The sequence below is a fragment of the Pinus tabuliformis genome, chromosome 1_2 (genome assembly GCF_031772625.1).
Source record: "Pinus tabuliformis cultivar Carrire ecotype Pingquan chromosome 1_2, CPIR1, whole genome shotgun sequence".
Classification (NCBI taxonomy): Eukaryota; Viridiplantae; Streptophyta; class Pinopsida; order Pinales; family Pinaceae; genus Pinus; species Pinus tabuliformis.
Genome location: NC_142298.1, coordinates 1,121,995,174 through 1,122,067,262, shown reverse-complemented (window position 1 = coordinate 1,122,067,262; position 72,089 = coordinate 1,121,995,174).

Sequence of the window (72,089 nt, the reverse complement as noted above, 5' to 3'; positions counted from 1 at the left end):
GGTATGTACAGCAGGTATAGAATCAGTCTTGGTCTCTTGGGGCTCATCAATTTGAAGATGGTCATCACAAAATTCAGAAAAAGGATCCTGATCAAGCTCAAAGGCATGCAAATCTTTGGTATTCACAATCTTCAAAGGGAAAGAATCAAATGCAGGCCTGGGATCTTTTCTCAAATACAATATACTTTGCAAAGCCTTCTTGACATTCTTGGGAAAAGAGAAGAAATAATTTATGACAAAGAAAAAAATGTCTTGGATGAAATTCCAACTTGAATACTTGATTTTTCCATGTTGTCCTTTCATGTTTTTGCTGGTCGGGATCATCCTCCAGTGGAGTCTTTGGATCTAATCTCGAAACTGATTTAGAGACGCCAGGTGAATGATTTCAGCCTTGCAAGTGTCTGATCATTGTCCACCATCAACAATCAGATATGAACTTGATACATGTACTGGGGTAATTAACAAGTTAGATGTCACGTTTACAAGCTAGACCGAAGATTGACTGAAGCAGTGTTTATCTACTTCTGCTAATGCAAAGCAAAAGCGTTTCGAAGGCTACCTGGCATAACTTCAGGCTCCGTCTGTAGCTCTAAAACAAATTACATCAACAAGCAAACCATTTTTCCCCAGTATGGTCGCCACTATGTTAGCGCTCAAATCTGCCTCAGGCTGAGGAAGGCAAAACTTGACGCCACATCAAACCACGCTCAGCCTCGTAGCTATCCCTACGAGGACTGGAGAGGGCTCTCTCCGGGTCTATCTCGGCAAAAAGTCTTCAAAGGGGCTGAGATGACCTATAGTGAATGCTAATCTTAGGCTAGTAAATAGATATGAATGAGGTTTTTAATAAATGACAGGGTTTTCTGGACTGTATGGGATCAAGAACAGCGTGAGCAGGGAAATTAAATAAAATATGTAGATTATTGCATAAGGCAAGATAGGCAAAAGATTAAACATTCAATTTGACTTTATATGGAATGTGAAGAATGTTTGAGAATGCGGAAAAGGGCATGGATTCATGAATCCTTTTCAGACAGAGGAAAACATAGAACTTAAATACTTTCCCAAGGCAGAGCAACACGTTGAATTCTGCCCTTCACACTTAAAAGTATTCAACAGGAAATGATTATCAATGAAACAATAAACATCACAAGAAACATATGAAAACAGAGAAAAACATAATGCTAAGTTGTTACCACAGGGATCTTATGAAACAGAGCTGCAAACTTTCAATTAAATCTCTGTCAACTGTATAATAAAACTCTGTATTTCTCCTCACACCTCTGCAAGAACTCTCCTCCCTTTTACAAATGATTTTCAATACATTAAATAATCCTGGAAGTGGGATAACAACTCAACCCAAATAAGGAATGATTTAATTATCTTTTAACAAACAAAACTGCAGAGCCAATCATCTGTTCTGAAAACAAAACAACGCTTCCCCTAAACCTGTTGATGACCAACAAAGAAGCACACCTATAGCGTAGATCTCATAACTGAAGACCAACATAGGTAATCGAATACTTGAATGCCACTTTGCACATTCTGGAAATTACAACTGCCCCCAAATTTCTAGAAATGTGTTGGCCATTTTACCGAAATTAGAAAAAGATCTTGATGATATGGATTAAATCCACCACATATATTTTGAAGATAGATCGAATGCCGGAGTATTTGCAATTGACTGCCACATAGGACATTTTCAAGCCTAGCTGGAGGTCAAACGCTTTTTACAGGTTACTTATGCAACGAACTTTTCCGAACAATAATATATGAATATCGTTGCTTGTCAGTTCATTAATAGTTCACATGCCTGCAGATATCTGCAAAATTCGAGCACTCATGTGTCATCAGTTTTTTTGAGAAGAATCTCTGTTTCTTCATCAGGACGGATATTGTATTCTATCATAAGCTCTGATATTTTTGGAGGAACTTTACCAGCGTGGACATAAGTACGAAGCAAACAGTTGTAAATTTCTGTGCCCACAAATTTCAACCCTCTTAAGTGTTTTGAAAAATTCCTTCGCACTTTTAACATCACCTTGCTTCTGCCCATACTTGCGCCAATTAAAGCCATCATCAGAAGGTCTTTCTGCAACAGGATAAACCGGTGGTAAAGATCTCTGATTGGATTCAGTAGATTGTGAAACCATTTCAGGACACCGAGTTGTTTTATTACTTTCTGGTTGTGCTGGCATCTTCTGTTGACGAGAAACTCCATAAGTATTGCCATCAGCTCCTACATTTGGCTGACAATACAGCTCTACTGATTCACGAGTATATGCATGGTTCAATTTATTTTGTGAAACACATGGGAATGGCAACATCACATCGCTCACTCCACGGCTTTACCTCGTCGAAGTACTTTGCTCTCGTATAAGTTTTCAAATACTCCCTTAAGCTTCGTTGTTGAACTTTAATTTCCTTCAAAAGATTTAATTTCACATAATCAAATCCTTCCTCATCGAGAAAGTAACCTCTTGAATCTGATACTGTAACTGGCACGGCTCTGGGTGAATGAGAGAAATTTTTTGGGCTCTGAGACTATGTGCGTAGCATGTTTACCCAACTCGTAGCACACAGCAAGTGCGTAGCGCCCGAGGTTTTTAACACTGGCTGGTGAGGCCAAGTGCGTAGCGCGCACTGTATGGGTAGCGCACACCCTGTATGGGTAGCGCGCACCTCCATACACTGTCCACAGCTATGAAAACACAGCTTCGGCCTTCAAGACTGCAAACACGATTTCTGCCTTGAGATTTTCGAGCAAATGAAATTGTTTGCCTGATTTATATGTGAAGAAAATATCTGATCTAATCAGATTTGATTTAAATTTGTTTGCTAACCCACTTTATAATGTTTCAGCACTTTGACATTTGATCTTTTAATACAATACTGCTCTTTGAATTTCTCTTGCTTTTTTCCGAGTCTTGGACTGATAATGCTTTGTTGACTTTTGCAGGGATAGGAGCTGATGAGTCCTGACAAGGTGACCAAGGCCTGCATTTGACATTTTTCATGAAGGCAGATTTTAAAAATATACTTATTACAAATAACTAATTTGAAAATTTCTTCTCCAAAACAGGGTTTTGGAGAAGAATTATCCTTTTGATCATTGAAACTCCTGAAATAATAACTCACTGAACCTTCCTCTGGCTTGCACATGTTATTGAAATACTTCTGAAGACTAAACCCTGAGCTCAAGAATTAAAATGACTCTTTTCTGGACCACAGTAACATCAGTGACTGCAAATGACAAGAAATGAACTTTGGAGAATTAGATTCTGACAAGGGACTGACAGGACCGAGTTTAACACATTCATTTTTTGTAGTTTATCTTGTGTTTTCTCATTTTGGTTTCACATCATCTTTTCAGTTAGCCTCCTTTCATTTTGTCTTCTAGTTTTCCTTCCTTGTTGTGTGTTGTCTTTTCTTTGTTTTGTAAACACTACATGAAGATGCTTTGTTGGCTCAAAAGGGAATGTGGAAAAATAGCAAAATGATTTGTGACACTACAACATTTGGCTAACTCTCTGTTCTTATTCCTTGTGTTGGTTACATTTTTTGGTCGATGGTGTTCCGATGGAAAATATGATCATTGCATTAAGAAATCCTTGTGTTGAACCATAATCGCCATGTCTATTTTGGAAACCTCATCCCTAAACTCAAGTTTTTATATTTCGATGTTTTTAGGTTGATCCAATCAAGTAGAGAAGGACAAGGGGAAACTTTAAATGAGAAAACCAATATCAGAGATCTTATATATGCTTATCTAAAGGAAAAACCTCTCGTGCTATCAATAAGTTGTGATCCCTCTTCTGCCCATGAAATAAATAAGTTTGAATGCACAATCATATATAAAATAAATAAAAAAATCAAGGCGAAAGAATAGAAAGGCTTCCCGTGGAGAGAGGTGAAGCAAGAAACTCTGCGAGGGTACTATCTAGGTTCACTGGCAACGAGCAATGTTTGTGTTCCTAAAGTGACTCTGCCAGGGTACTATCCAGGCCTACTAGCAATAGAGAAACACTAGATATAAAAAATTATACTCTAAAAATATAAATATCGTGAACTTCATTATCCTATCCCGATTAAAAACATTGTGTGATTGTTGATATCATGTTTGTATTTAACCAAGTAAACGAATGAAGGGGACTATGTGTATGCACAAGGTAAGTGGGGAAGCCATGGTAATCTGAACGTTGAATCAATACTTCCTGAAGAAGTATACCATACAAGAAAGAATTAACCAAGGTAGAGAAGTGCAGGTTCAACCAGTGTGTTGCCAAGTGTTGTCGCTGCGACAAACACCCTCCAAAATTTTTCCTACAGTCGAATTTTGTAGCCTACTGTGGATCTTGTGATCGATTGTTCTATAGTTACTTGATGGTTATTTGATGTTGTTGATCTCCCTTCTTGAATTGGATGTGTCGAGTGTACTTTATCACACATGCTCAGTGTGCAACAAGTTCATGAGCGCATTACTTTATGCAAGCTAGAATAAGCATAACACGGTCCATGAAGAATGTTCATGTGTGGTGTCAATCCATGTAGACAATCAGTGCGCACTGATAGTTTCTCACTTCTAGTTGTGTTTGTACTTCTATTTTTGGGGGTTTTACAAACTTTCTCTTTTGCACATCTTGGTTTTCGTGAGTGTCGCTTTCATATTTTCAGCTATAACGTTTTCTTGCTTTCAATCTAATTAGTGTAATTTTCATGATATCTTCACTCTAGCACTTGTTACTTTCAATGTCATTTTCATATGGCAAGTTTCTTTTGCACTTTAGAAATTGTCATCTTCCATCATGTTAAGTGTCACACAATGTACATAAGCTCGTTTTGGTGGTCTAAGGGTTTATGTTTTGGAAAATGAGTTGACCTTACGATGTTAACACCTTTCACAATCATTCTCTAAGTTTTAAGAATTACTGCACAAAATTCATCACGATCGTCGCAAAGTGTATATTTAGTGTCGCACATATCTTAAAGTTGTTGCAAAGTTGTCGCATTGAGGGAAATATGTTGTTAACGTGTTTTGGATTATCTATTTTTTTATGTCGTCAAGTATTCTAAGTATGTGATTGTAGGTTTTAACCCTGTACAAAAATTACCTGCATACTAATTCTAACAACATAAAATAAAAAATAGTGAGAGCATAACACATAAAACAAATATATACAAAGATCTTCCCCTGGATCCAAAAACCGCGACTACCAGATTGATTTTCCATTATGTTCCCTTCAATGTCACAATACATATATATACATCAATCCATTAACCCTGGATTAGAACATAACCATAGTTCCCTTGACCAGATCTACAAAATACCATGGACCGGAAATCATCACGCCCAAAACCATGTGCGAAAACCATGCACAAAACCATAGGTAGGTTTGCCCACCTAATATAGGGTCCAAAAGAAATTTCCATGGGGTGTTGCCCCGAACCCCATAGAGGGGGGCTACCACCCCCCTCAAACCAGTCATACAGGGGGGATGCGACGCCCCCTCTAACCCCTCTGTTCAACTAAGGGAGCTAGTCATGGAAAGAATATAACACAACCCAACATTCTCCCACTTGTTATTTTCTTTCCACAGGGGGGCCACAAGAGAGCTTAGTCATTGATCTAGCACTGCAATACCCATTGTTTCTCTACACCAAGAGAACTTCTTAGAGCTCACAGATTTTTTCAATGCATTTGCATTATTCTTCAAAGTGTCCACCTTTACCAACAACACCTTTTTGTCTTCTATCATATCCTTCATAAAGTGATACTGAACATCAATGTGCTTTTATTTGAATGATAAGTAAGGTCCTTTGCCAAGAAAATTTCACTTTGGCTATCACAATCAATCCTTATAGCTCCCTCTACTAACTCCATACTTGAACACAATCTTTGCAACCAAACTACTTCCTTGCTTGCATGAGTGGCTGCCATGTATGTTAGAAAATTATAAATTACGGAGGAATGGAACACATAAAATATTGCAGAAATATAAACACAAAAAACACATAAAACAAGAGAGACACAGATATATGTGGTTCACCCAGTTTGGGCTATATCCACGGAGTAACAACCAGTCCTTCCTTTTATATTATCCAGCAAACTGAAGAGATACAACCTACAACAGATCCACTGTAACACCCTCTTCACTCTCAATCTCCTCTCTCTTTCTCACTCAGAATACAGATCTACATAGATGTAATACAATTCCCTCATATATAGTGAGGGGTTGCCTTTTAGGGCAATAAGTGCTAAGGGCACAATACTTGCTAAGGTTTTGCAAATGGGGTAGCAAGCTAAGTGGGCTTGATTGTGGGGAAAAACTCCACGGTTAAGCGCGCTTGAGCCAGAGGAGTTCTGGGATGGGTGACCTCCTGGGAAGTCCTGGTTACCGGGTGCAAGCCCCGGAAGTGATGATTGATGCTATGTGATTCGTTCTCCACATTTCACTAGTTTCAATCCCACTTCTTCACCCCTGTGAGCATCACCCGATGCAATGAGTGCTAAGTGAACTATTCAAAAATCATGAGAAATTAGTCACTTTACGACTACCTCTCATGGAAATGGTCATACTTTGAATGACTTACCTAACGCAGTTGAATCCCAAAAAATGATATCTAATATAATGCACTGCGAAAATCCCCCATACTTAAATTCAAAAAGAGTCAAGGGATCTCTACCTGAATGGTTCATGAGGCACAATACTTGCTAAGGTTTTGCAAATGGGGTAGCAAGCTAAGTGGGCTTGATTGTGGGGAAAAACTCCACGGTTAAGCGCGCTTGAGCCAGAGGAGTTCTGGGATGGGTGACCTCCTGGGAAGTCCTGGTTACCGGGTGCAAGCCCCGGAAGTGATGATTGATGCTATGTGATTCGTTCTCCACATTTCACTAGTTTCAATCCCACTTCTTCACCCCTGTGAGCATCACCCGATGCAATGAGTGCTAAGTGAACTATTCAAAAATCATGAGAAATTAGTCACTTTACGACTACCTCTCATGGAAATGGTCATACTTTGAATGACTTACCTAACGCAGTTGAATCCCAAAAAATGATATCTAATAACTTCTACCGTCAGATCTGCCTAATGAACGGCCCAGATTGACTAGAAATTACCCCTGCTGCAGCAAATATTTTACGGGTGGCGTTGCCGCCCCATTTCGAACTGGGGTCCAATGTGGCGATACCTTTGAATACAAAAGATAATTAGGCTCCACACCCAACAATGTATTCTGCCTTTGGAGTTGATAGTGTCACTACAAGTTGTTTCTTACTCATCCAACTGACTGCACTCCAAATAGGTTAAACACATACCCACTTATAGATCTTCTTTGATCCAGATCTCTAGCCCATTCTACATAAACAAAGCCATGAATATCCAAAACTCTGTCCAATCCTGGTCTTCCTTAGTAACAGAAACCATAATCATTAGTGCCACTTAAATACCTGAAAACCTGCTTCATTGTTGTCCAGTGATCCTTCCCTGGTTTTGACATAAACCTTCTCAATACTCCCATTGCATGTGCAATGTATGGTCTAGTTTATACCACCGCATAAATCAGGCCACTGATTGCACTTGCTTATGGAACATGAGACATGTCCTCTTCCTCTTCTTATGTATTGGGACACTATTCAACAAATAACTTTACACCTACAAGAATAGGAACCTTCACCGGTTTACTATCTTGCATGTTAAACTTCTGTAGTATTGTCTTGACATACTTCTTCTGGTTTAACCAGAGATTCCTCTTTTCTCAATCTCTCTTAATTTCCATGCTTAAAATATAGTTTGCAGCACCAAGATCTTTCATGTCAAATTTGGAGGACAATTGGGTCTTCAAATCTTCAATAATTTCTTTGTCATCTCCAACCAGAAACATATCATCCACATACAAGACCAGATAAATAACACAGTCACCAATTAATTTAAAATACACATAGTGATCTACTTTGTTTTTGGTGAAGCCAAATCCCCGTATAAATGTATCAAATTTCTGATACCACATCCTTGATGACTGTTTTAACCCATACAAAGACTTTTTTAACTTGCATACCAGTTCTTTCTTACCCTTCACCGCAAAGCCTTCAAGTTTCTTCATGTAGATCTCCTCTTCCAGATCCTTGTGAAGAAATGATGTCTTCACATGCATCTGTTCTACCTCAAATCAAAATAAGTAGAAACATATAAAAGTAATCTAATAGAATCTATCTTGGCAACAAGAGAAGAAATATCACCAAAATCAATTCCCGTTAGTTGGGAATAATCTTTTTCTACCAACCAAGCTTTGTATTTCTCCACCTTTCCTTCTGCATTCATCTTCTTCTTAAACACCCATTTTTTGCCAATGGGTTTCCTTCCAGCTAGAAACTCCACTAGATCCAAAGCCTCATTTTTGTGCAAAGATGTCATTTCATCAACCATGGCCTCTTTCTAGAGTTTTCCATCCTCTGAATCTACTGCTTCCTTCATAGTTATGGGATCATCATCAGTAATGGATAAAGAAAAATTTGAATAGATATCAGAGGGACTATACCTTTTTAGTTGCCTTCTTTTCCGAACTGATCTTCTCACAACTGGAGTTTGTGGCTCTTCATCTTTTGATTCCACTTCTGCTATAGATTTTGATTCTTCCTCCTTAAGTTCAAACTCTATCTTCTTAGGTTCCTTTGGTTGGAATTCATGTTTAATAACCTCTTTTACCTCTCTCAACAGCACATCTCGGTTGTACACAACCTTCCTTGTTACAGGGTTCCAAAGCTTATAACCCTTTAAACCATCCTTATAGCCAATAAATATGCACTTTTCAGATTTATTGTCCAACTTTGTTATATTCTCCTTTGGAACATGTACATATGCATCACATCCAAATACCCTCAGATGTGAAAGAGAGGGTTTCTTACTAGTCCATATCTCTTGTGGAGTCTTATCCTCCAATGCCAATGAAGTTGATCCATTGACCAGGTAACATGCAGTCTCCACTATCTCTACCCATAATTCATGTCCTAACCCAACACTACTAAGCATGCTTCTTTCCCTTTCCATCAACGTCTTGTTCATTCTTTCTGCAACTCCGCTTTTCTGAGGTGTGTATGGAGTAGTCTTCTGCCATGCTATACCACACTTCTTACAAACCTCTTCAAATTCATTCTTGCAAAAATCTCCACCGTTATCTATCCTCAACACCTTTATCTTGTTCTCTGTCTAGTTTTCCACCAGAGCTTTAAATTCTTTAAACCTGTCAAAGAGTTCAGATTTCTTCTTGAGGAAATATATCCATGTATCCCTTGAGAAGTCGTATATAAATGATACACAATACACATAATTACCCAGTGATAGAACCTTCACAGGTCCAAACACATCACTATGCACAAGGTCTAATATATGTTTTGCCCTCTTACCACCAGAGGCGAAACTCACCCGATTTTGCTTCCCATATACACAATTTTCACAGAAATCAAAATCCAAAGAGCTATTAGTCATACCTTCTACCATACCTTTACCATGAAGTATTCGAAGGTCCTTCTCTCCAATATGTCCAATACTTTGATGACATAGCATGGTCTTTCTCCAGAGACCACTAGATTTTCTGCTACTCCACTTTTAGGAACCACAGAACTGTTGCACCCATCAATAACAGTGCTACCTTACAGCTTGTATAGAGTTCCAATCCGAACTCCCCGCATCAATACCAGTGCTCCTCGAACCATCTTGCAAGTATCTTTATCGAACACTATTTTTACACCTGCATCATCCAGCTTGCTTACATAAATTAGATTTCTACCTAATGCAGGAATATGCAGAACACCTAGAAGTGTTCTAATCCTTCCAACTTGCAACTTCAACTTGACTTTTCTGCAACCAATGATTCTAGCCTTCCTATCATCCCCAAGAAGACATCACCACCATCATATTTCTCATACTCATAGAACCACTCTCTATGGGGAGTGAAGTGAAAGGATGCACTTGACTCAATCAACCATGCCTCATGATCTACATGTGTACTTGAATAAGAAGCCAAATACACATCCCCACCTTCATCTGAGGTGGTTTTCACCTTTGTAGAAGGAGCATCATCAAATCCCTTTCCTTTATCGGGAGCTTTAAATTTACAATCCCTTTTGTATTTCCCTTCCTTTCCACATTTCTAGCATAGCTTTAGAGGTTTTCCTGGAGATTTAGATCTCCCACTCGATGACTTATTTTTCTTTATGTTCTGGGACCATCCTCATATAGACAAGGAATCACCATTCTGGCTCTCCATATTTTTCTGTCTCATCTCCTCCGTCAACAAGGATGATATTATTTCATCAAGCTGCAAGGCAGTTGCATTGCTACCTATTGCAATAACCAGACTATCCCACAAATCTCGTAGAGAACACGGCAAATTAATGCACTTATATTCATATGAAATTTTAATATCAAAAGACAATAACTGGCTTACCACAGTATTAAATGCATTCATATGCTCTGTCACAAGTCTCCATCTTTCATCCTCAGGTTATACATCTTTTTCCGTAGGAACAATTTATTCACAAGAGACTTAGATTGGTACAAAGTCCATAACTTGTCCCACAAAGCCTTCGTTGTAACTTCCCCTGATACATTCAACAATACTGAATATGAGACACACAATTGTGTTGTGATCTTTGCCTTCCGATCCAAATTGTTCCATTCTTCATCGGACACTCTCGTTGCTTTAGTACCTAGATCTACCATGATCCACTGATCTTTATCCACCAACAGATCCACCATCTTGTGTTTCTACAACTCAAAACTATGACCATTAAATTTCTCGATCTCTGTCTTTCCACTTCTCGCCATCTTCTTTCACCACTAAAATTGATCCCACAAATCTCCCACTGAACAAGGTCTACCACATGCCTGAGCGAAACCCCTCAACAATAAAGGCATCCCCTTGAAGCCAAAACAAATTTGATCCCAAACGTGGGTTTTAACCCCGTACAGAAATTACCTACATACGAATTCTAACAACATAAAATAAACAATAGAGAGAGCATAACACATAAAATAAATACACACATATATTTTTCATTATGTTCCTTTCAATGTTACAATACATATATATACATGTCGAAGCATCCATAAACCCCAATCCATTAACCTTAGATTCGAACATAATCATAGTCCCCTTGACCGGATCTACAAAATACTATGGAATGAAAACCATCGCACCCAAAACCATGTTCGAAAACCATGCATAAAACCATAGGTATGTCCGCCCATCTAATATAGGGTCCAATTTTTTTTTCTAGAAAGAATATAACACAACCAAACAATGATCATAGTGTTCACATCAGTCTCATTGATCCCACACTTAGCTATTTTTCATAAACTCCCCTGCAACCTAGCCTCATCCGACCTCTCCCTTAACCTACCACTTGGTTCCACCTCAGTCATTGGATCATCATGCAACATCATAGATAAGGGTTTATTCGATTGATGTCATCTTTTCATGAGTGGATTGCAGATGAAAAAACTCTACCATTCTATGGAAAGATGATGAAGAATGAGTACATGATAGAAGACACATATGGATCTAAAAATATAAGATGGTCATTGGACAAGACGACAAAGGAACACTCGATTACAATAGAAGACCAAAGATCAAGACTTCATGAAGTCTCCATCTGATTCACAACCCTTTGGAGGGTAGATATTAGGAACAAATCATATCTCTTATAAAGATGAAACATTAGATACATCTGTTATTGAAGAAGAAATAAAAGAAGTAGCAAAAAGGATATCTTGGCACTTCCACATCATCATGCAGTCCATGTCATCAGTTTCATGTCATCTCTAGTCATGAGTCATCATATTCCACATCATTATTGTGGTTTGTGTAGTTATCTATTCAAGATGTATTGTAAAGTGGAAGTCTAAAGGACACATTCAGAATATGAAGAGTCAAGTAAAAGTTGAAAAGTCATAGGAAGTCAAAGAGTCACAATGAAAGTGAATCATCACCTCATTACTTATATATACACCCTCATTGTATGAGAAAATGGCTTTTCACTTTGTTTCCTCCTGCAAGGCATTAGAGAGACCAACTAGTTCTTTTGAGGAGTGAGTGGCTCCAATACTCCACTATTTGAGCTAGTGGCGTTCATTGTATACATGTGTCTTGGAGTTTTTACTTAATATCAGAAGCCTTATGGCCAACATATTCTTTATGCATGGATTATGAATATTTGTAAGATTGTTATGTGAATGTTTGTAATTCATGTTTTGGGTCATCTGTGCTAAAGTAGTTGAACTATTTTGGTTATTTTGGTACTTATAATATTGAGAATGTCATGTAATGGTTATTATCGTTGTCACATCCTCATGGACTATTATGCTTGATATTAGATAGATATTCTTGTTGTATTGGTCTCAATTACTGTTACAACTTTGTGGACTATTCCGCTAGATGTTGAACAAATTCTTCTTGGTTATGTGTATCTCTACTAGGATGGTTCTATTACCTCCCTCTTATAGGATCACTTATCTTTCCCCTCAGTAGTCAAATAGTTTTGAAACACATACGAATGAAAACTCACTAGGAACACCCCCTAGCTTTTTGAGGACACATTTGTGCTCCTCTCTCTTGCTGATAGTTAGAGCCAAAGAAAATTTTTAATAATACATGGCAACTAGGCCAATACTCCAATGAGGCATCTATTCCAAATGGTGTGAGGTCTAATTTGTATTTCACCTAGGGGAGACCCCTTGGTTGAAGAATTTCCAACACCATCACTAATGGCGCTAGAAGGAGGGCCAGATGACAAGTTGTGTTTATTGAGTCTATTTTGAACCTCTTATCTAAAAGGGCTCATCCTCAAATCTTACTCCTATGGTGTTTCTCCAAATTATCCATTTGTAAACTTTTAATCCCCAATGAACCTCTCTATCACTTGTCCCAGTTAAAGTTTGATGGTGAGGATGGAACATCCATAACGAAGAACATTTATGATTTTCCTAAATTTTGTGAATCTTATGAAATCGATGATGAAGAGTTTTCTTGTGTTCTTTTATTCCTCACCCTTCAAGGTTGTGTTAATCCGTGGTGCCATACCTTAGCACCTACTTCTATCCATTATTTCATCATTTTTTAGGGAGCTTCATCAAGAATTTGATAGGTATGATTACCGACATGTTTGTAAAAGAATCAATCACTTAAGAATGAAGACTAACGAATCAGTTGAGGTTTTTTCTAATTGATTTGTTCTCCTTTGTTATGAATTTCCTGAAGAAGATATGGATCAAGATTTTTTGAAACAACAATTTGAGTGCTTGGTTCTTATCACTTTGCACGATGAATCTAGACCACTTGATGTTTCTCCATCCCCAAATCTTGAAAACCAAGAAACATCCCTAATTTTAGAGGAGGAACCTACTATTCATTTAGTTCCTTGTCCTCCTCCTTTTTCATTTATAATGTGGGTGCCTCCTTGCAATGATCGTAAATTTGGGGCACATCAAATCCCTGATCCATCTTCTCATCATCATTCTGCTTTTCATGAATCAAATCTAGTAGAGGAAATCATAGAATGGCTCATGAAGCTTGATGAGTCCCATTAATAGGTATATTTTGAGGTTCGTTAGGCTATCCTCCAGTCCTTAGAATTGTCCTTTTCTCACATTAATTCCAATTTTTAGTCATAATATGCATGCAAGAAGAGTAAAAGGTGTTTCTCATAGTATGTGGCCTAATGTGATTAAATTGAAGGAAAAATAATCATTTTTTATGCTTTTACTATTCAACAGCTTGATGGAGACAACAAGGAGAGAATATAGGGAGAATTGTCTGCCTCCTTTACTCTCTAACTAAGATTGACATCACCAATTCCTCACTAACAAGCTCAAATTCACTCAGAGCCGAGTAATTCTATGTGCAAGTGAAGCTAAAGAAGGACCAAATCCATAATTTTCAAGCTATTGGAAGGAACCACTCCTATTTTCAAGGGAGATACCATTGGATACACTTTTTTTATAAATAAACTACCTGGAAGGATCATTAGGATTCAAATTTTTTATTCATCTAGGAGTAACTTTTCAGCCCAAGGCTTGACCTTATTATTGTTAACTTTCATGGGATGTATGAGATTACTATTTTTTGTTAATGAGAATTTTGTTATTGAGATCCATCTGAGCTATCCTAGAGGGATGAAACCCTGGGTTTTGGGTCCATGCCAGAGGATTTAATCCCTATTTTGTGTTTATATATTTTTCTTGTTTCCAAGCATTTCATGTCTTTCTTTTGTTGCAGTAGATGTTAAGCTACAAAAACTTGTGATTGTTGGCTTCCCTATCACCTCTCTTGTGTGACAAGTGATAGGAAGGATTTACAATATCAATCCAAAAACATTTTTTTATGAGTCATTTGAAAATGATAGATGTTAGTTATCATTTTTCATGATTACTTTCCGCAACCTAGGATTTATTTTAGTGATCAGAGTAGTGTTGTGAAATAGAATAGATGTTAATCAAATTCAACTCATATTTTCCATGACAGTTTATCTCACTATTTTATTGATATTTTGTTGCATGAATTTGGAGAGGTGCAGGGTTGTGATTGAGATTGATGGGTCGTCACATATTTTAATTTCAACTTGGACTTCTCCGTCTCCTCCCTTTACCCTTCAAGTTGCTCTCAAACTCTATTTCCATAGTAATTTTATTTAGGGAATTAAGGACACGGTGGGCATCCACCTTGGTGTAATACAGACCTTCGATAGGTCCTGGTGTTGACTAGGAGGCTTACCTAACCTTCATCCACTCCCTCATACCTTCATCCATCTTCTCCTGCCCTTAAAACACCATCTCCACCATCAAAAGGCTCTCGAAACCCCTCTTGTAGCAATACAAGGTCTCCTATAGAAATACAAGACCTCTGGTAGTAGCACTTGTAGCAAGCATTCAACACCATTTTACTCCACCTGTTTTGATCCCCACTTCAAGCTTATCTTGGTTAAGATGAATAATGACCCCCAATTTGTGCTTTTATGCTTAAGAGAAGTTGTTAGACCACTCCAACCTCCTCTTTTCTTCACTAAAAAGAAGAGTAGAATTAGTGTTTTTAATTCCTAAGCATATTACAAGTTAGATTTGTGATTTTCAAGAAAATCTAAACTAGATAAATGATACATGCAAGTAGGTTATTGATTTGATGAATTGTGAAAAATAGAGTAGCTTCACTTATGTAAGTAAACTAACCATTTTTCTCTCATTTAATGTTAATTAGCATATACATGTTGAAAGCATGGAATTTTCACTTTCATAGATAAAATCAATTTTATTAGGATTTTTCACTATAGCTATATTGGAGGAATGGTCTCTGAAAAACTTGATCTAATGTCACGAATGAGGGTGGCATGAGCAGAACCTAACCTATTGTGCATACAACACTATCACCTCTAAGTTTGTATGAACCCCAGGTTGATAATTTAAGCTGAGGAGCCCTTGGGAGTTGCAACACTCTTGGAGCAATACTAGGGCTCACCACTTTTTGACATCGTTGTTGGGCAGAGGTTTATGTAGGTGTTATTTCTTCATAAGCATTGTTTTTTTCTTCCTTTTTTTTGCATCAGTATTATTGCTTTGAAAAAGTGAAAAATTCAAAAAAAAAAAAATCATGCCTCGCAGGAGCAGGGATAACCAAGGAAAACTCTTACCCAAAACCCCTAAACCCTCAAGCAACCAACCTTCACTCTTCTTTAGTGGCTATGAACTTCCCTCTTTGACTACAGGGGAGTTAGAAGACTCTCTAGGTGAGCCAAATGAAACTTTTGAAGAGTTATTGGAGAAGAAGAATCTACCCCACCTACTCAAGGTATGGCTGAAAACCAGAACAATGAGTTTTTCCCTATCAGAGAAACCAATGGAGAGGCTAGAATGAAAAATATAAGCCCTATTTCCCTTCCACATTTCCATGGCCTAACCTCTGAAGATCTTGACACCTTCATGTTTTAGTTTGTTGTAATCTATAGGACCTATGACTATGCCTCTGATGAGCAAAAGCTAAAGTTGTTTCCTTCTACCCTCAAATATGAAACAATGCGCTAGTTTATGAGTCTACCTAGAGGCACCATCACTACTTGGGCCTAAATGAAGCAAACTTTCAATGATAAATACTAGGATTACTGTAGGTCCAAATAAACAAAGGAAAATATATTTACGATGAACCTTCGATCTGATGAATCTTTGTAGGACTATGAGGAAAGTTTTCAACTCAATTATAAGAGGGACAACTGTACCCTTGATACTAAGTCACTCAATCTATTTCTTCTATGAGATAATAGGGAATATGTAATGGAAACCCTCAACATGCTACTTGGAGGATATGTCTACCAATTTTTTTATGATGACATAAAAAATGCATTTAAGAATTACTCTAGGGTTGTTAAGAAGAAGGGTAGGTCTAGATAAAGCTTGGTCAGGTCCTCTCCCTCCACAACATCCATCAAGCATGAGATAGGGAATATGTTAGAGGATTTGAAGAGTAAAATGTTGCATACCTTTTTCGTGTGAATGGATACTAATAAAATCAAAATAAAACAAGAGGAAGTAGAAATGGAAATAGCTATTTTCTTCCCAAGATGTACTAAAAGACATCCTAGGAATGAGTGCCCATTGAATGTCCACCCAAATCTTCCCAATGGGGAAACCCTTGAAAAGGATGGAGGCATTAAACAAACCAACCTCATGCTTTACTACCTCCACCCCAATCTCAACCATAGTTAACTCATCATATCCCACCTAAGCAACCTCAAATGCTTTCTCAACCCAATTCAAACCCAAACAAGAAGATGAAACAACATGTCTATAGTGGAGAGACATCATATCCTTCTTATGTTGTGGAAATTCAAGAGATAAACCTTCTATCAAGGAGGGTTCTCCCAGATAATCACCCACCTTATCCACCTGAAGACCTTGAAGAAGAGAAGGAAGAGAGTGCCCATAAATTCAATACACCCCCTATCTTGAAAGGTTGGTATACTCTAACCAACACATGCCATAAGAGGTTGAACTTCTGGGAGAATTTTTTTTTTTTTTTGGTCAAGATACCCCTTCTCTTTCCATCTACAAAAAGCTTATTAAGGAAAAAGGCTTCAAAATTTCTGAGAGAAGGAGACACCCCCACCATCAATGCTGTTGGATAACTATCTGATATGATTCTTGGGAGGGTGATCTTCCTAAAATACCTAGATCTTGGTAGGCCAGTAGTGGATGTGCACATCAATGGCATTATGGTACCTAATAGCCTGATTGGTTTGAGGGCTGCAATCAATTTGATGACTAGGGAATCCATGTTGAAGATAAATCTCCAAGGGACGTTGAGAAATACCATCATAGTGTTGCAACTTGCAAACATATACATAGTAGCTCCTGAGGGAATTATTGAGAATGTCATTGCCTCCATTGAATCCTAGGAGTACCCACTGATTTCTTGGTTCTCTAGCCCAAAACCAATTTTAGTGGCTATCCTCTCATCGTACTGAGACATTGGTTAGCCACTACGGATGCCTACATTAGTTGTAGGGACGAGAACATGAAAATCGAGAATGGATATTGATCGAAATAAGTTCTATTGTATCCTCCTAATCAACCTTCTATTGAGAATGATTTACCCATATGGCTAGAGGATTAAGAAGAGGATGAATTGTATCAAGCAACCACCTACCCAGTCTGCACTATAGATATTATTATAGTTGGGGGACATCTTGGTGAAGATGACCTTATTGACCATATCTTATAGAACCAACCTCCCACTGCCATACTAGTTGAGGAATCGCTGAAAGAATCTGAGGGTGGTCCCTGGACTCACTTGTTCTATGTTGACTTTATCGTAGAACATGTCAATATTGTAGATTTTTTTCCATCCATAACTCTAAATATCAACCCCTCTCTCTCGGCCAAATAGGAAGAACAATTATGCAATGTACTGAGGTAACACTTGGATGCTTTTGCTTGGGATTATAAGGAAATGAAAGGTGTGCATCCATCAGTTTTCACTTATCATATTTACATAAAAGAGGTATACAAGCCTTTGCACCAATCCCAGAGAAGGATGAACCCAACTCTTAAGGACATTGTGAAAGAAAATTACAAAAACTACAAGATGAAGGGTTCATATATCCCATTTCATATAGTGAATGGGTGTCACCTCTTGATTAAGTTTCGAAGAAGAATGGGTAGAGGAAAATTTGTGTTGATTACCGAGAACTTAACAAGGCTATAAATAAGGACCATCTTCCTTTTCCCTTCATTGAACAAGTCCTAGATGACCTTGTAGGAAATAAATTCTTCTCCTTCGTGGATGGATTTAGTGCATACAACCAAATCCATATCAGCCCTAAAGACCAAGATAAGAACACATTTACATGTCCTTGGGGTACATTTGGCTATAGAGTTCTTCCATTTGGTCTATGCAATTCCCCTTTGATCTAGATCTCTTTAGCTACCGGAATTAACCAAGATCTTTTACTTTTGTGATGTTAGAAGAATTGCATATGAAAGAGTATATAACAACCACATGTGCATCATTTTAAATAATACAAAACATAAAGACAACCATAAAATCAAAGAACAAAAGCACATTGATAACAAAGTTCACCTAGTGTGGGTTACGTCTTTGGACCCCAGTTTCAAGAGTGGGGAGGTCACTTCATTAATTTTGTAAAATGATGATGATGTAGATGGTGTATTCTTGTCATTACAAGGATAATTCCTGCAACCATAGTGGCATGTCTCTCCATGAGATGTTTTCAGGAACTCTCACTCATATGGGAAATTATCTCAACAAGAGTGGCATGTCTCTCGATGAGACATCCTCCTATAGGAGCTCTCACTCAAATGGGCCCCCCTTCAGCATGACAAGCTAATAAAATCTCACTTGATGTGGCATACAAGTATCCTTAAACATTATGGAATCAAGGATCTCAACAACAAACTCATCATCTCAGTGAAACAAAAGAAAAACATGGCATAATTGCATCATATACCTCCACTTTCAGGGGTGTCCAAAAATTTCAAAGCTCAGCTGTTGAAATGGACATCATTGTTGAATTCATGGTGCAAAATCATGTGAAACATCTATAATCTTTTCCCCTTTTTGACATCAAATTCTGGACCCTCGAGAATTTTGAATATTCCCTCCTAAAGATGGCTGAAAAATCTGCTACTCAGATGAGGATTCTGAGCACACCACTGTGCTCCGTACGAAATTATGTGAAAAGTGACTATAAAGTTGGGATCATTCTACCTCTGTAAGAACTCACCCTTGAAGGGAATCTTTTAGATTCCTCAAGATTTTGTGAAGATTCATCTATGTTGGTCGTCTGAATTTCTTGCGCAGATGGGGAAATGAACCACATGGTTAGACTCCTGGTGAAAAAATGTATAAAAATGACTATAATCTTGTCAAAATATGACGCTGCCACCTTTGGCCCTTTAAGGGAATCTTTTCAGCATCTTATGGATTCCCCCACTCATGGTTCCACTGCCTCTATAACTCATGGTTCCGTAGCTCCTCCACCACCGACCCGGTCGAATGAAATGACTTCGGTTTAAATATAATATTTGGGGCAGAGAAAACAAGGAGAGCCCACCTGATGTAACGGTTAAGTGGAAAATTTGGTGGATAGAGGTCCCTGAGTCAAACCCATAGGCCTCCACCCATTATAATTGTTGGCGTAATTTTTTTTAACAAAATAGGCACGCATTATAAAAAGTCATTGTTGGTTTATTTCAAATCGGAGCGGTTGTTACATTTAACGTTAAATGCGACGATTTATAATGCAATTTGACTGTGGCATATTTGGTAGGTGGTTTGTAATGTGTTGTGTCACATGGTATAAATGTCGTAGTTTTTTGTTTTTTTAAGAGTTGTTATGTTGGTGGATCGGACGGCTATTAAGCCAGGTAGGTTTGATACCCGTCAGAACATCATTGTGGCAGTTTATATATAAATATGGCACGGGGTGTGTGGTGGATCCACCTTTAGCAGCCCACTTGTTATGCTCCTATACCAATAGGTTTCATATTTCATGATTGACTAGTGGAAGTCCCTAATATGTCATCCTTTCCTTGCTGTAAAGGTTTCCATATTTTGAAAAAATAAAAAAATGAAAAAATGAAAAGAGGGTATACCCTAAAATAAAGATCAAAGGGTAAAAAGAATGAAATGGTCAAAAGAAAGATGAATGAAATGACCCCAAAGAAAAAAGGACCAAGAACGTGTGCAAGTTCAAAATGCCACTACTATTCCATTTTTGCAAAAGTTGATGGTGCGTAGCTTGCTGACTCATGCCACCATTGATGAATGGCAAAACAGTTCAACCTTGGCTAGTTCATATTTGAATTTACTTGTTTTAGGGATAGAGAATAAAATCTGCCAAACTGTTTAATCTTGGCAGACAGATAGTTAGGTAGAGAAGCAAAGGAGCTCAACAACTAAACCTGAGCCCTTGGATGTCATAAGGGTAGATCTAGTTAGGAATGCAGTGAAAAGAAAAGAAGAGAATGAGGGTTTGCCAGTTCAAATGCACCCAATGAAAAGGAAGAAAAAATGTTAGGTACAGTAGGCTGGGTAAGAAGTTTTGGTGTTGCAGCAAGAAACTGGTGATAGATTTTGCCTCTCAGAATGATTAAGTCTTACTTTTGTCGCAGGTACTATGACAAAATAATGTCTAACTTCCCTTCACACTTCTCCCAAAAATCACTTACTAACATCCCCCCAAGGATATTGAGATCTGCTCAATATTCTTAAATCACTCCATTTCATGAAAAGACCTGAGGAAAATAGCATTCTTGCCTTGGGCAAAGAAACCACATTTCTTGTGTAAAAATCCTTTCGTTTCCTCAACCTAAGTTATCAAACTTTATCGCTTATCGCCTCTTCATAAACCCATATTAACTGCTAACAGTATTATATAAATCCCTTTATTCTTCCCCTTCCCGTATTAATATATCTTTATAACAAAACCCCCTTTGTATAATAATCTCGCCCTTAGTTAAACTGTAACCATATCATTATATTATCGGGAATTAATGGTTCAGTTGGAACCATATAATAACCCTCCCTGCACGTAAATATTCAAAGGTCAATTAACATCAGGTTAATTAACTGTTAAATACCCTGACAACCAATAGCAATCACCCCAGGAAGTCTTAAACCCTAGTTTATATTGCATGGGCCCCGCGCCGTACCCCTCCGCCAGCTCCGTTGAGCGCCAGCCGTTAGATCTAGGCTCGCTGATTGGACGGCTCACGATCATATCACGAGGCCTTTCCCCGCCGATCTTTACCACCCGAGGAGCTAACGATATTACTGTCGTACCGAGGACACGTAGTGCCCTCCTGGCCTGCTCGCGGCCCCTCCGCCTGAAACCACCTTAGCGCATAAGCGGTGCGGGTCAATACTGCTTACCGCCCTCCCGCTAATCCTACCCACTGACATCATCACCACGTCACCTCCACCTCAGCGTCCATACCCTGCGTCACAACAAAACGTCACGTCTCGATGACGTCATCTGACCGAAAAGCGTCAAAACCCGCCAGACCCAAAATTTTGTCCAAAAAGTTGCAAAAGTGTCATTTTCGCTCATTGTTATTCATTTTTTTCGTGAGACTGTTGCGTGCAAAATTACGTCCAGCAGCTGCCGAAGCTCCAGTTCTTCACCCCGACCAGCAAAGTCCAACATCCTGCTACTCAACTCGTCAATCAACCTGCCAATTACACTGGTCCGCGTTCATAATACAGGTATTTACCCCGTTCCACCTCCCAGACCTGTATTTTCAGTTTCCTCTGCAAATTATACCTTTCAGAGCCAAATTCAAACTCAAGTTGTCCATAATCACTAAACCAATACCTGCAGAACTACTCTGTTGCTGCTTTTTCTCAGCAAAAACTCGACCTCTAGTTTGAAACACAAGAACCAAACATGGACGCCCCTGTGACCCTCAATGTCGCACCTCTTGATGCGCCACATCAAGACCTAGAGTGGTTACCCCTGGCTAACATATATTTTCAAATTAATGAGTTGGTTGGTGACAAAAACCACCTCCAGTCGTTTTGTGAAATTAGGAACAGTCACCAAAATAACTCTGATTTCTATGGACTATGGGAATCCAATCTTCCCAGGTATTACCTTCCATCAATCAATGTATTCCTAGATCTTATTCACCAATGTTGTACCAACTATGATCCTGTCAGTAAAGCAGTTATGACCCCATCACAAACTGTTCCCTTTTACATAACTGCTGAAACCATCAATGAGATGTTGCACTTCAAACTTTCTCAGACTCTGGCTCCTCTTTCTATGGGACTCTTGCTTGACCAAGGCTCCAAATTGTCCAGCTCAGAGATAACCCGAATTGCACAATTATTCATGAAACCAAATTGCCAGCCCCAAGACTCACCTCCCTATTTGCATTTCTGGTTCACTAAAAATGGCAGACTTATTCTTGACATGATATCCTATATCTTAGGATTCAAAACCAGTGAATATGTTGATGAAACCATCTTAGTTATGATGTCAATATTTACCCCAGGACAACCCCTTGCTGTCAAATATGATTATGCCTCTTTCATTGCCAATAAGATCAATGAGAAATTCATAAATCTGGAAAAAGAAGGAGTCTTCAATTACACCTCATTCATATACCACCTTCTACTATACTATCAACCAGACAGCTTTTCATTTCCCATCAGGAAATTACATTCCAAAGGAGAGCGGAGGTCTATCATCTTTTGGACTTTTGTCTTTCACAGAGTCCATACTTCTCCTTATACATACTGTGAATTTGTTGACTTATTTGTACATCCAACCTCCTCTCTACTAATGAGAACTCCTCCTCCTAGGCTCTTTGGTGACATGCAGAAGATTTTACAGCTTTCCAGACAATACAAAATAGGTGATTGGTACCTCTACCAAAATCACACAGAAATTAGATTTTATGGATGTGAGCTGTGCCCTTTCAAATTGCCCAAGTATGTACCTATGAGGCTATTTGCATTAGAATATTTCAGGCAGCTTATCAGTGCAGATTTGACACATTTTTGCAATGCAAAGAAAAAGGCTCAGTTGAGAATTAAAAACCAACTAGGCCCCTTTATTGTCCACAAGAGGGAAGCATGGGAAGAGGCTGAGAAGATTTTAGGGGACCAACTTAAATTGAAACAAAGTTTTTATTGGGCACCATATGACCCAAACAGTTTCATAAGTGATAGAAAAGTAAGAAACAGGCTGTCAGTATACATACATCATAAAATCCCTGAAATTGAACAGTTTTCCAATCAACAAGAGTGGGTAGAGGGTACATTATTTGAAGAAATTAGTGAGGAAGAGAAGATGGAAAAAGCTATGAAAGATCTTGAAAAAATGCTTGACCTAGACTCTTTTGGACAAGTATCCTTCAAGCTGCCTCAACAAACAGGAGCTAGCACATTTGCTGCTGGAACTTCTCAGCAACCTACACAAGAAAGCAGTACACCGGCTACAGGGACATCAAAGGGAAAGGAAGTGATAGACATAAAATAGTCTGAAATGATAGAATAGAAAAAGCAAATTCCTCCCGCCCAAACCAAGGCACCAGAAATTCCAGCACTACAGACTCCTCTAAATGAGGAAAAAGGCAGGAAAAGGGATAGGGAAGAAGGCACACCTATCAGTGGGCCTACAGAGCAACCAGGGGAAAAAGGACAAAGACTCAATCCTCTATCAGAGGATGAATTCATTGAGGAAACCACAGGTAGTCTAAGGGGAGAAAAGATAGTCACCCAAGAAACATCCCCGGTGATAGAAACTTCAACTAGCTCGCACAGGCAGGAGATAGAAAGGCAGCATAGTGTGGAAGTTTCATCCACTAGGCCACCAGGCAAATAGCCTTCTAACATCAAAAGGACATTCACTGAAATAAAGGCAAGTAATGACCCACTGAGACTACAGATTTACAATCAATACCTCAAGATGCCCCCCACAAACCAGCAAAGGTTAATGTCTGCATACGACATTAAAGAAGGTAAAATAATCATGAGCCACTTTAAGCCTAGGGTGCAGCAGCCACAGTCAGCAGCTGACTACATCAGGACAAATCTAGAGGTTTTGGCCAAGGATATTCATCCTATAGACCAAATTGAGCTACACAAACAGATGGGAGAGATGGTATATTCCACGCTTGCTGATAAAGCTATGTTAGCTCATAAATTGCAAAATTCATTAAACAACACCTCTGCTCAGTTAGATTTGGAGAAGGCTTCTTCTCAAGCAAAGGATAACAGGATCAAATCTTTGGAGGATATCATTGTTGAACTGGGGCATGACCCAAAGGATGCAAAGGGCATAAAGGCACTAATGAAGAAGAAAGAGGAAGATATTGCTGCCCTAAGGAAGCAACTCAAACTGCCTTCCACCATGCATCCACAGACAGCAGATATTGTACAGTAGAAGTCCGAAGAGGACATGATGGACCTGCTCATGAGACTGAATGAGAGATTGAGTGAGACAGAACAGGCATTGGAGAAATCACTACAAGAAAAGCAGGGAGAGTCGACCTCCCAGCCACCTGAAGTAGCTCCAACAGTCACAACTGCCCCTCCTACAGTTATAACAAGACTGCCTCCGACTGTCCTGGCATCGACAGCAGAAATCACCATAGGCACCTCAGCAACAGCAACAACACTAAGAAGTAGTACAGCTATGACGACAAACCAATTAATAAAAGCCATGGAGGAATTGAAACTCCAAGTATCAGAATTGAAAGAAGCCAAAGAGAAATTGGCAAAATTAGAAATAAACTATAATAAATCCAAGATGACTGTGGCAGAAAGAACAAGAGAGGTTAAAGAATTAGAGAACAAGGTGAGAGCATTGGAAAAAGATCTCTCTTTAGATAAGCCTCTGGGAGAAATTAGAAGAATTTTGTGGACCAACATCACTCAATCCCTTAGTGATGTGTGGAGATCTATCCAAACCATATATGAGTAGATTGACTTGATAGCAGTAGCCCAAGTGGAAATTCAAAAGGCCAGAACTTTATTGGGACATATGCCCGAACAAGCCAACAGGCTAATACATTTTTTGAACACCAAGACCAGTGAAGAACTAGCAGCACTGGACATCAGAGACAAGACAGGCATCATTTTAACAGTCAAAAGAGTTCTAACCATGAGAACCCTGATGCAAAATTTAGATAGAAGGTGCCAGGACATGCAAGTAGAGATAAATTCTTTTATAGAAATATTTGCAGTCCTGCAACAAAGAGGTTTGCCAAGTCCTTTGGGAAATAATAATCGTTTGATGAAACATAAGGACTATGTGCATAAATTAAATGCATATGCTGTTGATCAAGCTAATACTTCATCAAGTTCTTCAAGGGAAAAGGCACTTCCATCTGGCCAAGCCCTCTATGACAAATTGGAGAGTCTGTTTCATATTTAGCATGAAGTGAAACATCTATTTACAATCCAACCTAATTTCTTCAGGTACACAGACGCTGATGAGACTTTAAGAAAGCTGCAAAGACATAAGTTACTAGAAGAGCAGTGGTGGCAAAGCATGTTGGAAATTCTATAGACATATTTCTGGTATCTTTTATATCCTTGGTAAATCGAAAGTTTTGGTACCATGTGCCATAAAGTGGAGAATAGGAATGGATGAGAGTCATGCGGGGCAACAATGTATCAAATCAGAATTAAATACACCCGAGAAAGCCGGGGCAGCAGCGCGAATATCAGTGGAAAACAGCTACCAGCCGACTCACCGAGCCTACAGTCAGCATATCTCACCAACTGAGTAGCCAACACAACAGCATTTACTTCTTCATTTATTTCTCCCTGTTTTCAAGATCATTTATTTCTCCTTTTAAGTAGGTAGAATGAGTTATTGCTAAGATATTATCTCTTTGAGATATTTTGTAACATTTTTGTATAAATAACCCCCCAGACGAAGTATTTGGGGTTGGTTGTTTGATGAGCGTTCATAGTTCCTAATTGTAATACTGAAGTTTTCTGGAATAAAAAGCTGTTGGAACCATTTTGTCTGGTTTACTGAATGAGGAATTGACACTGAGGACCATGTTACAGAATTCTTGAATCATATTATGGATCAATAAGTCCCTTCTAACTTGTGTTTTGTTGTTTCTATGTTTTTTATATCATCTATGTTTCATGATCTCAATAATAAAGAAAAAGAATAATTCAGAACTTGCTTAGCTGCACTCTGTCTTCAATCTTTGTTATTTTCTATGTTTTCTATAGAGTTAGCATATACAACAAATTCCTAAATGCTCCTGTATCCCATGATTCTTCACCTTGAATATTTGCTAAGGAATTCTTAACTACTCCTTAACAGTATTCATTCATGTTCCCTCTATCAACATGATGAAGGATTCTTAAATGCCCTTCATCCATTGACTCCATTTCATCTAATTTCAGCTTATAAAATTGATCCATACTTGAGTACCTTGCTCTGTAACACCTTCTCTGCTAAGAAACCTAAACCAAAAACCCATCTTTCTTTGACTCCATCATGCTCAATGGACTGAAATTCTTCAGCTTCACCTCACTGTTCTACTGACTCCCCATCCTTCCAACCAAAACTCAAAACAAACCTTTGCACTTCATAACTAGCCTAACATACATCAAAACAAAGCTAAATTATAAAGAGAGAGCCCTCTATGGATGCAGATTGGCTAGAATCTGTATCTAAAAGATTGGTCTGTGGTTACCTCGGTCGTATTCCCTTTCTTACAACTTTTGGGAACAACCTGAGTGATAACACCACCCACATATTATGTTAGATATATATGATATGAGTCTCTAGGGTTTGGTGAGGGTGGTGTCCCACCACTCCGATTCAAATTTTGTTTAATATAAAATATATCACATTGCGGTGCGAGTGGCAGCCCACCACCCTAAGTATATTTTTTTTGTTTTTTTTATAACCCCAATGGTTCGAATTCTCCCACCATAAAATAAGGTTCACTAGACAAATTAACAATTCAACAAATTTACCCTTTCTGGTGGCTAGATTCCATGCGTCGAGATTCCACCAATTTTTTGGCTTGTTAAGGCTACCACTTGGCCAAATTTGACCTGAACTTTGACCAGCTATAACTTGAGCATGCGAACTCAGATTTGAGTTTCATTCGAAACCATTGGAATCAGGGTGATGAGCACTAGGATCTAGTCCTAGTTTGACTTCAATATGAGGAATTTTACCTTTTATATTTTCCATAGCCACTTCTAAATTTTGAGTGTGTCTATAGCCATCTGGATCATTCCTCCCCACCGAGGATCTTTTATTCCTCCAAAAGCATGAACATAATATGAAACTGTTGTATTCATTGTCTGCACCATAAGTGTCTGACAGGTCACACTTCCTTTCCTTCACCCTTGTTCTTTGGCGCCATAAGTGATGACCCAACACCTGCATCCTCTGCAAACCTATAATATAATATTTGCGAATTACATGCTCAATTACATTAACAACCATGACCCAATCATCCACATACTTTCGAATAGTTTGTAAGACACACTCTTTGGTCAAGTTTACATCAAAATATAATGAAATACCCTAGCTATCAATAAAAGTCCAAAACATCATCATTTCTGTAATGAGATATGGAAAACACATCATCACTTTTACATTTATATCGCAACACCTGATTTAAAAAATGTGGCATGCCTTACGCCACAGTATGGAAATTAGAGAGTATCACTCTCCTAAAAGGTTGAGGAATGCCTCGGAAAGAACCCTATTGTACAAAAGAATCATGCAAAGACTAAAAATCAAATGGATAAGACTCAAACTCAGTCCACCTTTCTTGTTGGCCTTACAAGAAGAAAGAAACTAGGAAGAGAACTAAAGGTATGGATAAAGATAGAGGAAAATGCAGGTTTTTACCCATAGGAGGGCACACCATATAAGGTACCTTGGGATGTCAGAGAGGCCGCCAAGGCCATGAATGAGCTTCATATGGATGACTAAGTTTCTCAAAGGATGAGAAACACCTTCAGCAAGGGGGTGATGATGGTTCCCATTAATAGGTATATTTTTAGGTTCATTATGTTATCCTCCAAAATTTAGAATTGTCCTTTCCTCACATTAATTCACATTTTTAGTCATAATATGCTTAGCAAGAAGAGTAAAGGTGTTTGTCATAGTATGTGGCATAGTTTTATTAAATTGTAGGAAAGGAAGCATTTTTTAGGCATTTACTATGCAGGGGCTTGATGGAGACAACCAAGAGAGAATCTAGGGACGATTTCCCACCTCCTTAACTCTCTAACTCCAATTGAGATCACCAAATCCTTACTCACAAGCTTGAATTCATTGACATCTGAGTAATTCCAAGTGCAAGTGAAGCTCAAGTAGGAACACATCCACAATTTTCGAGATATTGGAGAGAACCACTCCTATTTTCAAGGGAGCTGCCATAAACTACTCTTTTGTATAAATAAACTAACGAAAAGGCTCATTAGGATTAAATTTTTTTATTTAGCTAGGAGTAGTTGTTGAACCCAAGGCTTGAACTTATTATTTTCAACTTTCATGTGATGTATGAAACTACTATTTTTTTCTAATGAGAAATTTGTTATTTAGTTTCATCTAAGCTAGTCCTAAAGGGATGAAAATCCTTGGTTTTGGGCCCAACCCAGAGGATTTAGTCCCTCTTTTGTATTTATTTCTTGTTCTTGTTTCCAATAATTTTATATATTTCTTTTGTTCCAATAGATGTTAAGCTATAAAAACTTGTGATTGAAGGTTTCCATATCACCTCTCTTATGGGAAGAGTTATTGGAAAGATTTACAATCTCAGTCCAAAACCATTTTTTTATGATTTCTTGGAAATAAATAGATGTTAGTTAGCCTTTTGCATGATTACTTTCTGCAACTGTTATAGACATATTTGGGCACTGCAAACCAAATAACATATGTCCATAAACCAAGGGCTTCTAAGTCCCTAAAAGGGTTGTTTCACACCCTAAAGGGGCAAGGTCAGCTGATTACATCATCTCCCAGAAGTTCTCCCTGAAAAACTACTCAGAACTGGTCAAAACAGGGCCATACAGACTGCTCAGTGCTAAGGGTACGATGCATCTCACCTGCCACATTCAAAAAGTGTGATGCATACTGGAAAGCCCTTCCGTAGGGTGTAATGAGCGAGAGCAAACAAATGGCAGAGGCAGTTGGCTAGGTGGAAACCCAAAGAATCTTCTAGAAACTGCCCATTTGACACTTGCCTCTCTGAATTCGACCAGGGATGAGTAAGAGATCATGAAATCTCCAAGTGGAACCAAGAACTATCAGAGAGATGACACTAATCAAAATCCCAAAAGCTGACTCACCCACCTGCAAACATCTATATATGGATCCCTCATCCTAGAGATCCAAAGGCTGGAATTTTGTATTTTGTAAGGAAGTGTTGTTGGTTTCTCTGTGCAACACTATATTGTTGGGTGATCTAAGCTTTTCATGAGGTGAAAAGGGCTTTCATGCTGGGAGGATGGCACTGGGTCAGACCAATAGGTTGTAATCCTCTCTTCTACTACTTCTATCAATAAAGTTATTTGAGTTTTCTTATATATTCTTGTATATCTTTGAATCTTGTATTGATATATGCATTTGTATGGTTAATATACATCTGATCCTATATTGTTTATGGTTATAGATCTCTATGCTTTGATGGTATTATGCTGCTTTGACTCTATAGGTGCTCTTTGAAGTGGGACAAGTAAGGAAAGAGTGGCGAAGCTTTGTCAAAAGAGGGGGGAAACAAGAAAGGAGCCAAGTGAAAGACTGAGGTTGGTAATCTCTGCTTCTCTCTCATCTATCTCACATAAAGGAAAACATAGGTAACTTTAGTTTGTTTGTTTCTAAGATAGCTACCCGTCTTAGTAAGATTAGCAGCTCTGAATGGACACTAGTTTTCCCGATAACAAAATGGCGACTCCACTAGGGACCAAATAGCTTGTTTTCTTGTTTATATTTGTTTGCTTTATAAACTACAGATGGAGCCTGAAGTTAAGCCAGCTAACCTTCAAACTGCATTTGTTATGCAAGTGCAAAGTAGATCAATGCTGCTTCAGTCCATCTCCGGGTTTTGTTTATAAACTGAACAACTGACTTGAAAACATCCTAAGTGCCCTGGTGGTAGCTCAAGTAACCTCATTAGATCAGCCCCTATACTTTGTGTTTACTGCCTATCATTAGCTCAGCCTAAACCCCTAAACTTAGCTACAAACTGTGAGCAAAAACCAAGCTCAGTCTCATCCCTGGACCATTGCACTGTCTCTCATTGGCAGTCTAGATGCATCGCACCTCCCGTGTGCTGTAGGTGAGATGCATCCCTGTTTCCCTGTGTTATAGGTGCGATGATCAGATAAGACTGTTTCTGCCTCCAGATTTTGGTTTTTTCTTCATTGTCTTCAGCTTTATTCAGTAGTTTTGTTGTCTATGATCAGTATATCACTGTTGAAACTCCCTTCCTTTGCATTATTCAGCCTCCATTGTATAAATAATTCTGAATGTTTTTATGTATTTTTTGCCATTTACAGTTCTCTTTTGGAAAACAATAGCTTAATTGAACTGTCGTCTTTTGATTTGAAAGTGTCGCAAGTGTCGTTTTCAGTCAAAGAAAAGAGTCTTCCTCTTTCTGATAGTCGATTACACTTTTGCCATTGTATTTGATTTGAATCATCAATTCTTTGAAGTGTCGAAAGCAGTTTTCAAATTGAAATTGAAAGTGTAGCTCTTAGTCTCCCTTTCGTTTTTCAAATTCGAAATCGCAAAGTGTCGTCTTAGCCTTCCTTTTGTTTTTTGAATTCGAAATCGCAAAGTAGTCTTCCTTTTGTTTTTTGAATTCGAAATCGCAAAGTATCGTCTTAGTCTTCCTTTCATTTTTTGAATTTGAAATCGCAAAGTGTCGTCTTCGTCTTCCTTTCATTTTTGAAAAGAAAATTGTTAGTACTGTCACTTTGAAAGAAAAATAGTTTAGATCTGTACTTAGCATTCTTTTTGTCATTCACACATTAAGAAAGTGGAAAACAAATACATGCATGTGCATTTGCATTTAGACTGCTTGTTGATATTGATTTAGGAAAAGTGCATCTAGTGTGTGCTCTTTGCTCTATGTTGAAAGAATTTCGCTTCTCTTTCCTTAGTAGCTAGGATTTTTATTGCAAAAAGAAAACGACTGTTTATCATCTTAGATTGCATATTTAGGATTTGTATATCTACATCACGTGGTGAACCTTAAAGGAAAACTTCTTAAGAAATATCAACTGTAAAATAAATTCAATGAACATAAAAATGCTTTGGAACCTAACACACAACATTTAGAAGTCTAGGCTAGAGACGTATTCCGGCGTCGTAAAGCTTGGTAACTGTCGCTTTCATCGTAGGTTGGGTGATTCCTCCTCTTTGAGATGACAAGTGCTAGTACGGACTTGTGCTCCCACGTACTGTCGAGTATATATTGAGAGACCACAATAGGCTATATCCTTTATCCTTAGGAAGCTGTGTCTGCTGCCTTATCTATCGCAACGCACTGAACACAACATTCGGGAAGATTGACTGCCGTACCGTAAAAAGTATTCTGCAGTTTTGCGATTGGTTTGGTAATCCCTCTGTTTAGATTTCCAGAGTAGTCACTTTCGTTCCTTTTCAAACTCCTTAAAAGAAAAGGTCCATCTGAGCACTTGTCACTTTAGGCTCATTAAAAATCGAAGGCGACTAGAGTCATCTTTAGCTTTTTCTCGACTCTTAAAAATTGAGAAAGCAAGTTGTGTCAAAGCGTCGTAAAATTCATTTAATCCGGAATCACATTTTCCCCTTTTTTATTTTGAGTTGATCAAGTAGTCCACAATCATGGAAGAAAGTCAATTAAAACCCTGTCGTTTGCAGAGACTAACAAGTCAACCGTCTTTGACTCCGGAAACGAAACCATTCTGGGCCAAGCGAACTCGTTTAACTGGGTCAAAGTCTCTTGGTTTGTTCGAAACTTGTGTTTCAACATCCTTGGAGACTCCAGTTGCTCCAACTATTTATGGTATCCCTGCCTCTACAGAAGAAGTTCCGTAGTTACAAGAGGACATTAGAACTGATCCTAGTGTAACAGCTAACACCTCTATTCCTGAACCAGCTCCATCTACGGCTGATTCGGAAGGTGTTACCCCTACAACATCTGTTGCTGAAAAGTCTATACCTTCTTCGACACCAAAAATATTTTATGGACCTGACGGTCTACCTCTTCCACCTAGATTGATTACTATAGAAGAGATTGTGGAGGATCTTCCATCCAGTACTCCATTGCATTTTGGAACTGGGATCCACCTATATCCTTCTACTTCAGAAGTTAGTCTCCCTTCATCGCAAGTTCCTATAGAATCGCTAGGAAATCTTTTGGATAGAATCGATATGTCTAAACAACCATCGACATCTAGGACTGTGTCATCTGACACAGCAACAGCAGAACCTCCTGCTGCTACTCCAACAATGTTCGCTGGTATACCATCTGTCCCAACTAGTTCTCAACCATTAGATGGAGTCCACTCAGGGAATGTTTCGACAGTATGGTCTATTCCCATTTGTTCATCTAGAACCTTATCTGGAATCTCTTATGTTGAGTCTCAGCAAATTGATCCTTCGCAACAATATCAATTTGGGCAGTCCAGTCTCCAAAGACCAATTTTCCCTTTGAACACTGGATTGCAGCCATATGGGGGGCAATATGCCTTTTCATTGTTCCCTCCGGGAGAACAACCATATGAGAGTTCACAACAGAATTCGGGTCAGGCTAGAATCACATCCAGTGGTTGGGTACCAATACTGCCTCAACAACCAAGGGTTGTATATTCTATACAACTGAATCAACCTGTGTCAAATATTCCCACTACACCAGCTATTGTGACGGTGTCGTAAGTACAAGCGCTGCCTGTTGTATGTCAACCTCCAGTCTCTCAAGTCGTAATACAACAGCCTCTTGTCTCCACGACTCAACCACAACCGTCGATTAGTGGATCCTTAACTGAAGCAACCCAGTGTTGGGCAACAACAAATGGTCTCATAGCCATGGCTGGTGCAATATCAACAACCACAATTCCAGCCAGCGTACCAATGATCTGATAATCACCCTATGAGAGACCTCAGTTGAAGATTTATCAAAAAAAAGTTATTACAGATTCATGTGCTGGTGTGTGTTCTGTGTTATTTAAGTAATGGATCGATCAGATTGCCAATACACAGATATTTAAATGGAAAGACAACAGAGAAATACAGTAAGAAAACACAAAGACACAAGAATTTTAATAAGGAGTTCACCCTATTCTCCAGGGCTACGTCTCTAGTCCAGCTTTCAGTGGTGGCCTTGTTTTTATTGTGTCTTTAAACAAAGAATTACAATGCAGTGACTCAATGTGAGTTCTCCTAAAGCAGGTTTTGCTTGGCAGGGTGGTTCTTGGATTTCCAAAGCCACTAGAGTGCATAGACTCTTCTTCTTCCTACCAGCTCTGTGACCTTTGGTTCTACAATGGAAAAAGCCAAATATGATACTCAGGCTGAATAGATTCCCCTATGGGATGGCTTGAATCTTCAAGCTCTGGTGCTCGATGCTGTCACTAGTCAGCTCAACCCTCTGTCTCTTTTTGCTCTTCTCTTGCTTCACTGCCTTTTCTCTGTATTCCATCCTCCTCTCAGGATTTTGGTCCTTTCTCCCTCGTCTCCCAGACTTCCTCCGACTTGACTGTGCATTCTGTCTCCATTCATGGCTTTTTGTCATTCGAACCCATGCCCACTCGGTTCCTCTTTCGCCTCTGTTGATTCACCTTCTGCAGCTGCGCTTCGACTGACCATATGGCTCTGTGGCTCTATGGCTATGTTTGCATTACAAACACATCATTGTCTATAAAATGCCCGCTTGTAGCGTGGCACAATGATCAGGGTCAGTTAGAAAGGAATCGGGGCCTTCCTTTAGGCAAAACCCTAAAATGGAACAAAATTCCAATACACAGAGTTTTACCAGAAATACTCTATCAGGCGCGAAATCTCGACTTCAAATTTTATGCAATCGGGCTTATAATTCCCATCGGGTATGGCCCTTATCGGCTTATTGCAAGGTGCATGCCCAAAGAACCTTTGTATCAAGGATCACCGATCACGTGATCACCGACCGTCGATATCGGTGTATCACTATCAGCATATCGCAATTGCAACAACCCCGGGGGTTCCTTCCTTTGGCCATGTCAATCATCGATCTGCCGATCGCTCCAATCACCGATTATCACAATCGCATAATCACATTATCTCAATCGCCAATTCTGGGGTCCTGATATCACATACATGCTTGCCTCTGATGTGATGAGTCGGAGATCGCTGATCGGGGGTCCTTCCACCCTGGCCTTAAGTCCACTCTTTGAACCTTTTGTGATGCGATTTTTCCTTTATAAGGCCTTTTATGCCATTTTTAGGAGAAATGCCTCCTTTTCCCGATCCGGGGCTCCCAGGGGCTAATTTGACCTCCTGCGCAGTCTCCATGGGCCTCGATCAGCATGCTTTGACCGAGGTCCTCGTCACTCCACGCTGGCTGCCATTGCCACTAGTTCAGGGTGTTTTCAATTGCTATTTTGGATTCTTTAGAGATTTGTTTCGTCCCGATATAGTCAAGGTTCTTTGACAGTCATTTATGGATCCGATTCGGATCACGGCCTTCCCACTGAAAAAGCTTTTGGACCACCAAAAGTTGGTTTTCTTCAAGCATCGACTAAGTGAGGAAACTGCTATCTCACTTGTCCAATCTCAATCCACTTCACACTGCTCGGCTTTGAACCTTTAAGCCCAATCCTGAGGTATTCCACTTGTCCACTATGCATCGTCCTTACCTTCCTGTCCAACACTATGTCTTCTCGTAATTCACTAAGATATTCAGGTAGCAGGTCATCAATAGAAGGTAATTCACTTTGCTCTTCATGGTCCTCAATCATTGAAAGTTCAAACAACCTCAAGCAATCTGCGTTCATGACTGAGTAGATGTGCATGTAAGCTGGTAGATCAAGGCGAAAAGCATTTTCACCAATCTTCTCAAGTATCCCGAAGGGTCCATACCTGATAGGTTTTAGCTTTTTACCTTCAGCTTGCATCCTGTCCTTGCTGATATACAACCAGACTTGGTCTCTAACTTGAAAACTATGCTCCATCTGATGCTTATCATGCCTAGCCTTATACTTGGCCTGGCTCTTTTCCTGTTGTTCCTGTACTGCCTGGTGGATCTCCTGGATCTGTTCAATGAACCTAGTTGCCTTGTCCACATCACTGTGTCTATCAACCATGGTATCTTTACCAAAGACAAAATCCAAAGGAGACCTTGGTATGAAACCAAAACAGGTCTCAAAAGGAGATCTCTGTGTAGAAGATTGTTTGGCTCTATTGTAAGCATGCTGCACATAACACAAGTGTTCATCCCAAAGCTTAGGATGTTTGCTGCAATATCCTCTCAGTAACTAGATCACCGTCCTGTTAACTACTTCTGTCTGGCCATCTGTTTGTGGATGAAAAGCTGTGCTTTTCTTTAATTTGGTGTCCATTAGTTCCCACAGACTTGACCAAAACTTTCCCACAAATCGGGTGTCTCGATCATATACAATAGAAGTGGGTAATCCAAAATGAACCCATACATGTTCAAAGAATAATTTTGCAGTTTGTTCAGCTGTAATCTGTTTACTACAGGGTATCAAAATACACATTTTGCTGAACCTATCCACAACAACATATAGATAATCATGACCTTTCCTAGATTTAGGTAGTCCTCCAACAAAATCCATGGAAATGCTTTCCCAAGGGTGAGAAGGAACTGGAAATGGAGTGTACAAGCCTAGTTTTCTATTGTTGGGCTTGCTTTTAGCACACATAGCACATACCTTCACATATCTAGAAACTGTCTCACTCATTCTCAACCAATATCAGAACCTTTGCAGCTGTGCAACTATTTTACTTACCCCAAAGTGACCCAATATCAGAGAAGTGTGTGCTTCCCTAATTATCTTTGCTCTCTCAATTTGTGGAATGCAGAGTTTCCCACAATGATATAAGAGTCAGTCCTTCACATGATAGTCCAATTCTTCTACTCTTTTTCCTTGACTCAAAGTTGCATATACATCTTTAAAGTCCATATCCTGAGCATAATGTTCTATGTAACTTTCATGCAGCACAGAATTATGCTTAAGTATGGTAGATGCATTTATAATGGGTCTAGATAACATGTCTGCAACCTTGTTATGTACGCCCTTTTTATATCTGGTGACTAAATGAAACTGTTGTAGAAACCTCATCCATCTATAATGTCTTGATTGCTGTAACTTAGTTTGGGATTGTAGATATTCAAGTGGCTGATGATCAGTATGTATTACTGTTTCTTTGCCCATTAAGTAATGTTTCCACTTTTTCACACTCTTAACTAATGCATACAATTCTTTATCATATGTAGGATAGTTAACTACTGCAGGATTAAAAGTCTCAAAATGGTAACATATGGGTTTACCGTGCTGTGTCAACACTGCTCCCATGGCATAGTCACTGGCATCAGTTTGGATCTCAAATGGTCTTTGTAGATCTGGCAGTGCTAGTACAGGTGTTGTACTAATATTTTCTTTCAAGGTGTCGAAGGCTTTCTGCTGTTTGCCTCCCCACTGAAACACCTTGTTCAATCCTGTCAAAGCATGTAAGGGAGCTGCAATTGAGGAAAAATTTGAAATGAACTTCCTCCAATACTGTGCTGCTCCTAAGAAGCTTCTCACTTCTGTAGCAGACTTGGGTTTAGGCCAGTTTACAATGACTGCCACTTTAGAGGGATCTATTTTCAGTTCACCTCACCCTACTATGTGACCCAGATAATTTAGAGAGGTTTTTCCAAATTCACATTTGGAGAGTTTAACATAAAGTTTCTCTCTTTTCAAAACATGTAATGTCTGCTTAACATGCTTTAAATGTTCTTCCCATGTTTTACTAAAAATTATAATGTCATCGAGATACACAATAACAAAATCATCAAGAAAAGGTCTGAGTACATCATTCATTAATCTCATGAAAGTAGCAGGAGCATTGGTTAGGCCAAAAGGCATAACCAGCCATTCATACAATCCCTGTTTTGTTTTAAAAGAAGTCTTCCATGCATCTTGCTCTGCAACTCTGACCTGATGGTATCCACTGTGCAAATCCAACTTGGTGAAATAAACAACTTCCTTCAATTGATCTAAAAGATCATCTATGCGAGGAAGGGGATCACGATTTTTTATTGTTATCTTATTCAGTGCTCGGTAGTCAATGCACATTCTCCACGAGACATCTTTCTTTCTCACCAAAACGATTGGTGACCCACATGGTGATGTGCTAGGTCTGATGAACCCTTTCTCCAGCAACTCTTGCACCTGCTTCTTGATTTTAGAATTCTCTAAAGTAGACAACCTGTACATCATAAGGAATATCTTGCTGTAAAATAATATCATGTACTATTCCCTTTTTGGGTGGCAAACCTTTAGGTTCTTGAAATAAGACATCATACTCTGAAACAATCTTTTCTATATCAACTTGCTGATTATCATTACAGTCCTCAAATACATTTGGTTTTATCAGGTGTCTTTTCCTTTACAACCATCAGTAAGAACTGTTTGCATGAATTTATCATTCTTTTCATCTGTCCTGAGTTTATGAGAGTATAATTATTATTGAGCTTATGAGCTCTTACAAAGTATTCGATTCCATCTTTAACAAGTAGATACTTGTTCTTAGCTCTATAGAAAATAGCTTTTCTATCATACAAGTAAGGATGTCCTAAAACAATTCCACATATATCCAAAGAAATTACATCTAACTCAACCTCATCTACAAACGCTGACCCAAAAGAAAACTTGAGTTTGCACTATCTAGTCACTTGTAGTTGTGCTTTATCATTCAACCATCCTAATGGGTATGGCTTCTTATGAGGTGTAGTTGCTAATCCCAATTTCTTTGCAATTGCTTCAGAAATTAGATTTACTTGTGAGCCACTATCAAACAAAGTATCAATCTTTTTATTTTTGGAAACAACTTGAATATGGAAAATCTCATGCCTTTTTCTCTCATGTTCTTCATCAATAACAGATTGAGTAGAATTACTAGTAGATGCTTCAGAATTCTTACCTTTTATACCTGTGGCTGCAATGATTGTTTCATCTCCCGAGTCTGGCCCCAAATATTTTTTAATAGCTGCAGTAGCCTTCTTCTTCTTGCCCTCGGACTTCTTAGGTCTCAGCTCTGGATGCAGAATCCAACAGTGCTCATCATCATGCCCCTCCTTTTTACAGTGAGTTCATGAAGCTTTGCCTTTCTGTGCAATGTTAGCCTTCCTTGCTTTCCACTTCTGCTTTCTTTTCTCCTTGCTCTTGCTTACAGTGGGTTGGGATGGTCCCCCAACTTCTGGATTTCCATTCTTTCCTCTAGCTTCTAGATGAGTAGCTTGTACAGATACCTCATCTATACTAGTGGGATTAAACATGAGGATGGTATGCCTCATGTAGCTGTGTAGACCACCAATGTACTTTAAAAGAGTTTCTGGTGAGTCTAATGAGATACCCAACATCAATGCTCTCTTTCTAAATTCTTGATTATACCCTTGTACACTTTTCCCCTTCAACTACCGAAGAGTTTGCCAACTCATCATGGCTTGTTGCATGTAGGCCAATGGATAGAACTGCTTTTTGATTGCAACAACAAATTCACTCCAAACGGAGATGGTATTACCATGCTTCTTCATATCAGCTTGGGTTCTGCCTTCCCACCAAACCAAGGCAGTGCCTCCTAGGCGTAGGCTTGCCAGCTGAATCTTATTCTTGTCTGAGTCTATGTTCTGTACTCTGCAATACACATCAATTTGTCTAATCCAATTGTCCAACTTTTCAGCATTTAGCTCTCCATCATATATAGGCAAATCAAATTTAACATCTAACTTAATCAAAGATGCTTTCTTATTATGCACAGGGCTATTAGGAGGTGTAGGAAAGCTTTCTTCTTTCCCCTTTCCTTTTGAGTGGTCATGGGAATGAGATTCATCTTCTTCTTTATCTTGTTTAGAGCCTGATGAATCTTCATCCTTATGCTTTCTAAAGTCCCTATACATTTCTTCTACCATAGACTTTATAGCTAGGAAACTTTTTATGAATTGAGGGTCTGGCCCTATAGAACCTTCCTCTGACATTGTCTTTTGAGAATAGACTCTCCCAATTTCAAGATTAGTTTCCACCAACTCTCCTTCTCCTAATTTGAGCTTTGATCTAGTGAGCATTCACAGCTAAACCAACACAAGCTTGTCTAACCTTACAGCCTAAAGCTTTGATACCACTTGATCTGATAATCACCCTATGAGTGACCTCAGTTGAATATTTATTAAAAAAAAGGTATTACAGACTCATGTGCTGGTGTGTGTTCTGTGTTATTTAAGCAATGGATCGATTAGATTGCCAATACATAGATATTTAAATGGAAAGACAACAGAGAAATACAGTAAGCAAACACAAAGACACAAGAATTTTAATAAGGAGTTCACCCTATTCTCCAGGGCTACGTCTCCGGTCCAGCTTTCAGTGGTGGCCTTGTTTTTATTGTGTCATTAAACAGAGAATTACAATGCAGGGACTCAATGTGAGTTCTCCTAAAGCAGGTTTTGCTTGGCAGGGTGGTTCTTGGATTTCCCAAGCCACTGGAGTGCATAGACTCTTCTTCTTCCTACCGGCTCTATGACCTTCGGGTCTACAATGGACAGAGCCAAATATGATACTTATTTTGGACAGATTCCCCTATGGGATGGCTTGAATCTTCAAGCTCTGGTGCTTGATGCTCTCACTGGTCAGCTCAGGCCTCTGTCTCTTTCTGCTCTTCTCTTGTTTCACTGCCTTTTCTCTATATTCCATCCTCCTCTCGGGATTCTGGTCCTTTATCCCTCATCTCCCGGACTTCCTCCAACTCTGTCCATGCATTCTGTCTCCATTCATGGCTTTTTGTCATTTGAACCCATGCCTACTCGGTTCCTCTTCCGCCTCTGTCGATTCACCTTCTGCAGCTGCGCTTCAACTGGCCATCTGGCTCTATGGCTCTATGGCTCTCTTTGCATTACAAACGCATCATTGTCTATAAAATGCCTGCTTGTAGCGTGGCACAATGATCAGGGGCAGTTAGAAAGGAATCGGGGCCTTCCTTCAGGCAAAACCCGAAAATGGAACAAAATTCCAATACACAGAGTTTTACCGGAAATACTCTATCGGGTGCGAAATCCAGACTTCAAATTTTATGCAATCGGGCTTATAATTCCCATCGGGTCTAGCCCTTATCAGCTTATCGCAAGTCACATGCCCAACGACCCTTTGTATCGGGGATCACCGATCACCCGATCGCCGATCGTCGATATCGGTGTATCACTATCGGCATATCGCAATTGCAACGGCCCCGGGGGTTCCTTCCTTTGGCCATGCCGACCACCGATCTGTCGATCGCTCCAATTTCCAATTATCGCAATCGCATAATCACATTATCTCAATCGCCAAGTCTGGGGTCCCGATATCGCATACATGCTTGCCTCCGATGCGATGAGTCGGAGATCGCTGATTGGGGGTCCTTCCACCCTGGCCTTAAGTCTGCTCTTTGAACCTTTTGCGATGCGATTCTTCCTTTATAAGGCCTTTTATGCCATTTTTAGGAGAAATGCCTCCTTTTCCTGATCCGAGGCTCCCAGGGGCTACTTTGACCTCCTGCGTAGTCTCCATGGGCCTCGGTCAACGCGCTTTGACCGAGGTCCTCGTCGCTCCACGCTGGCTGCCATTGCCACTAGTTCAAGGTGTTTTCGATTGCTATTTTGGATTCTTTAGAGATTTGTTTCGTCTCGATATAGTCAAGGTTCTTTGACAGTCGTTTATGGATCCGATTCGGATCAACCAAGGACCTGAGAAACAAAGCTTTGCGAGTAATGGGCAGCCGTATATTCAAAACAATTACCATCCATCTTATCATAATGGTTATGCCCATCAACCTTATCAAAGTTATCAGCATCAAATACATTATGCTGGTATGCAAAGACCCACTTCTCAGGTGATCCCGTCCTATCTTGGGTAATCTTCGCCAAACCTGAATCAATAGTTGCCTTTGGTTGCAACTTTAGAATTACCAGATTTGAATTGGTTAAAAAATGATCCAATTGCTTACGCCCCTTGGTGGCCGACGATTCCTCATAAACTTCCATCAGATATTCCTAAATTCAATGGTAATCCGGGTGAAGATCCATCGAATCATGTGATGACCTTTCATCTGTGGTGTTCGTCCAAGACTCTAAATGATGATTCGATTAGGCTTCGCCTTTTCCAGTGAACGTTAACTAGTCTGGTAGCAAAATGGTACATCGAATTGCCTAGAGCTTCATTCGATAACTTCAGCACCCTCGCCACAACCTTTTTAACCCATTTTCAGTTACCCATAAGGTACGAAACAAGAACGGAGCTTCTTAGAAATTTCAAGCAGATGATAACCACACTCACGTATCTGATCATATTCATGAGTGGCAACGTTGTTGTAGAATGGTAAAAACATATGTTCCTGATCAGCTGCTAGCTGAATGGTTTATTAAGTCATTGTTACCTTCTATTACAGAAGATGTGGCTAAAGGGGGGTTGTCACTGAAGAGCAAGTTATTGCTCGTGCGCAATATCTAGACCTGATCTATACATAGTCTCGAAAGCTCTATGAAAAAATCCCTGACGCTCCTAGACCAGATTTTTCTGTTCCTCCTCCTCCTAAATCAAACAAAGACTCTCATGCCGACGATGGCGTGATAGGTACGACCAGCACGAAATCCACAAAGGCTACATCTAAGAAAGCCTGTAAGGTTTCTGGTAAAAATTCAAATGAAGAACTTCTTGCCTCAGAGGTTAATGTCGTGTCGACCGACAAAGGCAAAGAATCGAAGCAACCTGGGGGCAAGAAGAAAGGGAAAAGAAAAAAGAAGAAAAGGGATGACTCGTTTCCTGAAAAATCTTCCGCAAACCCTTCTTGGCAAAAGAAACCTCCTTCGGGGTGTCGGATATGCGATGAGGATCACTAGACGAGAGATTGTCTGCATAAAGCTGAGATTAAGAAATTCTTCAAGAACTCAAAAACCTCAACGGTATTGATTGATCCGTTTCCGAACCCAAAAGCCAATCTAGTTTCTAGCAACAATGCTTCCCCATCCCAAGTGCTTATGTTGTCCATTTCGAAATAGAAAAATGATGCTTTGATATCGACAAGGAATAAAGATTACATGAATCCACAGCTATCGAACAACAAGGCTACTGATCAACCTAGTAGTTCGACAAGAACTTCGATTGAAGTTATGCCACCCATCATTCCTGAGCTAACAATAAAGCCGCCAAAGCGAGTAGTACACAAATCGAAATTTAATCCTCGTGCCAGAGTAGCACAGAATTATAACATAGTAGAGGACCTGGCCCAATCGCCATCCGTTATTTCGACACTTGAAGTACTGCAAAATTACCCCTCCCAAAAGGAAGATCTATTATCAGCGATAGCTGGGATTGACCTAGTGGATTCCAATCTTGTGGCCTTTAATCATAAAGGATATGAACCTTAGTTACCAGCTCAACTCGCTTTCCTCATTCAAGTGAAACCCCTCAACAAAACTGTTCATTGAACAATTATTGATGAGGGGGCATCTACATGTATTATGTCAATGAGTTGCTGGAAAAATTTAGGCTCACCACCCTTGTCGCAATTGTCAACGACGTTAAAAGAATTTGATGGATGGACATACACTATGTACGGGATTTTAAGTAACTTGCAAGTTGAACTGGGGGAAAAATAGTAGAAATTGATGTTGAAGTTATCGATGGAAACCTCGATTACAACATCCTACTGGGAAGGCCCTGGATTTATGCTATGGCAACTGTTGTGTCAACATACTTTAGAAAGATTGCATTTCCTTTTCAAGGAGGAATTATAATCGTCGACCAACAAAACTTTCTCCCCAACAGTTCACAAGTTATGGGAAGCATCCCGATGATCCACAGAAGCTCTCAATCGCTTCCAAATATCGGAGTAGGCCTGCTAAAAGACTCTACATTGATGGGTACTTTTACCCTACTGCCTCCAAACAATCTGGTGGAAGTGGCCATGACAGGAACCTGCAATATGATATCTTCTATTCAGAGGAATTCCGAACATGGCGTTAACATGGATCATCACCAGGTATTGCCTCCAAGCCCCATAGAAATATTGTAGCAATCAATGTTCTCAGCCTGGGTGGAAAACCCAAATCAACGCTCATCGAGCGTTTGGGTAGATAGGTCTAAGGAATATGGTACCTCTTCAGATCCTTGGTCACATGTACACTCTACAGACGAAGGAATTATTCAGTCAATGATGATAGGAGAAGCACCATGGGAAGATTACCACCATTGTTCCCATCTTTCGGATTACAACGAAGATTGTTCCAGCGACCTTAATCATCCTTCAATATTTGATTTTCTATCAAATACTGTAAATACGGTGGATTCCGAGCAAAATCTGTCCAATATTGAAGAAACTATCGCTATAAATATCTCGACCAAACCAGATGTTGTAGAGAATATTCGTGTCGGCAAATCTTGTTCTTCTTCAGAATTGGAGGTATATTACGCTCTCTTTCGCGAGTTCAGAGATGTCTTTGCATGGTCATATGAAGAGATGTCAGGCATTGACTCGAGCATAGTTGAACATGAAATTAAGATGTATCCAGATGTCAAACCGGTACAACAACGGCTTCGGCAGGTGCACCCAAAGAAAGCCGCGGCCATCAAGGTGGAAGTTGAAAAACTTCTACATGTTGGTTTCATTTACCCGGTTCCTCTAACTGATTGGGTATCGAACATTGTTCCTGTGATGAAAAAGCAAGGAACGATTAGAGTGTGCGTCGATTACAGGGATGTAAATCAAGCTTCTCCAAAGGATAACTACCCTACACCCTTCATCGACCAGATAATTGTTGAATGCGCCGGATGCGAAATATTTTCATTTATGGATGGATTTTACAGGTATAATCAAATAAATATCTGCCCACAGGACCAGTCAAAGACTGCATTTATTTGTTCGTGGGGCACATTCGCATACCGCAAATTACCTTTTGGTTTAAAGAACGCAGGGGCAACTTTTCAGAGGGCTATGAATTATGCCTTCCATGACATCAAGAACATCATTCAACCATATCTCGACGATCTTCCGGCTCATTCGCGAAAGCGAACTGATCATTCGAAACATTTGAGAGCTATATTTCTACGTTGCCGACACTACAAGATACGACTCAATCCGCACAAGTGTCTGTTTTGTGTCGGTTCTAGTCATTTACTTGTTTTTGTGATTTATAAGGATGGGATTCGTCTCGAACCATGTAAGGTTCAGGAAATCATCGATATGTCTCCACCTTCAAATTTGCTTCAGATTCAGAAACTCCAAGGGAAAGCAAACTTTTTGAGGAGGTTCATTCCAAATTACGCCGAACTTGCTAAAGGTTATACTCGTCTGTTGAAAAAACAAGTGCCCTTAAACTGGGATTAGGTTGGGCAAGCTTCCTTTGATGCTCTAAAGGAATCCCTAATAAAATCATCATTAATGTATGCTCCTGACTATCAAAAAGACTTTAACCTGTATCTGGCTGCAACAGATACGACCATCACAATGGTTTTAGTTCAGGAATATAATGGAATCGAACATCCTGTCTATTATTTAAGTCGAAACTTAAATGATACAGAAATCAAGTACTCCTATGTTGAAAAGCTAGCTCTCGTAGCTGTTCAAGCAGTACAGAGATTTCGACACTATATCCTCTTTCGTAAAACTACCATTTTGTCAGATTGCAACCCCATGACTTACATCTTGTCGTGACAGTTGCTTGGGGGCAAATATTTGAAATGGATAGCAATTTTGCAAGAGTTTGATCTGGAATTTGTAAAATCCAAATCAAAGAAATCTCTAGTTTTCGCAGAGTTACTATGCAACTTCCCATCATCGTCCAACGATTCAACATCCAAAGCAACAATCGTGGATGAATCTTTGTTTATGATATCTTCAAGCAATCCATGGTATGGAGATATAATCATCTATCTCCAAACCCAAACATACAAGCCTAATACCTCTCGCTCAGAACAACGATGTACTCGATACCAAGCAAAAGACTACATGATCGTCGGTGATACACTTTACCATCATGGTATCGATACAGTTCTGCGAAGGTGCCTCACCCATGAGGAGGCTGAAAAAGTCCTGAACGATTGTCATTCAGGCGCGTGTGGGGGGCATCAATCTGGTTACACTACGGCACAAAAGATCTTAAGGGCATGCTACTTCTGGCCAACAATGTTCAAATATTGCATAACTGCAGTCAGAAGTTACCATGCTTGTCAAACCTTCGATCGCAAAACTAGAATACCACCCACACCTCTGCATCCAGTAGTTGCTGTTGGGCCATTCGCCAAATGGGGCATAGATTTCATGACATGTAACCCCACCTCGGCCGGGGGGCATGGGTATATCATAGTCGCAGTTGACTATTTTACAAAATGGGCCAAGGCGATGCCTACATTAAACAACAGTGGTGAAACGGCTGCTCTTTTCTTTTTCAATCATGTAGTCTCTAGATTCGGTGTTCCACAAGCCATAGTCACAGATCATGGATCTTATTTCCACAATCACGTGATGGTTGAATTGGCTGCCAAATTGGGACTGTCCCACGACAGCTCTACTCCATATTATTCGCATGCTAACGGGCAAGTTGAGGCGATCAACAAGGTCCTGAAGCGCATGCTGCAAAGGATGATTGGAGTCCATAAACGGAGTTGGCACCTGATCCTGTACTCGGCCTTGTGGGCATACCGGACATCGGTAAGAAATGCAACCGGATTTACACCCTTTCAGTTGGTGTATGGCCTGGAAGCGGTCTTACCAGTTCAGTGTGAAATTTCGTCTCTCAAGCTCGCAGTCAACCTTCTCCCTGGAACTTCAGAGGAAGAGGCTCGTTTCTTGGAATTAATCCAACTAGATGAAACCCGTCGTGACGTCGCCTTGGTTAACGAAGCACATAAGAAACGAGTCAAGGCACAATTTGACAAGAACGTCAAACCCCGTGTATTCTCAGAAGGTGACTTGGTCTTGCTTTACGATCAGGAATCCAATAAATTAGGAGTAGGTAAATTCCAGTCTTTGTGGATGGGTCCCTATATTGTTAAGCATATATTAGGAAAAGGAGCATACGAGCTAGTAGATTATGATGGGATTCCACTGTCGCAACCCCGAAACGGGTTGTACCTTAAGCGTTACTATGCTTGACTAAGCATAGTAACCTCTTCAAATTCTTTTGTTACATTTTTGTTTTCGTTAAGAGTGATCATTTTGGTTAGGTAATCCACTTTTTCATTTGTTGCAGATATCGAACCTATTGGAATCATTTGTTGGATATGCTAACGGAGCAAGTCGTAGTACACGGAACCTATCTTCTGCAATCTGGGCCATCTTTGATCCAAGCGGCGAGTTGGTGAGTTTCAGAGGGGTATGTATTGGTCGGTCGACGAACAACATTGCTCAATACAACGCGTTGATAGAGCTCCTCTCTGATGCCATCACGCATGGAATACGCCGACTTGTCATCAGGCTAGACTCACAACTTGTCATTCTACAGCTTATCGGCATCTATTCCGTTCGGAATCTAGCTATCTATCGTATGTTCCTAAGGGTCAAGATTTTGGAAAGGAAGTTTGATTCTATTCAATATCAACACATTTCTAGAAACTTAAACACATTAACTGATTCATTAGCAAATTATGTATTAGATAGACATTTGAAACATTTATAAAAAAAAAGCATTTCATCAACATTTACATTAGGATCATATAACTTAACCAAAATATAGCTCCGAAAATCAAAAATATATATAACTATTTATAGTTTGTACATAGTGTTCTGTGTCCAGGACAAAATCGATCATACGACCCAAAAACTCAAAAATGCAAGGGGGCACCCTAGACTAATGGTGCTGGTGATAACAAGTCACCGCCTATGCAATCATATGTAAGAGCCTAGTCCATCGGCTCGGCACGCCAATGGTATGGCGCTGTAATCTCAGAGGCAACTCGTTGGTCCTCACATCCTAAATACCAAGGGTGAGACCCTCGATCTGATCCTGCAATACTGCAAGGGTCTCAGCTACGTCTAGATTGTGAAGGATAGCCCTCCCTACAGCCTCTCCCGCGACAACTGCTACTCACATATGTCTGATATCTGCACGCACATGAGTTTTGATTAGTCTTGATAATATAAAAGGAAAAAGCAAAAGAACATTATAAAAGTGATAAACAGAGATATGGTCAGAGATTTTTACCTATGACACCCCACTGCTCGCCAGCCGGTAGCACCAAATCTGGGTCACCCCAGAAATCCATCCCGGCATATGGATACTCGTCATAAACTGTTGACTGTTGAACCACTTGAAGAAGGCATCAGAGAATGAAACCTGCGATTGACCAGCATGTCTGGCCATAAGTTCAACCCATCTCTGCATCCGTGGCTCAGTCGATGGTGGTAGGCTGAGTGAAATGTACTATGGCTGCATCAGTGGGATCTTCTCCAAGGCAAAAGTGGTCAGAATAGAACCATAACCAAAGTTCTTGGATCTTCTGTTTTTCACCTTGGTAAGCTATTCTTTTATCACTGGAAGTACTGCATCACACCAGTTGAATACCTTTGGTTCAAGGCATTCCAAGGCATACTGCATATAGGACCTGTTGGCCAAGTGAAGGGCCGCGCTACCAGCCAATCTAGCAAAGGTGAATAAGATAGTCCTCAAGGACCGGTTAGTGACATCTCGGATACTGATCTTGCCATCCCTGCTCGGCTGAGATCCATCTCTATAGTATCGGCGAATATAATCCCTCACGGATTCACCCCCACGGGCGGAACCTGATAATGAGAGAGGGGCGCCACGCCTTGATAAACCGGTCAAAAAGTAGATGTCCTCAACAGTCAAAGGGATGGATTTTCCTCTAATCTAGAACACTTGGTTGGTAGGATCCCATGCATCGAGGAAATATTGCAACAAGTTGATTTGTTGCCTCATGCTAGATATGTGAAAGAACTTGAGCAAGCCACAGTTCTGCAATGCAGTTACTATACCCGGATCATGTAAGGCAACCATTTGCTCTTCTTCATGCTCGCGTTCATGCCATGTAACAACCATCTTGCTCCAATGAATCTCTGAAAAAAAAACAAGAGAAGAATTAGGATCCTGATTTGGCAAAAAACAGGCAAAATTTCCATGAAAAATCAGTGAAAAAACTTTCCTCCTTGCGCCCATCACACCCTAGTTGTGTACTGGGTGGGATGCATACTGACTGGCCAATGGCCAGCCTAGTATGCATCGCACCTTTCGATGTATACTAGGTGCGATGGGGACAGAATGAATTGTTCAAACCCCAGAGGCTCAGAAAAGCAGGAAAACATGCTCAGAATTCAGAAAGGAAAGAATGCAATTGAAGAGCTCAGGTTTAGCTCCTACCTGGTCCAGACGGCGCCGAAAATTGTCCACAGAATCTCCCAGAATCAATTGATGAAAATCGAGGGGGAAAAGCACCTCCAAAGCTCCAACAATCCCAAATTCAAATGAAATGGTAAAATGAGGGGTAAAAACCACTTTTAAGTTACTTTTCATGTAATTCGAGTAAAGTATTAGTTTTTTAACTCATTTTTCAAGCATGTATTCTCATTTCTAATCAGTTTGATGGAGCAATTGAACAGGTAGTACGACCGTCAAGAGAACATAGTGTTAACGGTGAATCGAACATCTCTGACAATTATCACGAGCAGTTTTACGCAAAGTTCAAGCTCGTTAAAAAATAAACCTAGCAATGAGCATATGTTCCACCAATGTTTAAGCTCATTAAAAAATGAATCCACCTTCAGTAAATAACCATTGCGATCGCATAATTATCAACTTTTAAACCTTGGTCGTGTTCTTACGATCACCTCCACTCTTTTTTAGCCGATCATACGCCTCCATTTGATTGTTTACCCCTTTTGAGGAATAGCTGCGATGAGTGATCCTATTAGCCACCTTCTTTACATTGCCATGATTGAAAAGTTTCAAACCTTACCTGGAACCAGATGCTATCCAAAAAAATCACTCGTTCCTCAAAAAACGAGTCTCCATTAAGCTCTTTTCATCTGACTCATAAAATATGAAAATATTGACGAGCAATTGGCCTCCCTCATTAAAGTGATTGGAAGTGCCATCCCTCCTCTAGATTTTAATCTTTTTGGACCTGAGGGATCATTACACAAAAATATCGAGCCTTGTCTTGTTCGGCTCATTAAAACTATCGAAAATTCATCCCTTTCATATTATTTTACACTTTTTCGGACTTAAGGGATTACATTACGAAAAAGGAATATTGGAGTTTCCTTTCTGTCTCTTTTCAAACTCTCTAAAATTGAAAAGAACCGAGTTATCGTTGTCATTAAACTCGTTAAAACAATAGCGACAAACTTGTCCATGCAGACAAGAGCGAGTTTCACTGTCGCTAGGCTCGTTAAAACATAGCGACGGGTTTGCCCGAAGGGAAAATTATAGAACAAGAATATGTTATCCTCCTCAAGCTTGACAAAAATAAAGAGGTACTAGTCAGCAATGACTGGGGAAAAATTGGGAAGAAAACTTGAAGAAACTTTATTGGTAGCAGGTCGCTCTTGAACATGACACTTTCACTCCATCACCATGATTGAGTCGGGTTTGGTTATTCTGTTCACCGGTCATATCACCATTGGTCCTCTGTACCATCCATTTTTGGGGTTAACACTACCAATCCATTTCAGTGTCGCTGATATGTTCAAGAGAAGTCGCTCAGAGAATTCACCAACCCAGCTTATGTCTCATCCACTGCAATACCTTCACGCTTCATTCTTTCATGACCACCACCTTGAACCTTGTATCATCATATCGTTTTCACCTCCACAAAATCATTTGCTTTGTTTCGTGTCGTAGATGTGGGATTCATTAAGGCCCTCCTACGATGGTTCACTTCTTGTCGACATCAGCTCATTATCCAAGAAGTCGACTTAGGAACAACCCTTTCAGTACTTTGAAGCTTGCATGCCTCAATGGCAAGTTTCTCACTTCCGGTGATAGGTTTACATCAATGGCCTTCAACCAAAATATTTTGCATGGTGTTCGACATCGACCCATGTATTCACACCACGTGAATTGTACTACAGTACTTTGAGGGTCATCATCATTATCGGTGATTCCTCTCGCGCCTGTTAACAACTTACATCATTGGTTGGTAATGAGGTGATGTTTTTCCATGTTCGACATCAGAACATATTTTCACATGGATCGACTTGTACTTTGGGTGAAGATTGAGTGAGTTTTGAAGACCCCAGATCTAGTTTCATCCATCCGGGCTGCGATATATTCAGGAAAATAAATACATCAAATGTACATCATAGCTGCACAGATAATCATCCAAGCTAAGGGATGATGGCTCTACCAGAATCATCAGTCTGCCACACAGACGATTGTCTGTCCTATGTACATGAAAATGAATTTATAAAGCTGAGCATGGGAATGCCCGCCTCAGCCAGATCATGAAATACTATGAAGATAATGTATTGTATTGTATCTTACTACAGGTCACCTTCCAGTTCGAAAAACCTCAGATCCTCATGATAAAGCATTTCGCTTGACATCAGAAGATTTATGACCTCATGCTTTAGGGGGCAACTGTTATAGACATATTTGGGAACTGCAACCCCAATCACATATGTCCATAAACCAAGGGCTTCTAAGTCCCTAAAAGGGTTGTTTCACACCCTAAAGGGGCAAGGTCAGCTGATTACATCATCTCCTAGAAGTTCTCCCTGAAAACCTACTCAGAACTGATCAAAACAAGACCATACAGACTGCTCAGTGCTAAGGGTGCGATGCATCTCACCTGCCACATGCAAAAAGTGTGACGCATACTGGAAATCCCTTCTATAGGGTGCAATGAGAGAGAGCAGACAAATGGCAGAGGCAATTGGCTAGGTGGAAACCCAGAGAATCTTCTAGAAACTGCCCATTTGACACTTGCCTCTCTGAATTCGACCAGGGATGAGTAAGAGATCATGAAATCTCCAAGTGGAACCAAGAGCTATCAGAGAGATGACACTAATCAAAATCCCAAAAGCTGACTCACCCACCTGCAAACATCTATATATGGATCCCTCATCCTAGAGATTAAAAGGCTGGAATTTTGTATTTTGTAAGGAAGTGTTGTTGGTTTCTCTGTGCAACACTCTATTGTTGGGTGATCTAAGCTTTTCATGAGGTGAAGAGGGCTTTCATGCTGGGAGGATGGCACTGGGTCAGACCAATGGGTTGTAATCCTCTCTTCTACTACTTCTATCAATAAAGCTATTTGAGTTTTCCTCTATAGTCTTGTATATCTCTGAATCTTGTATTGATATATGCATTTGTATGGTTAATATACATCTGATCCTATATTGTTTATGGTTATAGATCTCTATGCTTTGATGGTATTATGCTGCTTTGACTCTACAGGTGCTCTTTGAAGCAGGACAAGTAAGGAAGGAGTAGCGAAGCTTTTTCAAAGGAGGGGGAAACAAGAAAGGAGCCAAGCGAAAGACTGAGGTTGGTACTCTCTGCTTCTCTCTCATCTATCTCTCATAAAGGAAAACACAAGTAACTTTAGTCTGTTTGATTCTAAGATAGCTACCCGTCTTAGTGGGACTAGCAGCTCTGAATGGACACTAGTTTTCCCAATAACAACAACCTAGGATTTAGTTTAGTGATTAGAGTAGTGTTGTGAAATAGAATAGATGTTAATCAAATTCAACTCATCTTTTCCAGGAGAACTTATCTCACTATGCTATTGATCATTTGATCCATGCATTTGGCTAGTTGTACAATTGTGATTGATTTGTAGGGGTAGGAACATCTTTTCATATCCACTTGGAATTCTCCATCTCCTCCCTTTGCCCTTCACCCTTCTCTCAAACTCAATTTCCACATTCATTCTATTTAGGTAATTAAGGACATTGTGGGCATCCACCTTGGTGCAAGAAAGAACTCCGAGAGGTCATGGGCTTGGCTAGGAGGCTTCTTCAACCTTCATACACTCCCTCCTACCATCGTCCATATTGTCCCACCCTCAAAAGGCTCTCGAAAATCCTCCTATAACAATACATGGCCTCCTGTAGCAATACATGGCCTCCTGTAGAAATACATGACCTCCTATAGCAGCACCTGTAACAGACTTGTAGCACCATTTTCCACCACCTATTTTTCTCCCCACTTAAACCTTAGCTTGGTTAAGATGAATAATGACCCCCAATTTTTGATTTGATGATCTAGAGAAGCTCTTAAACCACTCCAACCTCCTATTTACCTCACTACAAAACTAAGTAGAATTAGTTTTTTTAATTCACAAGCATGTTACAAGTTAGATCTCTAATTTGCCAGAAATTTTAAAGTAGATCAATGATAAATGCAAGTAGGTTATTGATTTGATGGAATGTGAAAAATAAAGTAGCTTCAATTTTACAAGTATACTATCCCTTTTTCTCTCATGTAATGTTAAATAGCATCTACAAGTTAAATGAATGGCATTTTCTCTTTCATAGTTAAAATCAGTTTCATGAGGATTTTTCACTATAGTTAAGTTGGAGGAATGGTCTCTAAACACCTTGATCTGGTGTCATGATTGAGGGTGGAATGAGTAGAACCTAACTTATTGTTCATATAACACTGTCACCTCTAATTGTGTATGAACCCCAGGTTCATAATTTAAGTCTAAAAGCCCTTGGGAGTTACAACACTCTTGGTGCAATACCAGCGCTCACCAAATCCTATGGTGAAAACCAGTTTTTCTATTCCTCAAGATGGTATTAACACTCATAACTATAGTCTTGAATTTGATTTAGATTTATTTCATCCTCTATAATCTACATGTCATGACTCTCTGTTTCGTGATCCTCTTAATCAATCTGCTTCATCAACTAGTTTTCTGCATTCTCTTAATTTTCAAGTTGTTGGCCCAAATTGAGATTGGTTTCAAGATAGTCACATCACACATGTAGAGGTGAAGGAAGGTGAATATTTGTTAAATCTTTCTTCTCTTTTTCAACATCCTCCATGTGAATATTGAATCTATTATTATTCATACTGAATCAAATGAAATCAATTTTTTTAGATCTGTAGTATTGAACAACAATCATTCTAATGATGACAATTCTATTGATGTATGTGATGATGAATGCCGAAGTGCACTTGTTTATCTTTTGGTTTCTCATGAAAAAAATAATTTGAAAGATTTAAATATGGAATCTATTTTGGTCAAAGAAAATTCTCATATCAAAACTTCCTCTTTGTTCCACTATCCCTTGTGTTCTCTTGTTTATGATGTATCTACATGTGATGAAGATACTCCATGCTCTTGATGTTATTCATCGTATGAACTCACTTCTCAATTGAAACAGGGTAGTGAGGTTGTCCATGATGAAAGAGAGAATAACCAGATCATTAAGTATCCTTTCTATCATGTATCATCTCTTGTTTTGCATTAAGAAAACTCTTAAAATCAACTTGCTCATGAAATTTCTCCATCTCTAGATTTACAGTCATAAGAATACTTCGGATTGAGTAATTTGGTTGTCAAAGTTATAAAATTTGATCAAATCAATGACAAAGATGGCTGCCATCTAGTTAATAGTGATCTCATCCAAATCAGTGAAATAATCTATCCTCACACCATGCATGATCTGATTCAATATTTAGAATGCAATTTTACAATCCTTGAAGGTTCTGGGACTTGTGAGAGAGTCGAGGCACTTCAACTTATGTTGATGGTTATGTCAGGATCTTACAACTCAGGTAAGACCCCGAAACAGAGTCAGGTTTGGTTTTCTCCCCAAAACTCTTATTTTTGCATGGTTTCACTCGATGTAAATTCTTTCCTGAAATATATTTGGCATTGTGGAAATGATCTTTCAAACCTTCAAGATACGATTTCTGATTGGATTCAAGATCATTCATATTCATGCAATTCTCTTATATCAAACTCGGGTTTGGAATCTGCATCACTCATAGAATCATGGAACTATGAGTTTGATAATTCTAAAGATTATCTTTGGCCAAAGGAATCATACATAACACAAAATTTTGAAAACTATAAGCTCCTTATCCTTCTTGTGAATATTATGAAGCTAATTTTTTCCTTCATCGCACTTGAAATCCTCTTGAGTGTTAGTGAATGCATCGATTGTTTAACGAATCAAATTCTTCTTCACTTTTTTTACCCTGACTGTTTCATGTGTTTTTTATACTAACATTTCTTTTTTCTTATTTCGACAATTATGATGCAAGTGAAGTGTGTAACCAGTCACAAGAAAATGGTTTGTCATAGGTGTCACATGAGAAAGATGATTCTATTATGAAAATCATTTACGAAATTGTTCAAATTGATTTAACTTTTGTAATTAAAAACTGGGAATATGATGCTTCAATTAGGCCATCTAATCGTGATTTTGTTTCTGATGAATGTCATTCAACTTACTCTTTTTCCATCAACACATCCAATGTTTTACATCATTTTATTTTTATGGTTTACCATCTCACTATCCAAGTACTTGTCAAGCAGCTGAGGCACTTCAGCACTTATGAATGGTTATGTCAAGTCCTCCCTGTCTTAACACGCCTGCTAAATATGATTAGATCTATTTCTCCTCATAAGATTCTCATTGTAATCTCGTGCCTTTAATTGAAATTCATCCTTTCAAATATTTCAAGATTTCCAAGAGGATTGTCACAAGTTTTATGATCCAAACGTTGAATGGTTGGAGCAATATTACTTGGCAAGCTCCATCACAAATAACAAGTTTTGATCTTTTTGCGTGCTTTCTAGGTAGTTTGGTGTAGTTGAAGAGACATTCACAAGAATATTCTAAGGTTTGTTGAATGATGGTTTTCATAAAAAGGATAAGAATGTGAACTAGTTAGAAGTAGTGGCTATGGTGTATATTTCTGCAAACAAGCAAGACCTTCAAATGTTTGTGCAACTTATTCAAGTTCTTGTATGTTCTATTACACATTGCTTTATATCAATTTTAATTTCTTATATATTTGTGAATGGAGGTCAGAAGCAATTATGATGGCTTCATTAGAAATTTCATTATACCTAACCCCAACATTCTAGATGATTTAGTTAGGAGTAGGTTTCGTTGCATATTAGTTTACCTACGCATCCATATTGCATTGATTTTATGTAGTTTCTCTTGTGTTTTCTCATTTTGGTTTCACATCATCTTTTCGATTAGCCTCCTTCTGTTTTGTCTTCTAGTTTTCCTTCTGTGTTATGTGTTGTCTTTTCTTTGTTTTGTAAGACATTGCATGAAGATGCTATGTTGGCTCAAAAGGGAATGTGGAAAAATAGAAAAGGACTTTGTGACACTACAACATTTGGCTAACTCTCTGTCCTTCTTCCTTGTCTTGGTTACATATTTTGGTCGATGATGTTCCGATGGAAAATACAATCCTTACATTAAGAAAGCATTGTGTCGAACCATGATCTCCATGTCTATTATGGCAATCTCATCCCTACACTCAAGTTTTTATATTTTTGTGTTTTCAAGTTGATCCAATCGAGTAGATAAGGACAATGGGAAAATCTAAACAAGAAAACCAATATCAGAGGTCTTATATATGCTTCTCTAAAGGGAAAACCTCTCCTGCTCTCAATAAGCCGGGATCCTTCTTCCACCCATGAAATAACTAAGTGTTAATGCATAATCCTATATAAAATAAATAAATAAGGTGAAAGAAGAGAAAGGCTTCCTGCGCAGAGAGGTGAAACAAGCAACCCCACCATGGTATTGTCCAGGCTCATTGGTAGTGGAATAATGTTTGTGTTCCTGAAGTGACTCCGTCAGGGTACTATCTAGGCCTGCTAGCAGTCGAGAAACACTAGGGATGAAAAACTATTCTCTAAAAATCTAAAGCTCATGAAATTCATTACCCTATTTTGATTCGAAACATTTTTTGATTATTGATCTTATGTTTGTATTTAACCAAGTAAAGGAATGAAGGGGACTATGTTTATACACAGGGTAAGTGGGGAATCCATGGTAATCTGAATGATGAATCAATGCTTCCTAAAGAAGTAGACCATGATTTAAATAATTAACCAATGCAGAGAAGCATGGGTTCAATCAGTGTGTCACCAATTGTTTTCGTTGCGACAAACACCCTCCAAAATTTTTCCTACACTCGAATTTTGGAGCCTACCACGGATATTGTGATCGGTTGTTCCATAGTCACTTGTTGGTTAGTTGATGTTGTTGAGATCCATTCTTGAATTGGAAGTGTTGAGTGTACTTACTCACACATGCTCAGTCTGTAACAAGTTCATGAGCGCATTATTTTACACAAGCTTGAAAAAGAATAACACGGTCCATCAAGGTTATTCATGTGCCATGTCCAATCCATGTCGACAATCAGTGTGCATTGATAGTTTCTCACTTCTGGTTGTGTTTGTACTTCTATTTTGGTGAGTTTTGCAAACTTTCACTTTCATACACCTTGTTTTTGTGAGTGTTATTTTCTTGTTTTTGGTTGTCTCTTTCTCTTTCTTTCACTCTAATTAGTGTCATTTTCATGGTATCTTCACTCTAACATGTGTTACTTTCACTGTCATTTTCCTATAGCAAGTGTCATTCGCACTTTAACAATTTTTGTCTTCCAACATGTTAAGTGTGGCACAATGTACAAAAGATCATTTTAGTAGTTTCAAGGGTTTATCTTTGTGAAAATGAGTTTATCTTACCATGTAAACACCTATCACACTCATTCTCAAAGTTTTAAGCATTATTGGAAGGGTTTCGTCACGATCGTTGCAAAGTGTATATTTAGTGTCACACTTATCGTAAAGTCATTGCAAAGTTGTTGCAATGAGGGAAATATGTTGTTAATGTGTTTTGGATGATCTATGTTGTTATGTTGTCAAGTCTTCTAAGTATGTGATCATAGTCAAGTGATATCACTGTTCACATTAGTCTCATTGATCCCAAGCTTAGCCATTTTTAAGAAACTCCCCTACAACCTAGCCTCATCCGGACTTCCTCAACCATTAATTATGCAATTCCAACCCTTAATATGCAACCCTATCCCTTATAAAATGCACAGTTCTTGCCTCCCAAGACTGTGCATTACAGAGTTTGAGTGTTCAATCCCGAACCTTGAACCCGAGAATTGCACAATCCAACCCTCCAACCTAGCCCCAACTGTGCATTGTGTAGTCTCTGAGCTCAAGCCCAAACCCTGATCTCTTGAGCTATGCAACTACACAATCACGAGGTCTTCTTTGCCTCTCAGAACTACGTATTTAACTGAAACAATGCAAAACCCTACAGCTTGACTCACTGAGCCTCAAAACTGTGCAATCTACCTACACAATCCAGCCTGAACTGCGCATTGCGTAGTCTCAAGGCTTAAGCCTCAGCCCTGATCTCTTGAAATTTACAATTTCACAATCACTTGGGCTCCTCTGTCTTCCAAAACCCTGCAATGGGAAAAATCAGTGTTCAAGCCCTTAGTCTAGCTCCCTAAGCTCCCCAATTGTGCAATCTTTTTGCTCAGTCCAAGCCTGAACTACGCATTGCGCAGTCTCAAGGCTCAAGCTTGACCCTTGCTTGACTGAGTTGCACAATTGCATAGTCACTGAGCCTCTCCCTTAGCCTGCCACTCAGTTTCGGCTTAGTTAGTGGATCATCATGCAACATCTCAGATAGGGGTTTATTGGATTGATGTCATATTTTCATGAGTGGAATGCAGATGCAGTAACTCTACCATGCTATGGAAAGATGATGAAGAAGGAGATGGAGAAGGAGTACATGTTAGAAGTCTCATACGGAGTTGAAAAGATAAGATGGTCATGAGACAAGAAGATGAAGGACCACTGGATTATAACAGAAGACCAAAGATCGGGACCGCATGAAGTCTCCATGTGATTCACAACCCTTTGGAGGGTAGATATGAAGAAAACAACATATCTCTCATGAAGATGAAGCATTGGATACATCTCTTATTGAAGACGGAAAGAAAGAAGTAGAAAAAAGGACATCTTGGCACTTCCACATCATCATGCAGTCCATGTCATCAGTGTCATGTCATGTCTAGTCACGAGTCATCATATGCAACATCATTATTGTGGATTATGTAATTATCTATTCAAAATGTATTGTAAAGTGGAAGTCCAAAGGACACATTTAGAATATGAAGAGTCATGTAAAAGTTGAAAAGTCATAGGAAACCAAACAATCACGAGGGTAGTCAAAGAGTCATAAGGAAAGTGAATCATCACCTCATTAGTTATATATACACCCTCATTGTATGAGAAAACAATTTTTCATCTTGGCTCCTCCTATAAGGCATTAGAGAGACCAACTAATTCTTTTGAGGAGCAAGGAGTGGCTCCAATTCTCCACCATTGGAGCTAGTGGTGTTCATTGTATACATGTGTCTTGGAACTTTTACTTAATATAAGAATCCTTATGGCCAACATGTTCTTCATGCATGGATTCTGAATATTTGTAAGATTATTATGTGAATGTTAGTAATTCATCTTTTCTTTTATCAATGCTAAAGTAGTTGAACTATTTCAGTTATTTTGGTACTTATCGTATTGGGAATATCCTGCAATGGTTATTATCATTGTCACATCCTTATGGACTATTCCACTCGATATTAGACAAATGTTTCTTATTGTGTTGGTTGCAATGACTCGCCTCTTTATGAACTATTCAGCTCGATGTTGAACAAATTCTTCTTGTTTATGTGTATCTCTAGTAGGATGGTATTATTACCTCTCTCTTAAAGGCTCACTTCTCTTTCCCCTCCGTAGTAAAAGAAATTTGATATGCATACGACTGAACACTCACCAGGCACACCCCCTTGCTTTTTTAACACACATTTACGCTCCTCTCTCTTGTTGATAGTTAGAGGCAAGGAAATTATGTAAGAATACATGGCAACTGGGCCAATACTCTGGATGGGGCTTTGTTGATGGACCAAAATGACAATTTAACATAATAATGGAGACCACTTGGTCGGGAACTTAAAGCAACTCCTTTTCCGTTTGGAATGGTGGTTCTAACTGGTTAAACTAGGTCCAGTTACCTCCTCTATGTCCCTGCTAGCTTATAGTGTTTCTATTTCTTACCAATAGGAAGAGAAATATCATATTGACCTTCTTTCAGAATTCTTGCAAAGAAGTAAATCCTTAAATTGATTAATGGCTCAGCTAAACTGCACCTATGTCAATCTAAGTGTTAGTAATATGATATATACTAATATGATAATATTTATTTCCTATATTATGTTAGTTATTACCTAATATTATATAACCTAATATAACCTATCGTATATTATTAAATACTATCCTAACTATGTAAATTTATATCAAACTATAGTAAATAATTTTATATTATACTAAATATTATCACTATAATATCTTATTTCTATAACATTATTAATATAATACTATTAATTTTTATGATAATATAAAAATATAACTATTAGTTATAATACTCATAACAATAATATAAAGGTTTCTAATATATTATGTATTACCAATATAAACGCTCAACGTTAATTCTAAATTATTATTTTTATATATTGTGCTATTACTTTTTAATGTAATATTAAATTAGACTAATATGAATTAATTCTACAATTAAATGTTAATTTCATTATTGTTAAATAATAAAAGACATAAATTAATATATAGCAATATACAATATCAATTATATGAAAGAATGTTTTTAATTCTAATTGTAAATTGAAAATTATAAAAATATTAAATAATGTTACAAAAATTATACAACTCTTATTGGGCCGATTCCTCATTCTTCTAGCGATGGAACCATAATTTAACAATCAAAGCTGTCGTGGATTATTTAACAATCTATTAGCTAAATGAATTTATGGCGTAAAATAGGATTAATAAAATTGTAGGTGGTAAGTGTTATGGTGTCAACCATTCCCTAGATATTTAGGTATTTGGGGAGATCTTGGTTAACAAAACCCGCTTTGTTTGACATTCAAATTTTTGCAACTCCAAGTATAATCTCACGTGGGCCAGGAGCATGCCGTTGTTTTTGTTTGTGATGCCATGTGTCTTCACAAAAATCCCACAGTTATCGTTTGAAAGGAATCCATATTTCTTAAATTACAACTATCCGAGCATATTGTCGTAGGCTTGATAAGTTTTGCATTCCTTGTGGTAAAGTGGCATGGCAGGGTAGGTAAACAAACTATTTGGTAAAGTGGCATGGCAGGGTAAAGTGGTTTTGCATTCCTTGTGGTTGAGTTATTCACAATTGCAATATTTACATAGAGTTGATTTCTTTTAATATATTCACAACTAATTCAAATATATATTAGTTTTTATTTGACTATTTTAAAAAATGCATATTATTAATGATTATAATTTAAAAATTTATATTTATAATATTTTTTTAAAAATTATAGAAAGGCAAAGAAGCTAGAATATATTGGCCTCCTATCCAAGATTCACAATACTAAGACTTTAAGACAAGGTTTCAAGATAAACATAGACTCATCTACAATGGACTTTTGGACTTATTGGAAAAACCCCTCTTTAGTTACACCATGTGATCCTACATTGTACACACTTAAGTATAAAGCATAGTTTGAGACTCACACGACATATTCATACCCATGGGTCATTTGTATTCTATATAAAAACAACCATTGACTTTTTGACTTTTATGTGTTTATGTGCGTGAAATAGTTGTTTTCCATTTGATTTTGAGACTTTTATGTAGTTTCTTTAATGTTGACACATTGGTAATAGATCAATGTTTTTATAAAATTGGCTTATTTATAAGTTTGATTAGAAAACAAATAAACAAATTTATTTTGTGGTTGGATATGGAAACTTCAAATGTCTACTTACTAAGGCTATAATGATTAAGATACTTTCACACTTGAATCTAAACATAACTAGGTTTGTGCAGGAACCTTCTATTTACTAATTTCTTAAAAATCTATGCTTAGCTATTATTATTGCTAGATATGTTAGAATCATCCCAAATTCTTATTTAAAATAAGCTTCAAATTTGTTTTATTATTTATTATTTCTTATTCATTTTTTGTAAAGTTCTTCTTAAGTCCAACTCATCAAATTTAAGGTTAAGATGCATTGTTGCTCTTCAAAATACATTATAGCTAATGGGTTTGACTAAGTTACTCTAAACTTTTCCAAGAATAATTTAGCATAATTTATAAAATATTTGAAATTACATAAATTGTGAATATATATAATTGCACCAAATCAATGACTAGATTGACATTAGGAATGAACATGATTGAATATGTTTGATTTTTTTAAAGTATTATAAAACATATACATCTATGATATTATTTGGTTAAAACTTTTTTAAGCCAAAATTAAAAAATTTATCAACACAAAATACAAAATTTATATTAACAAAGAAACGTTTTTACAATCATAACAATAAGATTAAGAAAAACATATAACAAAAAAATTAAGAAAAACACATAATACATACTAGCACAACCATATTAATAAATATAGTTCATATAAACAAATAAACCTATTTCAATACCATGAAAAACATTTAAAATTTAACTACTATTTTTTAATTAAACACTAAATGAAATATTTTATATATCTTTGTTTTAATATAGACTCTCAATCCATCGACTCATTATATGTTTTATTATTATTTTAACTGCGTATGAGATAGCTTATCCAGTGCCAACTGCAAAAAGTTCCAGAAATCTTTAAAACTTCATGATCAGAACCTTTAGATTATTGAAGAACATGTAGCTGGTTTCCATTTCAAATGTCAGGGTGGAAAGTACACATTATAAATGTCAGGGTGGAAAGTACACATTATAATACTGAGAGGATTCTTCATTCAGAAATACACATAACTGAAACAACTATATGTTCAGTTTGACGTATTTATTGTCAAACATAAGGTTTGGTTAAAAAATTTGTTTTTTTAATCATTATGGCGCATATAAAAAAAATTAAGAAATAAGATAAAAAAATCAATAGTATAAGTCATGTAAACTCAATATTTAACTAAAAAATCTTTCACATTCTAATTTTTAATTGTGAGCAAATTATTTTTTTTTTTGTAAATCTTTAAGAGCTACGAAGTTTTTCATGGGCACTGACAGGTTAAATTTTTTTATCTTAACAACCAACCACACATATATTTATTTACAATTCTTAATTCTTAATTACTATATTCTAAATGAAATATAAATAAATAGTAAAATATTATAAACAAATGTGAGAGCCTTGGGAACAGAACACTCTCTAGTACTCGGAAACAATGATTTCTCTGGTTATCAAATGAAAGCTTATTCTGGAAATGTAGTGAAAAAGTAATTCCTTTCGCATCATAATATGTTCCAATTATCAGATTTTTTTTATTACCATAGACAGGATTCATTTCTTAATATTAAACTGTTGCAGGTGTTATGGAAAATACCTTCATGGACGGGAACTTGCAATATCTGCTGAGAGCAATGCCCAATACACTAAAATCACCAAAACAAAAACCGTAATTGATTTGCTTCTTCATAGGAAAGATATATAACAAGACAAAAGTCAAGTTACATTACACTCCTGAATGGTGCTGCTAAATTAAATTAAACATACCATTAAAAAAAACAGACCACCTAGGCCCATACACTGTTCCATTCACCAAAATTTCTTTCAAAATATGTTATGATTTCACTAGATGAGTTGGCCTATTCTATTTTCTAATGAAATATTAATACAACACTCACAGCAACGAGCAATGACAATACTTTCTACATCCTTGCATGCTGGTGAAAAATAAATGAAAGTGCGTAAATTGACTATTGAATCAGTGTATAAATTGTAATATTTACTAATGAAATAAAAACTTTCATGGTCAAGTATTTTTGATATGGTATCAGGGTGAGAGAGCTCTGGGCTAGGTGGTGTGAAGAGATGAGGGCTCAATGTGGGTGTGAAGGGGGTGCGAAGGTTGAGTGACACTCTTGAGTTGTTGTGAGTTCGTTGTTGTGAGGTGAGAGTTTAGGTGCGTGAAGAAAAAAAAATGAAAGGCTAAGATAAATATGTACTTTAAAGTTTAGGTCGTAATTAAGGGGAGGTGTTAGAATATTAATCACTATTGTATCAAGTACATTTTAGATGGTCCATAAAAAGTTTATAGTCGACAAGAGTCGATGAGGGTTGGTGAAAAATAAATAAGAGGGCAAGTGAACCAGTGTATAAATTGTAACATCTAGTAACGAAATAAGCAAGGTTTCAGTATTTGGTGTTTCTTGTGATATTGCATACTTGTTCCAATACACTCAACAAAATTGGTTTCAATGGATAAAAAGAACCCAGAATGTAATGGAAATAACCAAGGCTTAGTGTTCAGTGTTTCTTCTGATATTGCAAACTTGTTCCTATACACTCAACAAAATTGGTTTCAATGGATAAAAAGAACCCAGAAAGAAGTGAGAGCCACTTATTTTGCAATTTTGGAATTATTAATTTTTTTTTGAAGTTGTTTCACATTGTTAAACTATAGTAATTTTCTAAATAATTATTTTACCTTTGTAATAGTAAGAAAAATTGAAAAACTGTTTGCAAATCCTCTTTAATTTTATCCATGGGATGATGTATTAGATTAAAAATAATCTTACATTAATAAATCAAGGTCATGCATAATTTTAATATTTTAAAAAATCAAAATTCTTACACCCCAATTTTAATATAGACCACATCTCTTGACTTAAACATAAAAATAATAGATAAAAATAAAACCAAATGGCTATTAAGTAGAGAAGCTCATACTACATTCTACAACACAGTATGATGTGTAACTCTGTCCCTTATCAAAATTAAAATTTTACTCATGTTAGCCCAAATAAAATATTATTATTATTATTATTTTAGTTCATAAAAAAAATTACACTGGAAAAAATTAAATCTCCCTAAACTCATTTTAAATCCATATTTAAAATAGATCTATACTAATAATAAAATCAATTATATCTAACAAGTAAATATCTTTAAAAAAACACTAAACATAATACTAACTTCCTAGACAAATACAAGTGTCCCTAAAAAAAACACTGAGCCTGATCGACATCCAAAAAGCCCTCCTAATATTAGGAGATCCTTAAGCAATATCTTTGACAATGGAGATACATCAAACATCAATTATTGTCTAATCTCTCCCCATCCAAATAGCCCTCGTAATATTAGGACATCCTTATGCAGTATCCCTGACAATGGAGATACATAAATTATTGTCTAATCTCTCCCCCAGCCATTAGATTTTGAAATATTCCTCTAATCCGCGATAAATATAAATGCAAGAGTGATATTGAAAAATTTCCTCTCAACCGAAAAAGGCTGCCCTCGAAACATTGTAATTGTACTAAAGGCAGTTCAGGGATTTCACTTCTAGTACATTGGAAAGTGGCGTGCTTTCGCCACGAATGACAGGTAAGATCATAAATCCACACACCCATTTCTCTTCCAAAATCTTTTTCCTCGCTCTTGATCAGCCAAACTAAGTCCCTTCCTCCGAAAATACGATCCGTTTCTTGCAAAGGAAAAGGCGGCGCTGGCAGGCGTTCTGACGGACCCCACCTTCTGTTCTCCATGTCAAATTTCCAGAGCTTTAATATTATTACACCGTTCTCCCTTGTTTTGCCTATAGCGCACAATTGCTCTTCATGCTCTGCAATACAAACGGCTTTAAATAACTTCGTGTCCATAGGGATTGTCTCCACCCATGATTCCTCTTCCACGTCGAACACCACTACCGCGTCTACTTCTATATAGGGAATCGTTCTCGGCCTCATGACCTGCCAACACAGAAAGCGTTTACTCACATTTGTAGGGAAACCGTTAAACTCCACGCTGTATTGCTCGAGGTCATTCACAATTGTAGGGACACCATTAAACTGCACGACATATTGTTCGAGTCCCTCCCAGACTGGACCTTTCTCTATTATCTTCCACATTTTCTTTTTGAAGTTGTAGACGAATGTAGTCGATGAAGAATGCAATACAAGTTTGAAAAATCCACTTTTGCGATCAAAGGCAATCCCCCGCAACCAACTGGGTTTTTCATAGCTGGGCACACTCAAAATGCAGCGGTCGCAGGGAAAAAGAGGGTTCACCACCAACCACTTAGACGCCCATTGGCTGCTTTTAAAACACAAGAATCCATCACCAGAAGCCCACAGATACGCCACTTCTGATTTTGGCACATGGCATAATCTTTTTTGCCACCTTGATCTTGCAGTGGACATGGCATCCTTCTCTTCCAAACAGAAATAAAGCTCGTCATTCACGAAGCCCCGGCCTCTCCAGCAGAGCATGGAACTAACAAGAATGGTACTGTGAGCGTGATGGAAGCGGTCATAGTCAATGGAAAAAGACTGCACTGACAATAAGGAATAGAAATACTTGCATGTTAATCGTAGTCTGCATAAACTCTCTGCAGAAAGCCTCATCACAATCCCAATTTGCAATTCATTTGGCAGCTTCTGCCACAGATTCTCCATGGCATTGTTCTCCTCCTCCTTACAGGACTTTCTCAACAACTTTCCCATCAAATTACCCATCGCCTACTTCTTCCGGCAGAAGTTCTCAATCCTTCACGTATTTATATAAATTCAGAATGTGTGGGTCGTTAAAATTGAGAAAAAACTGTTCTTTATTTTAGGGTTATGATATGTGATATTTCCTGTTTTGGTTTGCATGTATTACATGCACAGTTCAGTTAAGGATGGTTTAACGAAGGATCTAATTAAGTTTACTTATTCTTAATATTCAATCTACGTCATTGTAACTAGGACTTCAACTATTATTGATGACTTAATTGAAGATGTGATTAATTTGATTTATTGTTGTTATTCAGTTTAAGTCATTGTAACGAGGACTTAACCTCTATTGCATGTGTTATTATCGATGACATGTCCTTGTAAACATGCCGTAATTCCTGAGCTTCGTCAATTATAAGTGATATTCAGTAAGTTTAGCGTAAATCCATCTTTGATTAAAATTGGCAGTTAAATTCGACCGTGTTTTGTTTGTTTTGTTTTTTAACAAGATTATAAATTATTATTATTTAAAATATATTTTTAATATACATAAATTAGTATAGTATTTTAAATTATAGGTGAAATATTTAAATTATATTAATGTAGTTATATAAATTAAATAGTTAATAAAATTATTTATATAATAAGTATCATATTCATAATAATTCTCAAAATTTTATGATACATTTTAGGATGTTAAAATCATAAAATTTAATTAAATCATAATTTTTTTATTATTATTATTAATAAAAAAATTAATATATGAATTAAATATATCTATAATTATAAAGGGAGTAGTCTATGGAGGCATAGAAATTGTTGGTCAAAAAATTTCAAAAAATCTTGTAGAAGAAGCATTTGAATAATGTTTTTGATGGTGGAAATGGATTCAGCACCACCAAAAACTTCTAGGGTACCTAAAATTATGAATTTTGACAACTTTTGCTTGGATTTACAAAAATCTCTGCTCGATTTTTTCAAAATATGGCCGGAACCGAAATTTCCATAACTTTTAGGGCAAAAAAGCATTATTGTTACACTACGGCATTATAAAAACATGTAATAATATTCTTAATTATTGAAATCGACTTCCATCACTCTACTTTGCATTGGGTTATCAATGTCACATGTCCAAAAAACCATATTTTATTTCATATGACAATTGTTCATATGCCATATTTTTTTAATTAATTAATTTAATTAAAAAGGTAGAAAGGGCATAAATACATTTGAGATAAATTTCAAATTTTGATTTGCTACTATTAGTAAGAATATTTGACAATATTCATTGGAAGTTAAATCTCTACCATCTCCCTAATAATTATTGATAATTAAATTAAAATGGAGTAATCTAACTAATAGACAATTGATTAAAATGCACTTTTAATTTCATAAATGTATTCATCACCCTAAAAAACCTTGAGGAACCCAGACTTTCTGAATTAAATAACTTCAAAATCCCTAAGGGATTTTGAGAAAAATTGACTAGAAAAGGTGTTACAATGGCCATTTAATCTATTAATTAAACTACACCAAATAAAATAATTCTAGAAAACTTATTCCAAAATAGACACACCTTTAGGAAAGATAAAAGAACATAGCTCTTTTCATCACCATCTAATATCCACTACTTTAATGCTCAAAATGAAATGATCTAAACTAGCATTTGCACCTTATGTTGCAAAGGAAACGCCGTAAGGCAAAGAGTTGGGAAGAATAGCATAGAGTGGGGAAGAATAGGGAATCAAATCCGTCAAAATTAAGATTAAATTGATCTATTAATTTTTCATTTACATACACTGAAATCGTATGCAGCGTGGGATAAGAATCTCAAGAATCTCAAGTTATCATTGAGATAAATAAATCTCTATAGTACATACTCATTATATATATATATATATATATATATATATATGAATGAAGATCTCTGCTATGATTTATATTACTATGGCAATGCCATTTTTCTCTCGCAAAGTTGCAGCCATCGGTTTTTTTTAAGACATTAAAAGAATATAGCTGCTATGGTTTCTTATGTTCGATGGGTTATCTTTCAAATTATATTGTAGATGATGTTAGATACATTAAATCATTTTGAAATAAACATGGACATGCCGTTGGCATTGATTAGTGGCACATGCAACAATAACTTATCTTCATTGAAAAAGAGGTTGATGTATTCATTGAGAATCTCTCACACTAAAACTTCTTGAAACATGGCTTGAAACACCATGTGTTAATAATGTTTTCATAGAAGTTGCAACAATGAATGTTGAAGGCAACATGGATGTTGTAGAAAATAAAAATGTTAATGAAATTTCCATGCAATAGTGTCCTTGAGAGACAAAATGTTACTATGATTTATTTTGAAACAAATTGATGAAGAGAAAGCTATGGAAGGTGACATGTGGTAGTCGTTTACATACAAGCCAATTTTTGAAGAAATAGAGGACATGCATGGACAACTTGGAACAATCGAACAGTTGCACCAGCCAATAAAGTCACTGAAATTTGAAGCTTACAACAAAAATACAAAGCTAAAGCAATGAAAAAAATAAAAGGAAACCCAACTGATGTAAAAAATAAATAAATTGTAAGCATAACTTAGACTCAAACCAGAAAATATCTTAGTTTAAATTTTTGTTTTTGGTAATTAAAGGGGAGTGTTGCATGAAATAATTTCAACCACCCATTTCCTATCTATTAGGTCTCATAGTTGTAAGTCCATGTTTCATAGTTAGTTTGAGTTCATTATTTTTTAGTATGGTATAGTGAAAATTTTCTTTGTAGTTGATCCTTACCTATAAGAAATCTTTCTCTATTTACTTCTCCGATTTGATAATTTTTCCGATTTTGATGGCTTCCCTTCTAGCTGATCCTTACCCTACAAGCTTAGAGGGAATTTCTTGCGAACTAAATTTGATTAGTATCATTTCTACTTGTGGGCGAGCAAGGAATCTAGAAGCTTAATAAGAGAAATTACCTCTTAATTAGTTTAAAATAGACTCCCATGAATGAGAGAATTTTTCATAGATTTAGCTTGATTTAGCAAGTGTACCGTATACGGATCATTGCGCAGCATGAAAATCTGTGACGTGGATGGTGATTACGATTAGATATATGAAATTAACTTAAAAAGTGTACAACCTTCAACATTTTTCTAAATTTCTTCTACACATTCAATACAAATTAACGAAAATAAATATATCAAAGCAACCCTGGAATTTTACGTTCTACAGAATGTTTTAAACATATTCGATGGGAAAAATTTTGAAACATGAAAAGTGACTTGTAAAAGAAATTTCAAACCTTAAATTTAAATTTGATGTCCGAGTATTTTAAGTTAATGTCTGAGTATTTAAGTTGTTTCTTGTGAACACTATAAAAATATATTTCATAAACATTTTTTCTGTGTTAGAGAACTGAACTATTATGGTTGGAAGATTTTTCTCCTAAATAGAACTACTTGCAAACCTATCTCAAAAAATAAATAACAGTCATTAAATTTTAACTTAACAAACCAGATAAATTTAAAATTTCATGCCTAGATCAAAATAGAACTTTACACTATCAAATTGATTAACAACATCAGCAATTTACATATGGAAACCTTCGTCCTCTTAGATCTTGATGAAGTTGGGTTTCTTTGCGTGTACTGCGGGTCTTTCTTAGCTTTTAAGTTACTTGTTTTTGTTCTTTATCTTTGTTTTCAGAATTTGTGATCAAGTTAGTTCAACATTTCATTCTTGATATTTTATGGAAAAGAAGTCTAACAATCTTATTCTTTTGATAAAATTTTAGAATCATCCTGATTATTGAATGCATATTTTCTCATATATACTGGTTCCTTAAACTAAGTTTAATGAACTGAATAGTTGATTACTTTGGACTTCATAAACCAACTTTTAACACCTATATTTACTCTTCTAAACAAACCAAGAAAAATATTCATTTCTTTACTTTTGCCTATGCACCATCACCTAAATGCGAAAACAAAAGACCCAGTAGCTCGGTTTCCTGAACGAAAAAAATATTCCAAAATTTTCCTTTACTTGTTCTAGTGCCTTCCTGTTTACAAAAATATGATTAAAGTTGGTCAGGGAAAGCTTAAAAGTTGACATGAAAGAGATAGACACATATTTCATGATTTCCTCCTAATGGATTATTTACCCGAAACAGAAAACAAGCGAAAGTTCATAAATGTATCACAATATTATTTGTGGCCCAGATTCAGGAAAGATTTTGATATATTTCTTGAAAACTTTACACAAATCAAGATCCCACACCAAGCCTTCTTGAGCGAGGAGCAGTACCTTTACAGAGAGTAAATTTATCGGCCTTATACAGCCATACCATACAGTGAGAAACATTCCGAGGTAACAACCAACTACATCCTCGTTGCCTTCATATATACATTGCATAGTTAAAATTATATAGACAAGCAAGTAAGCTCATGTATATACCATATTAGACCTGTGCAACGTAGGATGCTGATCGGTCCTGTAGCGGGGCGGACTCAACCACACGACCCGTAGAATTCGCAGTGTAAAAATGTGCAAGAGCTTCCAAACCTTGAACTTGCATTTGAAGATTCAAAATATAGTCAGCGGTCTCCTGAAAAAGTGTATGAACTTCCATTTTCTTGCCGCCGGGAACAATCTTCTGTAGAGCCCGGAGTCTTTTGTCAATGGTGCCATGATCATGGTTGCCTGTTTCAAGATCAACATTACTACAAAATTTTCGATGGAAAGATGCCGATTTCATTTTTCTTGCCAACGTTATGAGGGAGAATTTCTTCTGCTTCATCATCGTGTTGGTCTTTTTTTTGTGCATGAGGCGGAGGTTTAGAGCTCGAGTCCAGGTAGAGCCCTTGTTGGCAGTATGAGTCGCTGGTTGTGTTATATTCTTTCCACGACTAACCCACGTAGTGAACCGGGGGGTTAGAGGGGGGCAGGTAGCCCCCCTCTACGGGGTCCGGGGCAGCGCCCCGGGAAATTTTTTTTTGGACCCTATATTAGGTTGGGCGAACCTACCTTTGGTTTTCGGTCCATGGTATTGGATGCTTCGGAATGTATAAATATGTATTGTAACATTGAAAGGAACATAATAAAAAATCAAGCTGGTAGTCCCGGTTTTGGGATCCAGTGGAAAATCTCTGTGTATATGTGTTTTATGTGTTATGCTCTCACATTGTTTATTTTTTTGTGATTTAGAATTCATATGCAGGTAATTTCTGTACGGGGTTGAAACCTAAATTTGGTATCGGAGCAGTTTTGGCTTCAAGGGGATGCCTTTGTTGCTGAGGGGTTTCGCTCGGGCCTGTGGTAGACCCTATTTAGTAGGATATCTGCGAGATCGATTCTGGTGGTGAAAGAAGATGGTGAGCAGCAGAAAGATAGAGATCGAGAAGTTCAATGGTCAGAGTTTTGAGTTGTGGAAACTCAAGATGGAGGATCTGTTGGTGGATAAAGATCAGTGGATCGCGGTAGATCCAGGTACTAAACCAACGGGAGTGACCGATGAAGAATGGAAGAAGTTGGATCGGAAGGCAAAGAGCACAATACGATTGTGTGTCTCAGATTCAGTATTGCTGAATGTATCAGGGGAAGCTACGACGAAGGCTTTGTGGGACAAGTTAGGGACTTTGTACCAATCTAAGTCTCTGGAGAATAAACTATTCCTGCGGAAAAAGCTGTATAACCTGAGGATGAAAGATGGAGACTCGGTGACAGAGCATCTGAACACATTTAATACTGTGGTAAGTCAGTTAGCGTCTGTTGATATTAAAATTTCAGATGAAGATAAGTGCATCAGTTTGTTGTGTTCTCTACCAGATTCGTGGGATAGTCTGGTTATTGCAATAGGTAGCAAAGCAACTTCTTTGCAGTTTGATGAAATAGTCTCAGCCTTGCTGATGAAGGAGATGAGACGGAAAAATATGGAGAGCCAGAATGGTGATGCCTTGTCTTTACAAGGACAATCCCAGAATAGAAACAAAAATAAGTCATCGAGTGGGAGATCTAAATCTAGAGGGAGATCTAGATCTCCAAGAAAACCTGTAAAGGTGGTGTGCTGGAAATGCGGAAAGGAAGGGCACTTCAAAAGGGACTGTAAATCTAAATCTCCTGATAAAGGAAAGGGATCTGATGATGCTCCTTCTGCAAAGGTGAAAACCACCTCAGATGAAGGTGGGGATGTGTACTTGGCTTCTTCAAGCACACATGTAGATCATGATGCATAGTTGATTGACTCAGGTGCATCCTTTCACTTCACTCCCCATAGAGAGTCGTTCTCCGAGTATGAGAAATACGATGGTGGTGATGTCTTCTTAGGAGATGATAGGA